Source organism: Cynocephalus volans, chromosome X (assembly GCF_027409185.1).
Source record: "Cynocephalus volans isolate mCynVol1 chromosome X, mCynVol1.pri, whole genome shotgun sequence".
NCBI lineage: Eukaryota > Metazoa > Chordata > Mammalia > Dermoptera > Cynocephalidae > Cynocephalus > Cynocephalus volans.
Genome location: NC_084478.1, coordinates 177,685,390 through 177,756,594, shown reverse-complemented (window position 1 = coordinate 177,756,594; position 71,205 = coordinate 177,685,390). Strand labels below are relative to the sequence as shown.

At 48.7% G+C, this 71,205-nt stretch overlaps 2 protein-coding genes across 2 annotated transcripts; one reads left to right on the top strand and one right to left on the bottom strand.

Annotated features, from left to right (window-relative positions):
* Window positions 1–30,826: 30,826 nt before the first annotated feature.
* On the bottom strand, window positions 30,827–45,270 carry ZNF275 (zinc finger protein 275). The gene is made up of 6 exons (XM_063084012.1): window positions 45,174–45,270; window positions 42,983–43,058; window positions 35,199–35,290; window positions 34,636–34,744; window positions 33,845–33,946; window positions 30,827–33,498 (listed from the first exon to the last, which is right to left on the bottom strand). The coding sequence occupies exons 2-6, from the start codon at window positions 43,008–43,010 to the stop codon at window positions 32,342–32,344; spliced, it is 1,488 nt and encodes a 495-aa protein (XP_062940082.1). The 5' UTR covers window positions 43,011–43,058; window positions 45,174–45,270; the 3' UTR covers window positions 30,827–32,341.
* A 12,726-nt stretch (window positions 45,271–57,996) lies between these two features.
* LOC134368638 (paraneoplastic antigen Ma6F-like) lies at window positions 57,997–59,868 on the top strand. Its single transcript, XM_063085058.1, is given in 4 exon segments — window positions 57,997–58,239; window positions 58,241–58,439; window positions 58,557–59,480; window positions 59,483–59,868. Coding segments are annotated over 4 exon segments (1,752 nt in total).
* Window positions 59,869–71,205: the final 11,337 nt, after the last annotated feature.

Here is a 71,205-nt window from a genome sequence, read left to right as displayed (position 1 = left end):
GCTGTGCCCTCTGTCTAGGCCATGTCGGTGGGGACCCTTCCTGCCCTCGCCTGCAAGTCCTCCACCCCACCTGCCCCACCCTGTCCACTGATGCTGCTAGATCCCAGAGCTGATGCAGACTGAGGAGCCGCAGCTCAGACTGTAAAGCACCTCACCCAATTAGTGGGTGGCCTTCCCTGAAGCCCTTCCAGCCCTGGGCCCATCTTGGTGCCAGCCCAGCAACTGTCAGCAGAGTGGGAGACTGTATTCAGCAGATGGCCACTGGGACCTCCACTATGGAGAGGTCCTGAACAATTAAAGAAAGGCTGCTTAGTGAGCCCCCTCAGTGCCTGCCCCTTGGGGGGCATTCTGCAGCTGGCTGTGAACAGCTCTCCCAGAGGGGCTTGGTGTGGGAGCCTGAGGCTTGCTCTGAGGACATACTCAGAGGCCATACTGGGCTTCGGGGGACAAGTCCACCACAGCAGGGCTCCAGAGACTCTTCTAGCAGCCAGGGTACCCAGGGAGCCAAAGACTTCTGGGTGAGCAGGAGCTCAGGGCTCAGGGTGGCCTGGAGGGAGAGCTTGGTGAGCTTGCCAAGTCTGGCAGCTGTCTATCCCCTTAGTGGCCACCTTGCAGGTCCCAGAGCCCAAGTCTTTCTGAAGGTTTAGTGCTGAAGAAGCAGCCCAAGCCCAACTCCCAGGATGGACGAGTTCCATCATCATAGTGTGTTGCCAGATGTGCTGGGATCCTGGCTGGGTCTTGGGCAGCTTTCCGAGGAGGCCACAGTAGGAGCCCGTGCAGGAGCTGTCTGCCAGGGCTGCTGCAGAGGTGGCACTCCCCAGCTTTGCTCTCCAAGTGGCCTGGGACTGGGCAGTGCCCCCCCCCCGCCCCGTCAGGGGCTCTGCAAGAACTCTGGATCCTCTTTGGGTGAGTAGGAGGCATTAGTTCAGCCTTGCCCTGCTGTGCCATCAGCTGAGATGTGCACGTGGCACACCCAGGCAAAGCAGGCCACATGTCCCACAAGGTATCCACAGGACGGTGAGGGGCTTGGGGTGCTGAGGGCACTGTGTACCTCTGAAGGACCAGTCAGATGTCCCCAGGTACCCATAAAGAGGTGGTGGGGAGGGGGGCAGAGAGAGCATGGAGGACAGCAAGTGTCATGTGTACTGTGTCCATTGGGTTAAGCTAGATCTAGTTTTCTCGGAATTCCCTGTTGTATTAGTCCATTTCTGTTGCTTATAACGAAATACACGGAACTGGGTAATTTGTAAGAAAATGAAATTTATTGCTAACAGTTTTGGAGGCTGGGAAGTCCAAAGTCCAGGGAACACATTTGGTGAAGGCCTTGATGGTGGTGACAGTGACCCAGGGGTCTCACATGACAGAAAATTGTGGATAGAGAGAGACTAACCTCTTGTGCTCTTCTTTTAAAGCCCTCAGAACCACGCCCCTGACCACCATTATTAATCCATTCACTAGTCATAGTCTTCAGAATCTAATCACCTCTTCAAGGCCCCACCTTTCCATTACCATGATAGGATTTCCCATCCTCTTAACACTGTTACAGTGGGGACTAAGCCTCAATGAGGTTGAGGGTGCATCCAATCTACGATGCCTGTCCTTTATGGTCCTAGGTTAGCCACAAGAGAAATTTGCACGAGATTTGGAAGGGAGAAATGAAACAGAAGCCGTTTTTTTTTTTTTTTAATGCTTAGAAGGCATGGCGCTGCTGATCTACTCTCCCACCTGGTCAGCTGTTCCTGTGAAATCACACGGCTCCATGGGGAAGGGTGCCAGCAGCTCCCACAGGTCCCCCATTGTGCAGGTTTGAGGTGGCAGGAGGCAGATGTGGCTTCTGGCTCTTCCTGCTGCTCCCCCACCCTGAGTCGTCTCTGCTCCCAGTGCACCAGCCCTGCTGACTTCCGCCCTGGCAGCAGGTACAGGAGCATCAGCCTGGCCTAGACCCCAGCTTCCCCAACCGGGATGGCTGTAATCCCATGATACATCGTTTGTGTCACTCAGGTCGGGAGTTCTGCTTCTGACAGCCTTAAGTGGCACACCACAGCTTGGGGCTGAAGTACAGCTTGTTCCAGAGCACCTTCCCTGTACAAAGCCTTCCTGCCACCCTGAACTGCAGTGTCGCGGCCACCTTGGGGCTACTAGCTCCTCATTCCCCTGCTGGCTTCTGTCCTCCTGGCTCCTTTCCTGCAGGCCTCGTTGCCATTGCCTTTCAGGGCTTACTTCAGGCCACATTCTTCTCAAGTGGGTAAGAGGGTCCTCAATCTAATGCCACAGGCCACAGAGTTGCCCAAGAAGCTCATCTTGCCCAGCAAAGGAGCCAGGTGGCTGAAGCCCTGACCATTAGCCACTTCCAGCCACATTCGGGAAGATGGGGACCACCACTTCTCTGCCCTGTCTTCAGCTCCCTGATGCAGCCTCCAAGAGCCAGTCAGCTGAGGCCTGGCTCCCAGCTCAACTGCTCCCCAGCTGTCAGACCTATCCCAAAGGCCTATTATGACACTTCTCTGACACAGTGGATGTGGCCTCACAAGTACGACTCCTGGCAGAGAGCGGGGATCAGACCAGCCCTTAGCTCAGCCGGGCTAGGCCTTCCCAGCCCAGGGTGGCCTTCAAGCAGGTGCTACAGGTGCTCTCTTTCCAGTCCAGAGCTCCTGGTAGTTTGCCTCCCAGTGACCAACTTGGCCTGGGAACAGATGAAGCTGGGGTGCTCTATACTCATGGCCTATAATGTTATCACCTGCAAAAGATACAGATTTAAGAAAGGAAATTCTTTCAAGGCCTTGGGCTGTTTTTCTTTCCAATTCAGAAAAATGATGGGCTGGCCTTGCTTCAAACACAACTTCAAAGAGAAAAATACCATTGGAAACTGCTACAACCCCAAACCACAATTAGCCAGCAGCCCAGCCAAATACAGCTAAATCTGGACAGGGAGCAAGGAACAGGCCGAGCCAACCATGCCTCCTTAGAAGTGCAGCAGAAATCAGATTGCCCCCAAGTTAAGGGTCACAATTCCAAAAGTCATAGAAAAATCTAAATCAAATCTCTGACTAGATTAATGAAATTTAAGGCCAGAGACCACAGGCCACACGAGTAGTAGAATATCCAGTAAGATAACGTGGAAGTGGGAGATAATGTGAAGATGTTGGGGAAACAGAGCACGTTCACAGAGCAACGTGGCCCTATGCATAAAACAGCAGCAGCAGCAGCAGCAGCAGCAGCAACAAATACGGAAATAAGAGGAGGAAAGGAAGAAAGCAAATCACCAGGGGATTAAAAGCACCAATATGGAAAGACTCTAGACAAAAGATTCTTCATAGACTCAAAGAAATTCCAGAAAACATAATTTCTCAAAAGAGAGCTTAAAGAAGAGATGTAGGGTTCAAAGAAGAGATTATAGGAAAACAGAAGGAGATGAAATTAAGGTAGCAGAGCTCAGAAAAGAATTGGAAGAGAAAAGTAAAAATATTACTGAGATGAAAGTCCCATCAAAAGTGATAATAATTTGAGGAAACATGACCAAGAAAATCACATACATACTGGACATCTGGGGACTTAGTGGCAAGGCTTGAAAAAGTCACACAATACAAGATGGAAGCGAGCAGAGGACTGGAGAGAAGGCGACAATATGGAAGACAGAAAAAGAGATGCAACGTACATATTGGTATTCTTGAAAAGGAGAATAAATCGCATAAAATGTTCTTGGAAAAAATCATGTTGACTTCAGGTTTCTCCACATCCCAGAAGACAGTGGGGCAAGGTTTACGAACTTCCGAGTAAAAGACAGTTTGCTTCCAGAATGTTAACATCTATCCAATCTGTCCTTCAAGTCTAAAAGCAAAAAGTAAAAATTAGCACCGTATCATCAAATCTAGCCAGCTAAAGGATGTATCAAAATAAAGGACACAGAAATGGAAGAAAAATCATGAACACTGAATCTATTCATACGCAGACCTAATATTAAACAACCGAAATGATGCATTCCTATGTACTATAGGGCAGAACGTAAATGTTAGAAACCCTGACAATGTGAAATTAACCAACATCAGAGGGGGACTGAGGCAGGTGGGGGCAGTGGGTGGGGGACGATCTCCTCACCTGCGACAGCAAGGAGTCAGCACACACTGTGCTGCTGCGTGCACTTAAACCTAGGATTTCAAATAGCTTAGCACTTTTCCTAGTTCTGGTCCTGAACTTTAGCAGCACCTTTTAGGAACTAATACTCGTGGAGAAACAACTATTACCAGTTCAACATTCTTTCAGCTTTATTTCAGTTTCTTTTTCTTTGTTTATGAATAAAATGAGTGTAATACGTTAGATTAAACACAATGTATATATAATGACCCTATTTTCATTGAGTTATAATGCACATATCGTAAAAGTCACCCTTATAAAGTGGACCATTCCGTGGTTTTTGGCATATTCACATGTCATGCTCCCATCACCACTATCTACTCCCAGAACATTTTCATCATCTCAGAGGAGACCTTTGTCCCCACTGGCAGTCACTTTCCACTCCTCCAAGTCCCAGCCCCTGGCAGCTGCTCATCTGTTTTGATCCCTATGGATTTGCCTGTTCTGGACATTTTATATCAGTGGGATCATACAATACGTGGACTTTGTGTCTGGCTCCTTTCACTGAGCACACTGTATGATCCCATTTTGGGGAAACAGTTTGGTCTCACCCACCCATTCCTGCATCTGTCCATCTTTCTATCGTGCATGCCTCTGGGTCTGGGATGATGTTAATGGTGGGTATTTCTGGGTGCTGGGATTTGGGGTGGATTCAGTCTGATTTCTGGACTTTTCTGTAACACTTGCCTTTTCCTAGCCTTTGTGTATTCTCTCTTCCCCTCTCCTTGCTAGTCTTGGATGATGCTGAGGGGTTCAGCCTGAGCACCTGGGCTGTTCTCAGGCTGCTGTGGGGGGCGGGGGGGACCCCTGGTAGGTGGGGATGAGGAAGCCATTGGACTGGAAGTCAGATGGATACAAGCCCGGGCTGTTCCCCTACAGGGAACTTCTGCCAGGGCCCGCGGCCCCACCTTGTCAGCCTCCTGTGCCGGACGTGACCTCCCCTGCTGTGCTGGCTGCCTCCTCTCAGCCTCCTTTCTAGGTCAAGGTGCCTTGCACAGATGGCCTGGAAAGTCAGCTCCGAGGTAGCACATGGTTTATGTGGGGAGAGATGACAAGATACTCTCCTGTCAATCTGCCCTTGGTGCAGGGTGTGTGCATGTACGCGTGCATGTATGTGAGCTTGTGTGTGTGTGTGAGGTGTGTATGTGGTGTGTGTGTGTGCATGTTTATGTGTTTGTGTTTGTGTGTGTGGTGTCTGCATGTCGGTGTGTCGTGTGTGTGGTACGTGTGGGGTCTGTGCATGTGCGGTGTGTATGCATGTTTGTGTGGTGTGTGTGCATGTGCTTGTGTGTGTGGTGTGTGTGCATGTTTGTGTGGTGTGTGTTTGCTGTGTGCGCATGTGTGTGTGGTGTAGTGTGTTGTGTATGTTTGGTGTGTGTGTATGCATGTTTGCATGCATGGTGTGTATGCGTGTGTGTTTGCGGAGCTCCCCATACACGGAGCCAGGCCTCGCTCTGTGGGAACACAAAATTTCCCAGAGGCTGGTGGGGCCCTCCCCCAGTGCCACACCTCCCAGCTCTGGAACTGCATTCGGTAATAGGGAGGGGACAGAAGTATGCCCCCTCCCCAGCAGCTCCCAGAGAGAGCTGGACAAAGACACTGCAAGCCCCCGCCACTTCTAAACAGCTGCAGAGGCTCGTCCTGGCCCCCGATTCTCCAACGGATGGAGAGAGATGTGAGAAAGGTGGAGAGCACCTCAGTCTGTATCCTTCTCGTGCCCCTCCAGTCTGTACCCTCCACACAAACACGAAGCCGGGAGGACCACAAGGAAAGCTGAGACCCTGCTGGGTACAAGGTAACCCTGTGTGGCTTCCACTCAAAGGCAAGAATTATCTAGCCCTTTCTGTTCTCGGAAATGTGCTGTTTCCTAGACAACGCATTTTCTGTAATCATGGTCAAGGCGACGTACATTTCTGCTCAGAATCAAGGTCACAGTATAATACCGACTCACCACGGCAACAGCAGACTACTCATCGGACGTGGGAGACGGCATCGCAATGAAAACCGCATGCAGCTCGCTATTCCCCAGCGATTCTGCTCCATGAAACAGGTTTAGCTCCAGTGGAACTGGAGTCCAGGTCCTTAAAAGGCACAGAGTCCTCTGTAGTTCAATGTATGTAATTTGCCAGACAGAGCCAGATGGGCGGCTGGTGGCACTGGTAAACAAACAAGTCACAATAGGAGCCGTTCCACCTGACTCGGCTGCAGGGGTTTAGATCATTTTCACAAATCCCTACAAGGAGAATTTCCTGTTTTAACCAAGGCAGGGGTGGCTTTGAGTGAATCTAAGCATCTGATGAACTCTGCCACCAACTCACGGTGGGACCAGGGCAGGCTCCTGCCCTCCTTGGGTCTCAGATGAATAAGCTCTGATGAACGGTGGTTCTAGAACCAAACCTTGCAGTTTAAGATTTGATCTTGTTCCTCATTTCTCGGCCCAAGGCCAATTGATGGTCACCCCCTGCATACTCCTCTCTTCTCTGGTCCCTGAAATCAGGGAGGGGCGGCACTGCCTCCTCTATTGGGCCTGGTGCCATTATGTGGTTGTGGGTCTGAGCACAGTGCCCAGCCCCTGCCCCCTAGGCCCCCTGCTTGGGATGAGGGAGCTGTGGGGTGAGGTCTTTGTAAAGGAGAACATCACCTAGAAGCATCTCCTCTGGGTATCCCCAACCTCCCGACCCTAGTGAGGAGGCCCCACTGCTGGCCTCCCAGAGAAAAGGCTCTGGGTGCCTGCCCAAGGCCTTGACGCTCAGTTTCAAGTACCGCTCCCAGGTGACAGCAGGTGATGGGGTTTTGGGGGGGCCCACAGGGCACAGAAGTAGTGAGAAGGGTGGGTCCATTATATTCATGTCCTCTGAGTGTCCAGCCAGAAAGGAGGCAGAGATCACCCCCCACCCTTGCCTTCTGCTGAGACCCAAAGGAGCTAGCTGACACATTCTATCAAAAGCTCCGACAGCCCAGCGTGCATCCCCACTGGCCACCGGGCGCCCTCCCCTACGTAGGCATTCAAGACCCTCAGACCCAGAGCACCCTCCTGCCACAGGATTCCCACCCTCTGGAGCCCTCTCCAAAGGGTCTTCTGCCCCACCCTGGTTGCTGCCGGTGACCTCACAAACCACCTCTGTCTCACCCACTGGTCTAAGAGCCTCCCTCGGGGCCTCTTGGAGCCCAGCTGACCTCTCTTCCACCTCAGGGAGCTGGTTCCAGAGCCCTGCCTTGGTGGCTTCTCTTGCAGAGCCTGGAGGCCTCGAGGCAGACAGCTGGCCCTCGTCCACAGTGCAGCTGGACGGGCTCGGCCAGGAGGGGGCCAGCGCTGACAAGGACAGCTGTCCTCAGTCAGCAGCTTGGCTGATGGAAACATGTGCTCTAACTCAGAGTCCCGTGACTCAGGCCAGGGTCACCTGCCTGCCTGCTGCTGCCCAGCGAGGATGGGAGCAAGCTCTGTGGCCACGTGGGCAAGGGATTAAAGCCACCTGCCGAGAAACCCTCCAGCAACACTGCTTTGGTTACCAACTTTCTGAAACATACATTGTTTGGCTCTCATGGTTCAAGGAGATGCCGGAAGCACTGTGGAGCCGAGGTGGCACTGGGCATTCCTCCTCAGCTTGCCTCATTCTCCCTTTGCAAGCCATAACTTTGCTGGGTCTGCAATGCCTGGGTCCTGGGACACACTGCTGAGCTGGCAGATGTGGCTCTGGAGAGCCCAGGGATGTGGCGGGAAGTGGGGGCGAGGACCTGAGAAAGGGACAGACAGGATAAAGATGAACGGGGTAGGGCTGATATTGTGACATTCTACTCTCCCCGGGGTTCCTGTCACCAGCAAAATTACGTCACAGCCTCCCTTCTTTCCTGGCATGATGCCCATTTCTTTCCCTTTCGAGACCACAAGCTCCCTGAGGGCTCCCCGAGGCACCCCAGCTCCCAGCCTTTTCCTTCTGCACGGCAGGTGTTGGTCAACTGGCTAGGGGATCGGGGACAGAGACGGAGCACGGAGTTTGCTGAGAGAGAGGGGAACTTTCCCACAGACTCCACCCTCTGTGCCTGGAGCCCATGAGTGGGCCACCAGGTGACCCCAGAGGTCCCACCTTACCTCCTGACCCTTGATGGTGGCACTGAGGTGCCAGTTCCTGGGCAGCATCACCGCCTGGACTGACATGCTCACCTCTACTGTCCTCCTTGCCATGTCTTCCACTGTGCCCCTGACCCTTGGCCCTTGCACCTGCCTTCTCCTTCTCCTCCTGCCTCAGCTGAGGCTCAGATGTCTCCAGGGGCCACCACCGCATGGACCGCTGCCCTACGATGTCCCTTCCTGTGCCTGCGTTCCTCCACCATGTGCAAAATCTGGGCCTTTAGGCTCACCCCACCTAGTCATATAGTCAGACCCGTCTTGAGTGTCCTTTTGGTTGTTTACCTCCTTGGTCCTTGCTGTTCTGGGCACCCTCTGGACTTGCCCCTCCCCCGGTGGAAACCTCCTTCCACTTGCTCCTGCACATTCCTGTGATCTTGATGGGAGAGCATGCCAGCCTCTGCCCCCCATGCCTTTGCCCCAGCCCCTTCCAGGACTGCCCCCCCACCGACTGCCTTTTCCACCACCCACCACTCCCTTGTCTCCCTGCCTTCCGCGTGGCTGCTCTGTGACACTGCACCCCAGGACCACCTTGTCTGCCTTCTCTGCTGCCTCTGCTTACTGAGCTGACTGTGGGCACAGCAGCAAGCCCAGATCAACCAACGTCCCGCCTCGTGGACCTGATGGTCTAGATGTTAAACAGTAGCCCCCAGTGACATGGACAGGAAAGGGGTCCCGATGTAGTCTACGAGGAGAGGGCCAGAGAAGGGGCCCCCGAGGAGGTGACAGTTGCACTCAATCTGCAGCAAGAGGAAGAGCAGGGCTGGGGGAGGAGGCTGGCAGTGGGGGTACCCACAGAAGGGAGAGAAGCCCTGAAGTTCCTGTGCTTGGGAACTCACATGGCTAGAGCTCCGTGACCCCAGGGAGCCAGAGGGGAAGGGGAGGGGATGGACAGAGGCTATGGGATGCAGGGGAGTGGTGCAGTCACATGTGCGTTTGGGACGGACGGTTTTCCTTGCCAGACCCACAGCCCTTTCCCTCGCCCTGCGTCTCCCTTGCTGGCAGAGCCCTCCCTCACCTGGCGTCAGCCCGCTGCGGCCCCTGGCTCAGCGCTCCAGTCAGGAGCTGGATCGCCATCGGGAAGGGTATTAGCTATTGCTGCAAGGTTCTGTGGGACAGAAGTTCCGGGTGTGACATGGCCAGGTCCTCTGCTCAGGGCCTCACGAGGCTGAAGTCAAGGTGTTGCCAGGCTGCATTCCAATCTGGTGGCTCTAGGGAAGAACCCACTTCCACGTTCATTAAGGGTGTTGGCCTAATTCAGCTCCTGTGGCTATAGGACTGAGGTCCCTGTGTCCTTGCCAGCCGGCGGCAGGGGATGCTCTTGGCTCCCAGGGGCTGGTGTATCCCTTGCCACATGGCCCCTCCATCTCCAGAGCCAGCAGGAGAGTTTGAGTCCCTTTCCTGCCTTCTCTGACTTACCTGTCTCTGGCCTCTGGGCCCAGATTTAAAGGGCTCACATGATCAGGTCAGGCCTACCAAGGAGAGTTTGCCTTTCTTAAAGTCCCACGTTCCATATAATGTAACCAATCACAGGGTGGCGGTCCATCGGGTTTGCAGGCTGGGCATCCCACCGTGCGTGAATGTTGCGGGGTAAGGGGGTGGGGGGGAACTGGGCCAACTTAGATTCTGCTGATTGCGGTTGGCCCCTCATGGGGGTCTCGTTTCACTTGCCGTGGGTGGTTTAGGCATGGGGAGGGGTGGATCCGTAGTTTGTGGAGCCTCAAGATTATGAATTTGGAGGGCTCTCTTTAGGAAAAAGAATATAAAATCACAAATACAAAATTGCCAGGACCCCTTTCCAGCTCTGAGTAGGAGCCTACAAGTGAGGGGCCCTGGAGCTCATACAGCTGTAGAAGGGGTCTGAAGTCCAAAACCAGCTTCTCTGAGCCGAAATGCAGGTGTGGGCTGCACTCTCAGGAGGCTCCTGGGAAGAATCTGTTTCTGTGCCTTTTCCAGCACTAAAGCTGCATTCCCTGCACTCCTTGGCTCACGGCCCCTGCCTCCATCTTCAAAGCCAGCAGCAGAGCATCTTCCAATATCTCTCTGCTTCCACCACTTGGTCTTCTCTCTCTGACTTTCAAACCACCCCCTTCTAAGGGTACATGTGACTGCATTTAGGGCCCACCCAGATAATCAAGGATAATCTCCCCGTCTCAAGTTCCTTAACTAAATCACCTCTGCAAAGCCCCTTTTTGCCTTATAAGGTCACATTCACAGGTTCCAGGGGTGAGGACATGGACACCTTTTGGGGGCCACCACATGTCCAGTGGCCTTGGCCACATGGACTCTGAGCAATACAGGAGGGACAGAAGTCTGGGAGCACAGCCAGGGGTGAACCTGCCCCCTCTGGAAAACTGCACTCTCTGCAGGGATTTACAGCACAATCGCGGTGGAATGTAAGAACTGGGAAGCCTGCAAGACAATTTCTGTAACAGCCAAGTGAATCCCATGTACCTAGAACTTAATTATGTTCATTTGGGAACAGGGAAGGAATGGAAAGGCCCTGTCCCAGCAGTGCCCAGAATCAGAGCCCGTGGAAGGAAAGGCCACTGCAGTCGCCTAGAAGGGTGGCAGATTGACTGGCCCATTGCTCCACTTGGGAACTACCCAGGGGCTCAGACAGATGGGGGTGGGGGAGCGCTCGCATAACTGCCCGTGTCCCATCGTGGCTGCTCTCCCTGCTTGTCTGGGACGAGTAAACAGAAAGGCATGCCTGCCGCAATACAAACGCGAGGCCCTCTGCTCTCAAAAGGGCTCTGTGCGCGCTGCCGACCACGTCTGTCTTGTCACAGTCCCATGTGCTCGGTCACCCTGGCTCAAGGCCTGAGGGCCCTCTTTCCAATCACCTCTCTTACCTCCTGGCTGGTTTGACGTGGCCACAGATCTCCTCCCTGGGTCCCACCTTTGCCCTCTGTCCTTGAGAATGCCTTTCCACAGCTCCCCTGGCCCTCAGGCCTTCACCTCCTAATCCTCCTCCCCCAGCAGCGCAGGGACCTTGACAAATGCTGGCTGCGTGCTACCCACTCCTGCTGAAAGCCACCCCCAGCAGAGAGGCCGAGCTTGGCAAAACTGGCCCGACTCCTCTGCAGCCTCATCCCCTTCTTAGTGCACACAAAAGCCACCGGGGCGAACCACGCACGTCGCTTGGACACACGCCGTCCTGTCCAGCTGAGCATTCGCTCACACCTCTGTGTCTTGTCAAAGCTTTCTTTTCCTTCAGGACCAAGCTCGATTCTGCCTCTTCCGTGCCACCTTCCCATAGGTGTCCCTCGGCCCCCAGACTGGACTCGGTGTCTCTGATCAGCAGACACTGCGCTCCAGTCCATACACTCGTAGTTTGCTCATTCACACTGGCGACAGTGCCCTGGGGCTGCTGTGACAAAGTACCACAAACCGGTACTTTGCGTGCTGTTCTGAGTGGCGTGATGAAATCTCATGCCGTCCTGCCTGGGATGTGAACCCTCCCCTTGTCCAGCGGATCCACACTGTCTATGCTGCCACCTGCCCTGTTAGTCACTTGGCGCCGGCTCAGTGATCAGATCGACTGTCTTGGTATTGCAGTGCTTGTGTTCACGTGACCCTTAAATTACTTCATAATGGCCCCGAAGCGCAAGAGTAGTGATGTCGGCAATTCGGATATGCCAAGGAAAAGCTGTAAGGTGCTTCCTTAATGTGAAAAGGTGAAAGTTCTCAACTTAACAGGGAAAGAAAAAAAGTCCTCTGCTGAGTTGCTAAGACCTATGGTAAGAATGAAACTTCTGTCTGTGAAATTGCAAGTGATCAACTCAAAGCTAATCTTATTTTATCATACTCCCGTCCACTTCCTCTATTGTTATTATTATCGCTACTGTTATCATAGCTTAACAGGTATTTTAAGGAGAACACCTTTGTAACCAGCTCTTGGATCAAGAAATAGAACTTTTCCAGCCATCCAGAAGCTCCTGCATGTATCCTGTTCCAATCATAGACCCCCTCCACCTCCCCAAAGTGGCCACTCTCCTGTCATTTATAGTAAAGATTTGCTTGTGTGTTTATAGCTTTGTCACCTAAGTGTATATCTCTAGACACTCTCTGGCCTGCTCATTTTGATGAGATGTGTTTTTTTTTTTTTTTTTTTTTTTTTTTGTGGGTGGCCAGTATGGGGATCTCACCCCTTGACGTTGGTGTTATAAGACCGTGATGTGTCTTTTACTTCTCTTTTAATCTATAGGTTCCCACTCTATTCCTTTCTTTTCCTTACAACTTGTCTGTGGAAGAACCTGGGCCATTCAACCTGTAGGGTTTTGCACAGTCTGAGTTTTGCCGACTGCACCCTCGTTGTACAGTTCAAGTTACTCCTCTGTCCTCAGTATTTCCTGCAAGATGGCAGCAGGGTCCAGAGGCTCGCTCCGACTCAGGTGCAATCCATTTGGCGAGACCAGCTGGCAGTGTGTCCTCCCGTCTTCTGGTTCGCTCTCTCTCTTTTTGCGGTGTTGGCAGCTGCTGATGCTCAATGACTAGATCCATTGATTCATTGGGATTGAAAACGGTGACACCCTGATTTTCTCTTTTCTTTTTCATTTATTAACAGCAACACATTTATAAAGAGCCAGTACCCCTCATCTACTATTTGGTTATCCAGTGATACGGTTTATATAGGAAAACCAGGATAAATGCTTGATTCTTTCCTTTTCTTGACCAGTTTTCAAGATTATGATTGGTTTCCTCGTATCCTCTGGAGGTGATCAATTAGGGATTAAAAAATACAGTTAAAAAATTACAATTTAAACATATTTGATGGGTTTCAATTCATTGTAATTCTTCTTCTTCTGAAAGTCTAAATTATCCCAGCTTTGGCCAATCAGAGCCTCTTTATTTGGTTCCTGAGTCATTTTTACATAACCCCAGTGGTCTTTGATTGCTTTCTTGCTTTCTGGTGTGACATTAGTTTTGCTGCATCAAAAATATACTTGGCTCATATTTTCTTGCCTTGGTGTTGTGGGTTGGGTGGATTGCTCCACTCCCATCAAGTTCATGTTTTGAAATTCTAACCCCTTATACCTCAGAATGTGACCTAATTGCAAATAGGGTCTTTGAAGATAGGATTAGTTAAGATGAAGTCATGAGAGTAGGGAGGGCCCCAATCCAATACGACCGGTGCCTTTATAAAAAGGGGAAATTTGGACATAGAGACACACACACACACAGAATGTCAAGGGAAGACGAAGGTAGAGATTGAGGTTATGTTTCTACAAGCCAAGGAACACCAAAGAGCACCAGCAACCACCAGAAGCGATGCAAGGGGCATAGAACAGATGCTCCCTCACAGCCGTCAGAAGGAACCAACCCTGCTGACACCTTGATCTTGAACTTCTGGCCTCCAGAACTGGGAGGCCGTGCATTTCTGTTGTTTACACCACCCGGTTTGTGGTGCTTTGTTATAGTGCCCTAGAAAACTAATATACCTTACTCCATTTTCTTTTAGCATAAAGCATTCCTGTCAAAAAGTCTGATGATAATTAAGTTTTCTTTCCGTTAATTTTCTTTCTCTTTTTTTTATAAATACCCAAAGGATGTTTTTCTTCTTTGTATTTGAAGTCCAGTAAGTTTACTAGAGTGCTAGGTGTTGGCCATTTTGAGTCAATATTTGCAGGGGCATGTTCTGCTCTTTTAATATGTAGTTTTATGTAGTTTCAAATCCTCTTTCATTGAGGGAAAGTTTTCTTGAATTATAACTTTTAGCATTTGTTCTGTTGCCTTGCTTTGTTTTCTCTTCAAGAACCCACTGTTTGTCATTTTGCCTCAAATCCTTTTTATCGATCTCTTCATTATTTTTTGTGTTTAAAAATTTTCTCATTTTCACCTTTTGTGTCTTTTAATGCATTACCTGTTGTGTTTTGTTTCTTATGTTCTTTCTAATTTACTCTTCATTCCTGACATTTTAAATTTTATTTCCTATCCTTTCCTGAGTCCTGTCACCTAATATCTCAGTTTTTCTGATTTTGATTTATGTCCTTCTTTCACGTCTTGCATTCTTTCCTTATTTCCTTTTCATTTGGTTCTGAAATAGTAATTCTAGTTTTGATCTGTTTCGAGGACACATCTTTCTGGTATACCTCCACTGTCTTTACAGATATCATTTTGCTCTTCATTTGCTTTTTTCTTATAGTAGCTTTTGTTATAAGAAAAGGTATGGGTTTTTACCTTGCTATTTTTTCATGTGAAATTATTTTTTTTAACTTTTAGAAGGTGGCATGGTTCAGGATAGCTGTTCTAACTTCACCCATCTCCCTCTTCTGTTTTTTTGTGGTGATCAAAAATATGGTGGCCTGTTTTCTGAAATTTCCTGCCTCTATTCCCCTTGCCCACTTTTATGTGGACCTCTTTCTTTTGGCTCTGTTGTTTGTATTTTACTCAGTTTTAGCTTCCCTCTAGCAGTTTCTCCTTGGTGTGGACCCTGTTGTAGGAGGAGCCCTGTCTGGTCAGTTTCGATGGCTCACAGAGGCCAGCCTTTACCAAGGATCCCTTTCGCTCACCTGCTGATGGATTGGGCAAAACCCCTCCCAGGTTGAGCTGATGTTCTCAAATTGGCCTGCATTGTTTTCCAATGAATACCTGTTGCCTATTTTGGGGTCCCCTGTTCTCAGGTCAACCATATGCCCTTTGGTTTCCCTGTGCTTCCTTCTGCTGAGATGTGGCTACTAAGCAGGTCTTGTGGCTGTTGGTGGTTTGCACCCACCCACTTGTGTTTGGGGCTTATACTTTTCTGCCTACCCTTGTTTAAATGTTGTCCATGGACTTTTGTTTTTGCCATCTGGTTCTCTGTTTTATGTGAGGATTTGTTGAGACTAAAAAGCTATGCCACTGACATCTTCCCAGAATTTCTTGAATTATTTTGAAACAAATTCCAGACATTCTATTACTTCACCCATAAATTGTTAGTGTGTACCTCTAAAACTACTCTTTATTAACGTAACTACACTACCATTATCACACGAAGGATTAACAATAATTCTTTAATATTGTCAATTAGCCAGTCAGTCTTCAGATTCTCCATTGTCACGGTTTTTTCTTCACAGTTTGTTTGAATCAGAAGCCAATTGAAGGTCATACACTGATGGATATGTTTTTAAGTATCTTTTAATCTCCAGGTTCTCCCTCTATTTTTTTCCCCCTTGCAATTTATTTGTTGAAAAACTGTGTTATTTGTACTATAGAGTTCCCCACAGTCTGGATGTTGATGGTTGCAGCCATGCAGGGTAGTTTAACAGGTTTCTTTGAACTCCATGTTTCCTGTAAGTTGTATTATCAAAGGGTTGTTCAGATTTGGGTTTTTTTTCGTTTTTTTTGTTTTTGTTTTTTTTTTAGCAAGACTAATTCATATGTATCGTTGGGAGACTTTAACATACCTCTCTCAATAATTAGTAGATCAAGCGGACAAAATATCAGTAAGGATATGGATTTGAACAACGATTGGCAGCTTGAACATAAGTAGACCATTACACCCACCTGTAGACTGCACCTCCTCTCGGGCATACATGGAATATTTACAAAAACCAACCACATACTAGGACCTAAAGTAACTTGTAACATGTTTCAAAGCATTAAAATCATTCAGAGCATGATCTCTGACCACACTGTAATTAAGCTGGAAACCCATGAGAAAGAGAAAATTAATAGAGCAGGCCCTGACATTTAGAAGCTGGTCTGGCACTAACAGCAAGGCCATGTTGTTCTCCTGCTGGACATAAACAATCTCACAGAATAACAACCTCAGACAAGTCTACTCTGAGACCATGAGAAAATGAGACAAAGCAAGGCCACTTCATAATTTTGTCTAAGCACAGATAAAAACAAGGTCAATATGTAACCCGCAAAATACCAGACATCTTCCTTGTGCTTGGCTAATATGGTGACTGCTGCTTCCTTACCAGTTACAGCTTTGGCCTCGCTCTAGTCTGCCCTCCCTAGAGAGAAGATTTGAGATACCCAATCATAGAACTGTCCTCACTTCCTGACAGCACCTAGGGAAAACTCCAGCTTCCTTGGACCCTCCCCCAAATCACCCAACCAAAGTGCAAATCTTCTAATAGGTTTTTTTCCTAATACACTCTTTCTGAGATACTCCATGACTCCCTGTGGTGTGTGTTCTTTCTCACTGCAAAGAATTAGAATAAGCCCAATGCATTGACCTCCGAGTATATTCCTGGGAGTCTTTGGCAGGAGGGTATTGACACTCATAACAAAAAGACAACTAGAAAAATCCCCACATGTTCAGAAATGAAGAAACACACTGTATTAGTCCTTTTATGTTGCTTGTAACAAAATACCTGCAACTGGGTGATTTATAGAGAAATACATTTATTGCTTACACTTTCTGAGGCTGGGAAGTCCAAAGTCCATCTAGTGGTGGCAACAGTGACCCAGGGGTCTCACATTGCAAGATGGTGGAAACAGAGAGAGCAGAGAGAGAGACAGACTCTCCTCTCCTTTTAAAGCCCTCAGAACCACGCCCCTGACCACCATTATTAATCCATTCACTACTGCAGGGTCCTACAATCTAGTCACCTCTTGAAGGCTCCACCTTTCAATTACCATCATAGGATTTCCCACCCTCTTAACAGTCACAGTGGGGACCAAGTTTCTAATACAAAAAACTTGGGGGGCACAATTCAAGCTCCAGTGAGTTTTGGGGGCACATATTTCAATCCACTACACACACATTTAAATAACGCATGGTTCAAAGACAGTAGCATAGAAATTAGAAAATATTTTACTAAGTGATCAAAAATTCTACATATCTGTATCAGTCAGCTGCCTGACAGGAAACAGATGGCATCTGCAAACTAAGTAATTTGAGGAGAGTTAAATAAAGGGATTGGAGTGGCTTTATAATGTGTCAACTTGCCTAGCTTGCACCACACTTCCCATAATTCTCTTTCCTATAGATTCACTTAGGTGGGCCATATGAGAGATTCTAATGGGAGAAACGGAGAAGAGAAGGAAACACATATAACTGACAAAGTTCTCATAACTAGAAGATACAAGGAATAAGAAAAAGACAAATAACACAATAGAAAAATGGGCCAAAGACTTGACAGACACCTCTTCACAATAGGAGAAATCCAAATGGCCCATAAACATATGAAAGGTATTCAACTTCACTTGTCATTACAGACCTGTAAGTTAACACTACCGTGAGATAACATGACACACCCACCAGATTGGCAGAAACTAAAAAGTCTGATTGTTCAGGGTTGGCAAGGCTGTGGAGCAATGGAAACTTTCACACACGGCTGATGGGAGTGTGCATTAGAAAAAGGGCTGGCATCTTGTAGTAAAATTGAACACATATTTCCCCTATGACCCAACAATTCCACTGCCAGGTATACAAACTATGGAGATGCTTGTGTATGTTGGCACCAGGAAGCAAGTATAAATGGTTGTAATGGGTTGAATGGTGCCCTCCCTCCACCCTGAAGATACATTCACATCCTAACCCCTGGACCCTGTGAATATGACCTTATCTGGAAAAAAAAAAATCTTTGCAGATATACTTAAGTTAAAGATCTTGAGATGAGATCTTCCTGGGTTATCCAGATGGGCCCTAAATCCACGACAAGTGTTCTTAGAACAGAAAGGCAGAGGGAGACTTGAGACAGAAGAAGAGGTGATGTGAATGTGGAAGAAGAGACTGTGGCAATGGAAGTGGCTACAAGCCAAGGAATGCCTGGGGCTACCAGAAGCTGCAAGAGGCAAGGGAGGATCCTCCCCTGGAGCCTTCAGAGGGTGCATAGTCCTGCTGACACCTTGATTTTGGACTTCTGGGCTCCAGAACCATAAGAGGATAAATTTCTGTTATAAGCCACCAAGTTTGTGGTACTTTGTTACAGCAGCCACAAGAAACTTAACATAATGGTCCATCACAGCATTTGGTGGCTGAAAACAAACCAAATATCTAGTAGGGGTAGAGTGGGTAAATACACTACAGTAAAGTTATATGGTAGAACACTTTACCAAAATAAAAAGGAATAAACTATTTATGCTACAGAATGGATGAGTTTTAGAGACATAGTGTAGAATGAAAGAAACAAAATACAAAAGAATACGTGAATGATAACCGCATTTCAAAAACAGGCAAAACTGAACCAGATGATTTATGGACAGATATGTATTTAAGTGGCAAAACTGATGCAAAACAAAGAAATGGTTACCACAAAAATTAGGGAGAGTGAAGGAGGTCTTTGTAAGGGGCGCACTCCAGACTGGTGAGCTATAGCTGTAGTGTTATAAAATGCAGAAAGTGCACGTACAACATATATGATTGACACACGTGTCTGCATCTGTGCTGTACTTTACAATTTGAAAAGTTAAAACATTAGAAAGCAGAATTAAAATGACGACTATTTGCTGATGATATGCCTATATATCTGGAAAATCCAAGAGAGTCTACTAAAAAAAATGTTACAAAGAATAAGGAGAATTCAGTAAGTTGGCTGGGTACAAAATCATTTAGACAAATGACACATTAGAAAACATAATGAAGGAAAGACTTCATTTAACAAAAAAGAAAAAAATCCCCAGAAATAAATTTAACAAGAAATATGGAAGATCTATGTAAAGTAACTTAAAAACATTTCTCAGGGACATAAAAAATGCCTGTATGAAATGAAAGGTCTACTATATTCTCAGACAGGAAAATTTAATGTCATAAGGTTAACCTCCCTACATCAATCTATAAATTAAATATGATTTAAAAAATGTGACTACAGACTTTTTTTGGAACTTGTCAAGATGATTCTAACATTAGCATGGAAAACTAAAAAAGTAAAATTAGCCAGATATATCCTGAAAAGGAATCCTAATGAGAGGGTCACTAGTCCTACCAGATATTAAAACACAATAAATTTACAATAATTTAGAAACAATGTAGTACTGGTGTATGAATAGAATGACAAAGCAATAGAAAAAAATAGAAAGTCTAAAATACACCCAAATACAAACAAGAATTTAGTATATGATAAAAATATTATTTTAGTTCCCTGGGGGAAAAAAAAACCCTTTCAATAAATGGTGTTGGGACAACTAGCTGGCCATCTGGGAAAGATATAAAGTTGAATCCCCTCTGACAACATGCAACAAACTAAATTTTGGATGGATCAGATTTAAAGATTGAAAAAAAAAAAGAAACCATAAAAATACTAGAAGAGATCATGGGAAATTTAAAATATAATGTTGGAAGAGAGAAGACCTTTTTAAGCAAGACATAGACCTCAGAGGCCAAGAAAAAAAAAAAAAAAGGTTGTTTAATTCAATACATAAAAGCAGAACATTTCTTTAACGCAAAAAAAAAAAAAAAAGAAAAACCATTAGCAAAGTCCAAGGCAAATGATGAACCGGGAAAATTATTTACAACTCATATCAGAGAAAAGAAGACTAATTTTCTTATTATATGAGGGGTCTTCAAAAAGCTCATAGAAAGATTCATATTATCTTTTAGTGATATTTTTCCACGAACTTTTTGAAGTGCCCTCATATTAATAACTCCTACAAAATAGTAAGAAAAATGCCAACAACACAATAGAAAAGTGGGTAAAAGCTATGAATACTGCTCATAGGAGAGAAAGACAAATGGTTTCTAAATAAGAGAAATCAAAAAAACTACAGTGAAATATCTGTTTTCATTTATCAGATTGGAAAAGCAGAGAAGTTTGACAACAAACAGAGTTGGCAAGTGTGGGGGCAAACAGGCACTGTCTTGCACTGCCGATGGGAGTTGTGTGTACCTTTTGATCCAGCAATTCCACATCTAGGAATTGATTCCACAGATATATTTGCAGATGTGTGAAAAGATAAAGGAATACTAGATAGACATTAAAGGGAATGAAGAAACCACACGCTGCTATGGAATCATCTTCAACATACATTGTTAATTTAAGAAAGGAAGGCAAAGTACAGTGTGAGTAGTAGGCTAGCATTTGTGTAAAACAAAAATACGCGTGTGTGTTTGTGTGTGTGCACGTACACACGCAGAGGATGTCAATGGATAATTGATGAAGTTGGGGGATGGGTACGTGGAGCTTCATTATATTATTTGCTCATTTTTTTGTATATGTCTAAAAATTTCCATAATAAAAAGTAAAGTATGTCAGCACCACGCTCAGCCAGTGAGCAAACCGGCCATCCCTATATAGGATCCGAACCCGTGGCCTTGGTGTTATCAGCACCGCACTCTACCGAGTGAGCCACGGGGCGGCCCTAAAGTATGTACTTAGAATAATGACAGTAAAAAGAATATCTCCAGAAGGATACACAAGAAACTGATAATACTGGTTGCCTCCACAGGTGATGTATTAATTAGGAACTGTATTCAATGTAGTAACAGACAACCAGCAATGGTGATTTAAACACAAAGAGTTTATTTTTCTCTTGTATTGAGATGTTTGCTTAGCAGGCAGTTGCTGGCTTCAGTTAGTTGCTCAAAGATTCCTTACTGTACCAACATAGCTGCTGAAGCTCCAGCCATCAAATATGTGTTCCAGGTTAAGAGAAAGAGAGAGGGGGGAACCAAAATGGGGCAGGTCTCACTAATTCAGCCCACTGTAAAGAACTTTCCAGAAGCCCCAGCCAATGACCTTTACTCATTTTATTGGCCATACCTATCTGCAAGGGAGGCTGGGAAATGTAGATTTGAAACTTGCAACACTGCTACCCGCAATAAACCGAGGGTCTTGTTACAAAACAAGTCATGAGAAGAGTCAAAACAAATGGATTTTTAAAATGCCAGGGAAATACTAACAAAAAGAAACGTGGTAGAACAATACTACTATCACGTAAAATTGAACCCAAATCAGAAAGCTTCTAAAGGGACAAATATGAATATTCCTATACATAAATGATACAAACTCAACGAAGGAATGAAAGGCACAAACCTTTGTGCAAAACATAGCTTCATAAAATGTGAAATGAAAAACTGATATACGTTCAAAAGGAAACTGACAAGTCCATAATCAGAGTGGAAGAGGCTTACTGTACTTCTCTCTCCTGAGAGAGTTGACAGACCAAGGAGAGAAAAAAAATAAGTAAGAATATAGACGATCTCAATAAGTCATGAGCCTGACTTAACAGATATATGAAGGTATTTCAAGAAGTTCATGGAAAGATTCGTATTAACTTTTAATTCTATTTTTTCACGAACCTTTTTAAGTATATACTCATATGGCGTATATAATTATACCTGAAAGGCAGATAATATAGATTCTTCTTAAATGTATATGGAACATTATCCAAAACGGCCTATGCATTTGGTCACAAAGAAAATCTCAACAAGTTCAAAAGCAGAAATCATATTCATGGAATGCAAAGCATTAAAATTAGAAATGACTAACCAAAGGAAAGCCCCCAATACTGAAAATGATTAACAAAATAATAATAATAATACAACAGCAAAAAGCCCAGACAAAGAGTTACTACCAAGCATATAAAAAGAATTACACGTCACTAGGGAAAATGACAAAGGATATGAGCAAGCAGTTCACAGAAGAGTCGATTAGAATGGCCTATAAATATTTGACAAGATGCTTAACCTGACTACACTAGTGTTGGCTAGGGTGGGAGGAAATGGGAACTCTTGTGCACGCTTGGTACAGGCTCTTATGGAGGGAAAGTGGACAGTATATATTTTTAAAATGCCTGTACCCTTTAGACTCAGTAAATACCACTCTGTGTATCTGCAGTGAAGATTGCTCATTGCCTCCCCACCCCCTGGAGGGCTGTTCTTCCTGGGGGCTGGGTTGCTCAGCCAGGCTCCTCCCCCAGCCTCCCTTGGGGTAGGTGCGGTACTACATGGGTAAGAGTTCACTAATGGAATGCCAGCAGTGGCGATGTGTTCAACTTCTGCCTCATCTGCTTAGAGGGAAAGTGCTTGCCCTGGATGTATCCCTTCTTCCCCTTGCACTTTGAAGGAGCCAGAGCACAGATGTGCCTGTGTGGGAGCGATCACGTGGTCAAGGCCATGCCCTCCCTCAAGTTGAGCTATTAGAACAGAGTTCCTGGACCACTGCACAGCCACAAGCTGTTTGTTAGTGGCCCATGCTACATTAGCACAGATATCGAGAGGGAGCGTTTTGAAGCTTTTATAGCAACTCAACATCGCTGTGACATCTTTATTGCATGTTATAAATGTTTTAGTACTCAATGAATTGGGGGGAAATAAATTTTCACCATAGATGGTTTGGGAAGCACTGCCCTAGAGGAGAGAGGAGAAACGCGATGTAAGGAGCTGGGGTCCCTGAGTGACCACATGGAGCAGAGCTGCCCATCAACCTGGACTGCGTGACTCAGACTTAAGTAAGAGAGAAACAATCTTCAGTCTTCTCTAAGCCTCTGCATTACTGCAGGTGTCTTTGTTGAAGTCACCTAGCGTCACCCTGCCAAATTCAGCATCTGTCCTACAGCTCATACCTGTGCAGAGGAAATGGGGCAAAGCTGCTCATGCAACACTGTTCCCATTGGCAGAACTCTGGAAAGTGCCTGAATGTTTGCCGAGAAAGGGAAGGGTTGAATAAATCCTGCTGCATTCGTGCTATGGAATACTGAGCTGTAGTTAAAAACGTATTCCCAGCCATGCTTACTTATGTGATGAAACTAAGCTACAGAATAAACATATAGCATGATAAACTCTCTAATGTATATATATGCACGTAAATATGCAGAAAATGTCGGGACCAATCTTCTCAGAAAGGGGGAATTAGGAGGGGCCAGAGAGATTATATTCATGGTTTGCATGTGAAATTAAAAATAAATTTAAAAGAATATACATAGAGAATGTTCATAAATTTTTAATAATAATACAAGACAGAATAACCATCTCACTCAATAGTTTGGTATACCAGGATTTGTAGCATTAAATAAAGAAATTTTAAGAATGAAATTTCATACTGGCCAGCTGCCCCCCTCACCTCCCCAAAAGAATGTAATTTAGTATTTTGTTATTTGACTCCATTTAGGTCGTGAGCGTTTTTCAGGAAAAGTCCCATGGGGAATTCTCGTCTTGCAAAAACAAATAAAGCAGAATCTCCAGTAGGAAAAAATCCAAAGTTGTGGACAATTGTGTCTTTGATAAATTGTCTCCGATTCCAGAATAAAGTATATGAAAATATGAAGAAAAGAATAAACATTAGCAAAGAATGAGGCTCTCAAACACATTTTAGTCTCAACTAAAAAATCTTCCAATCAGGCTTTACAAAATGTTTTAGGAAAACAATTGCTGAAAGTTTGAAGGCATTCTCGTCACAGTGACTGTCACAGATGCCAACTGTTTTCAATAGTTAAAGGCAAAGGGTTTTTGAGATTTGACCAAGCTGTTCATTCTAGGTACAAAGTTCCTTCTGGAGGACATGCCACACTGCAACCTTTCTTCTGAAATCCAGTCAGCTGCTTAAAAAGTGTCAGGCATCACACAGTAGTCAGTGTAAAGCGGGCGAGAGCACAGCACAGGGGCCCCAGGAGCCAGCCGCGGGTGACAGAGCAGAGAGGACTGCTTCCTGCATCAGAAGGCCCACTCTGAAAGTTGGCGGATGGAACGGATAATAAAATTACAGTACCAGTTCAGTTTTGAAATAAATTTCATAATTATTATTGAATATTGGAAGTTCATTTCCTGATGGTGAAATCTAGGCTTTGGCCTTGGCCATTTGGCATTGGCTACACGTCTTAAATGCCCTTCCAAAGCAGGCTTGGTGCTGTGAGGCTTCTCGAGGTTCAGAGTTAACAGCCCCCCACCTCCACCATTCAGCCTTGCCATTTGTCAGCCAAGCCTGCAGGCAGCTCCTGGGCTTGGGGACCTTCTGAGTCAAGGCTGAGGCCTCCCCCTCCCCCACCCTCCAGGCACCTGACACCCATCTGCCACCTCTGCCTCACTGGCTGCCCACAGAGGCCTGGGATGGTTAGGGGCCTCCTAGATCTCCTGCTCTCAGGACTTGCCCTGGGCTCTGGACCCCTCACACAGCCCTCAGCCGCATGGGGCTCTCTTTGCCTGCCTGCTGTGGGGCCCTCACCTTCCGAAGGAGCCTGGGTCGCACCTCTCCCGGAGCCTCCCATGTCTCCCATGGTAAAGCTGGAGGGCGAGTGCAGGCGGAGGAGGCGCCCCGGGGAGTGGGGTGTGGGCTAGGGTCACCCTGCCCCCCAGCTCCCCGGCGCCCGTACTTGGACGTGCTGCAGAATCCTACGGGCGCACCAGTTGCCCAGCTCCAAGTGTCTGGCTGCCAGCTCCTTGTCCACCTCCCTGGCCCAGCCCAGATGGGTCCTCCCACACCCAGCGGACGATCTGATCCATCATCTCCACCGCTTCCCTCTGGCGGGGCAGGCGAGGGGAGGCCCGGGCTGAGGCTGCATCCTGTCCCATCTGTCCCATCCCCCAGGTACCTGCAGGGTCCTGAGGACTGGGCCTGGGCCTGGTCCCGAGGTCGGGTGCTGGGCGCCAGGAGATGGCCACACCCTGCCACGGGGACTCCCAGTCTGGGGGTGCAGGCCACTCGCAGGTAGCGGGTCGGGGTCTGGCAGCACGGGGTCCCAGAGGGGGAGAAGTCCCCTCCCAGCCAGGGGTGGGGCGTGGCTAGGGTCCTCTCTGCCTGGGGCCCCTGGGGGTGCTTGGGGGATTCAGAGGGGAAAGAGACTTGGGGGGAGGGGAGACACCGACAGACACACGATGACAATACAGTGCAATAAGGGACACATGGGCCGTGGTGGCCCAGAGGAAGGACCTTGGGACTCTGCAGAATTTACAACACGTTAGAAAGGGATGAACAGACTTCAACTTTCGGGGGAAGCTGGACTGTCTGAGGAGCGGGGAGAGGACAGGGATGGACAGAGAACTAGGGGTGCGGTCCCCAAGAGTGACGCAGCTGAGCCAGCTCACAGCACCGTGCGGGGCCGCCTTTGAAATGCTAGAACAGCCCTTTGGTGTGGCGTGCTGGGCATGTGGAGCTCCGGTGGGTGCTCAGGTAAGGACCGGTCCATTGCAGCTGCTTCCTGGCTCCACCTTCCCTGGAGGTTGACAGAAGAAAGTTCACCTCCAGGTGCAGAAAGAGCGATCAAGGCCGTGGACCGGGTGGGCAAAGGCAGAGGCTGACAGGGCAGGGACAGGGCAAGGATGGAGAGGGCAGGAGAGTGACGTAGAATCAACAGGATCTGAGGACGAAGGGAGGAGGATCCATTTGCTAATATAGCATGTGTGTTTGGCTCTGTAGCTTTATGGTTGAAGTGTAACTTGCATCCACTAAAGTGCACAGATCCTGGGAGTACGGCTTGGTGAATGTTTAAGTAGGTCCCACTTGTGGTGCCATGTTGGCTACATGTCTGTCTCCCTCTGGTGCTGTCCTTCAGGGCAGGGACCTTGTCATTTGCTTTTGTATCCCTGGGGCCCAGCACACTGCGGGTGCTTAATAAATGCGTATTGAAAAAGGTCAGAAAAGGACTGAGGGGTGAGGAAGCAGAGGGTTCTTCTGACCTATCCTGCCTGAAAAAAATTGGGGGCCGTGCTTTTTATTATGTGGCCAGCTTTTGAATGAAGTGCCTTTTTGCCCAGCGCTCCCATGCGGGCACACAGAAGGCACACAGTGTCTACTGGACGACTAGTGACGGTGGACTGTGACACCGCTATGGAACCTTCAGGAAAATGGGTTGGAAGACTTTTGGGGAGGGAAAGCTCAAAGCAGAAGCCCCATTTCCATCTATGTGCCAGTCGTCCTCTGGGGGGGGCTTGAGCTGCAAGTGGGCTGGGGCCGAGGGGTGTGATGGCGACCCAGGTGGAGGAATGAGGGAGGCCCAGACTCTGGCCCATGAGATGGGGGTCTGGGGACTGCAAACTCCTAGGCAAGCAAGACTTCTAGGGGGTCTCACATGGCCTTTCCAATAACTTTGGATTTTTGAATGTTCCACCAAAGAGGAGAGCCAAAAGGCATGTCCCCGTTTCATCAGACGCCTTGTGTGTTCTAGGGAGGGTGTTGTTGGAGAAGTTCCAGGGCTTAGGGAGGCAGGGGCACTAGGAGAGGGGCAGGAAGGAATATTCTCAAACCCCTACTAGAGGCCCATAGGACCCTGGAAAAAAGCCCCAGGCTGTTGCCACCCCCTTCAGCACAGTGTCAGCTGTCCAAATGGACCTGTGGCACAACTGAAGTTGCTGGAACAGAGCTTGCACACGTTTTAAGGAAAAATAGGTGGAATTTTCCGTAGCAAGTGAACCATGAGACCAGAAACGCAAATGAATGGTTCTTTGCCAACAACTGGCTTGCAAGCACAGAGGGCCGTGCTGGGGCTGGGGCAGGCATCAGATTTGGGGGCAGATGCATTGAGAGGCAACTGCCCTGTTGAGTAGGTGAAGCAACTCACAAGGGGGTGGTGTGACACCACCCACCTGAAGCTGCATTTGGGGTAGAACTGACAGACATGATGAGGAAGGGACCCTGGAGGAAAGATGACATGGGCGCTGCCTGGGCCCTGCTGGAAGCCAGGGAGTCTGGGTCAATGAGGGGAATCATGCTCCTTTCCACAATGTTGCTCCCTCCTGTTGGCTCCGTTTGGCCTCACGTGCTGGAGCATGCTCTGCGCCTATCCTTCCACAACTGGGCAGCTGACTCCACAGCTGAGCCCTGTTTGCACTAGGAAGGGTCACCAGAGAGAGGTCCAGCCACTGGCCACCAAAGAGGACTAAATCCCTGCTCCCACCCCCACCCAGCCTGGAAAGGTGGGCTGACTCTCAAGTCCCAGAAGCCATTTGTCACCCCATTCCCTGGCCCTAAAGGAGGAGCTCAGGGTCTAGTTTTGTCTTCTGCTCCCTCTTGGAATTCAGACATGGGGTAGCCCTAGCCGAGGAGGGGGAAGGCACCTGGCTGAACGAAAGGCCCATTGTACTAAGGGACAGCTCAAGGTTCCAGGCAAAGCAGCCTCCCCCATCAGGGCACCTCCTCTCCACACCAGGTGTGCAGCAAGTGCTGGGATAACCAATCCCAGCAGGGACTAAGATGGCACCTGGACCCCAGAAGGGACAGTTCTCCAAGCCCAATGACAAGTGCAGAACTCCATGGCATGGAGAAAGGGAAGAACTGATAAACAAAACTGACAAAATAAGTCAAGGAAGACCAATGCCATTTAACATATATTTATTGAAATCTACTCGATGCAAGGCACTGTGCTAGATTTGGTAGGGGTCAGACATGAAGGGCCATCCCTGTCTTCTAAGAGCTCACAATCTAATGGATTGGGGAGGGCAGGGGAGAAGCCAAGTCCACGAACAGCTTTAGTGCAAGCTGATTACAGTGAGCGCCATACAACAGACAGGGTAACGAGATGGGGGGAAGGAGAAAAGAGTGCCAACAACAGAAATACAAACTGGGCTGGGACAGAGCTTCTGTTCTCAGATATGCAAACAACGTTGATGGCCAAGTTTAAAGAGACCGTTTCTATTATTGAAAGTAAACACTGAAGCTGACGCAATGAGAACTACAAAGTGTAAGTATACTAGTAATAGAGAGGTTACCAATTCCCCAAACCAATGGATTTGCAGGAATAGTGAAATGCTTCCGAAATAGAGAACAGGGTGGGCTGTGATCTCACTTATTTCGTGGACCAAACGTGGGTTCAGTAAAGGTACAAGATCATTGGTTTCTTTGTTCCAAATCATTGGCTAAACTCACCAAGACTATAAGGCATAGATTTCCACCCATCTTAGTGAACAGACTACAGTACCACAGTTACACAGGTGCTCACGACAGTCAGGCGGGCCTGGGCCAGGAGTGCGGCTGGGTGGAAGGGGAGGAAAGCCAGCAATGTGATTCTTCTCAGGAAGCAGCCATGTGATAAACTGCAACTGGCTCTTGACAAGTTGCAGAAAGCACAGGACCACTCAAGTGGGCTCGAGTCAACGGGGTCTATGGTGGGGACATGTATGGACTGATGAGGGCAGCCGCCAGGAATTCAAGAATGTCACGCGGCCAGGCCCCCCTCAGGGTGCGGGGATGGAAGCAGCTCTGGGGGGCCCAGCAGGAGCCCACGGATCTTCAACCCAGTACCACCCATGGAGGAAACTCCTCTAAATACTGCGTGGCTCCCTCTGTCTTCCAACACAAACTAGAAACTTCTGTTCCCTCATTATTGTGTCACAGACCTGAAAGGCCCAGTCTATCGTCTCTAGCTAGCTCTGATGGCTGGTTGCCGCCCTTGGGTCAATGTTCCATTCTGGTTTCATTAATGTGGCCTAGAAGGGGGTGGCGAGTCACATGGTACACAACGGGGTCATGGCCCAGGGCTGCGGGCAGGGCAAGTGCCATGCCACTTCTAGCACAAAATCACGCACACAGAATGCAGTACCACGTGAGAAAGACGCCCACTACCGTTGGGTGGAGATTATTCTGGAAATGCAAGAACGGTATGACACCACGAACCAATGGTTAATTGTAATCAGCAGCAAAAATGGTAAACAATTACTTTGTTTTGAAAGTGTTAGCAAGTGTTCAAAACTCTAATAAAAGCAATGGAGGGTTTCTTAATACGGTCAAAAAGAAAAAGACCTGTTTCTAAGGAGAGCCCGCACTGCACAGAACCACGCTGCTCCCCACCGCCCTGGAAGCAGAGGCGCGAGACTAGCGAGCAGGATGAGACGAGGCAGACGCGCGGCGGCACAGGCAAGTGCACACAGTGGGGAGCCTGGCCCCACTGTGCATGATGCAGCGGTATACCTAGAGAGTCCACCCCCAAGTCACCAGAGACAAGAATGAACTCGGCGAAACTATAGGACACACGGTAAAGCCACAGACCGCACTTGGAGAGAGCACGGATTTCACCACAAACACCACGAAAAGCCGTTCTGTCAACACTGATGGCAAAGACAGGATCTTTAGTGTTACTTTTAAATGAGGATTTGTTCGAGAGAAAATTACAGAACCGAAAATAGAAAGAAGTAAAAGAGGGCAGGAAGGGGTGCTGGTGCCACATCCCGGCTGGGCAGAGTGTCAACTATGCCACGTTCCCAGCTAATGCTGTGTCTAGACTTTAGCAGGACACTTTTTAAAACACGACAAGTGATGAGTGAATGGGCAAGGAACTGCAGAGAACTTCTAGGTGATGGTGCCAGACTTGCCCCTGGTAGATGCCAACCTTCCTTACCAAATGACAGCTGTATAAAACACATCCTAACAGCTTGAAAAGAGAAAACCGATCAGAGAAGAAGGCAGTGATTCCAGACACAGATTCACAACTACTGCAAGAACTGAGGCCCATGGAGCAAAAGGAATTGCTATGTAACAAGTGCTGTTGGCTTCTCTCCAACCTGGGGATCAGGTTGGAGATGGCACATAGGGCCACTGTGGTGGCCTGGGGGCCATTTGAGAGGCCCTTCTGACCAAGGTCAAGGGGTCATCGTCGGACCTTGCTTCCCAGGATGGGGGCCCCAGAAGCCCTTTCAAGCTGGGCCTGCTGGGAAGCTCCACCTTTGCCTCAGTGGGCCCACAGAAGGGTGAACTTCCTCTCCAGGCACTCCAGTGCCCGCTGCGCCCAGCTGCTGGGAAGTCACGCCACAGCCTGGTGTGGCTGGCTTCTATGTGCGGCCCTTGCAGGCCACTGGAGGAGCCACGCTCCTCGCCAGCTTTCGCTGCTCTTCCTCCTAGGGGAGGCTGCTGGAAATGACAGTCCCGCCTAGGATGATCAGCTTCCATTTCTATGCCACTCAGGCCATCAGAAGGGCACCACTGCCCTCCAATCCTTTGCTTTATTGCCCCTCCTGGGCATGGCTGCTCCAAGTTATAGCCCAGGCCTGCTGTAGCCAGCTTCCATCAGCATGACGTGCAAGCCATTGGAGGGGCACTGCTCCTCTCCGAGCCTCTGTTCTGCTGCCCCTTAGGCGTGGCTGCAGGAAATGACTCCAGGACACACAGGTGAATTGCCCTCTAGTTGCCCAAAGCGGAAGCCACCAAACTCTAGTTCCAGAGTCACTGGCTGGGAGGAGGATGTGGTCCACATGATAATGTCAGTCAAGTGAGTCTTCTTGAGTCCAAGGAGATGTCTCTTGGGTGGATCTGCTGTTCAGTCCCGGAATCCATGCTGGGCACTGCCAAGGCTCCCAGGAGCTCAAAGAATGGCCGGGTAGCTGCCAGACCAAATTTGGACCACCCCATGATGTAGGTGAGGCTAAGTCCTACTGCTGGCGGCTGGGGCTATTCTGATGAAGTCACAGAGCGTTCTCGCCAGTCGCGAGGAAAGTATGCCTAGTGTGCCAGAGTGGCCACTGGATAGCCAAGTGCTGCCTGCAGATGCACACGCAGTCTGCATCCTGCATGAGGAGTGAGCCTGTTTCTCTGGCCCATTCCCATCCAATCTGCCCACCTGGTGCACTCACCTTCCGGTGGGCAGGGGTTTCAACTTTTCATTTGTAACTAAAATTCTAGAAGAAAATGTCATCATATCTAACTACTGAAGCAATGAAAGTTATGACTTAAAGGACAAAAATGAATGCTTGGATATCTAAAAATTAAAAGCCTGCACAACAAAAATGTAATAAAACTGCTACAAAGAGCAAAGCAATAAAATTGGGAAAGAGAATATCACAATCAATATAGAAAGAACTGCTATATAAAGTCAATATATCCAAAGGTGACTTGATAACTAGTCAAAGGAGATGAACGTACAATTTGCATGCAAGAAAATGCAAATAGTATTGAAGTCATCGCGTGAGAGAAAGATGAGACTCGTAGTCAGGAGGCCTGGGGTCCATGCCCAGTTCTGGTACTAATGAGCTGTAGAATGACAGCAATAAGTATGCCGACAGCAGGTCACCTTCACTGAGTGTGTACCTCCATGCCAGGCTGGCGTGCCCAGCGCTCTGCAGACACGACAGCAGTCCTCGTGATAAGCTAGGAGGTAGGTACTGTGATCACCCCCGGGTTACAGAGCTGGAGATGGAGGGCTCATATGAAGAGAGGCTCTTGTTCCCAAAGAGGAGGTGTCACCTACACTTGAGTCCTTGAGACGTCTGTCTTATTAAGGAGATGCTCTCTCAACTACTTTATTTTGAACCAAATAGTGCTGTTTGGGGACAAGACCCATTAGCCTGAAACAACCACAGTCGAAGCTAGTTTTGGATATGTATAGGAGTCACCAAAGCAAATTGGTTTAAGAAAAAAGGACACAGAAGACATTTAACCCAGATTCGGTAATTATTACTGGGAGTATGACTTCACAATGACAAGTTTTAGATGCTTTTTAAAAAGTCTTTTAAAGGTCATTTGAAAAAGCACCACCTTAAGTGGTTATGTTGCAGAGTTACAGGACAAACTTAAAAAAAAGAATTATTCTAATGTTATGTGAATCTGTTCATATGGCCTGGGAGGAAACGTCTAGTGAGAGCCTCATGCAGGGATTGTCACAGTGCTACTGCACACAGTCTGGATGGAAGCGAATGGATGTACATGAAACTGTCTGAGGACTCAAAGGGGGCTCCCATGTCGGTGAAGATGCTGAGGTCAAAAATGCACGTGAGGAGTTAGAATAAAATGATTTCAGGAAACAGAGCGTGGCAAAAAGAGGGTACTTTCTAAATTAATATATTATTCTATATAATATGTGATTTACAATATGTATGCATAACTAAATTAATAAATTAAATATTATAAGACATTTGAGTGTTCTATTTACATCCCTAAAAATTTATAAATTCAAGTAGGCCAAAAAACTTTGGGGCAATCTTCCCTTCGGGAAAGCTGGGATCACATTATGGTGATGTCACTGCTGAGTGGCTCTGTGTGTGTGTGTCTCGGGGTAGGTGTGGCTGGAGTAAACAACCTCCGAGCCCCTTGTGCACCCCCAGCCGGATCTCTCTCCTCTCCTTCTCGGATTCAAGGCATGTGGGTTTAAATGCCTTGACAGTCCTTTCCGCCAGTTCAGTTCAACGAGCCACAAGTAGGTTAACATGGCAACAGCTGCTCTCGAGGAGCGTAACGGGAAACGCGGACACTTATACATTGCTGGTGGCAGTGGAAATCAGCGTCACCCTCTGGGCCGAGAAGATACAGAAGCGCTACAGAACCGTTCATCTCCTTTGGCTGCCGGGCCGGACTAGTCGCGGTGGCTGGGCTGGTGCTTCTGCAGCGCCCCGCGCCTCTTGAACACGCGGCCGCACTCGCTGCACTCGCAGCGCCCGGTGCCGCCGTGCACGCGCCGGTGGCGGCTGAGGCCGGAGCTCCTGCGGAAGGCCTTGCCGCACTGGTCGCACTCGTAGGGCCGCAGGCCGCTGTGGATGCGCCGGTGCTTGATGAGGTCGGAGGGCCCGCGGAAGGCGCGGGCGCACTCGCCGCAGGCGTAGGGCCGCTCACCGCTATGGATGCGCGCGTGCTCCAGCAGGCTGGAGCTCTGGCGGAACGCCTTGCCGCACTGGCCGCACGCGTACGGCCTCTCGCCCGTGTGGATGCGCCGGTGCTTGGTGAGCTCCGAGCTGCGCCGGAACAGCTTGCCGCAGTGCGGGCAGCCGTAGGGCTTGGCCCCGCTGTGGATGCGCTGGTGCTCGGCCAGGCCGCTGACGCCTCGGAAGGACTTGCCGCAGTCGTCACAGTCGAAGGGCTGGTGGCCACTGTGCACGCGCTGGTGCTTGAGAAACTCCTGGCGGTCCAGGAACTCCCGGCTGCAGGTCCGGCAGGCGAAGGGCTTCTCCGAGACGTGGAGCTTCTGGTGGCGCAGGAGGTGGCTGTCGACTTTGAAGGCGCGCCCGCACTCCTCGCAAGCGAAGGGCTTCTCTCTGCTGTGGACCCGCAGGTGCTGGCTGAGGCCCGCGTTCTTCTTGAACCTTTTCCCGCACTCCTCACACTCGAAAGGCTTCGCCTCCCTCTCCATTTGCTCCCTCCTCTCCACCGCATCCTCCAGGGCCCGGCTGGGGCCAGGTCGGGGCTCTGCAGCCACATGGCTCTTCCGGTGCTCGTTAAACTCTGCCACCCCCCTGAAGACCTTCCCGCAGTCGCCGCACTCCCAGCCCTTCTCCTCATTGTGGATTCTCTGGTGCTGAACAAGCAGCACTTTGAGCCGAAAGGTATCCCCACACTCTTTGCACGCAAAGTGATGTTTCATGGGCAGACTCTGTGGGCCCCCTTCCCTCCCCGCCGTGTCCCCGTTCTGTTTGACCTCAGCGCTGGGGTCGCTGGCCCTCGGGGAGCTCGTGGAGGCCATCTCCTGTGGCTGGGCGTCTTCCCCCATCACCTGGTGCTGGGTCAGCGAAGTGCTTTCTGAAACGATAAACACAAGACATGGCGGTCTGCAGAGGGGGAAAGGAGGTTACTCTCCTTTGTCCAGAATCCCTTTCCTCCTAAGGCAGCTGCTGAGCTGCTGGCCCAGGCCCGGAAGGCGCCAGGACCAGTGACCACAGCAGGAAAGGGCAGAAGAACCCGACTTCTGGCCACGCCCTACCAAGGTGGACCTGAGGAGGCTTCCCCTTCTGGGACAGGACGGCGAGCAGCCACGCCCCTCCCTAAGGGCTCAGCCGGGCCCCCAGCCCTAACCTGGACCCCACGGCAACTCAGCGGGGCCTCCTCCCCATTTCCTCACATTGCTTTAGGTTTCTTTTTCACTCACCAGAGTGCTGAGCTCGATCTGTGTTGAGGGATGGGTCTGATACCGACAGCACTTGTCCCTGAGCCAGGTGAGAGACCAAGGCAGGATTCAAAACAGGAACTCCTGCTTGTGGAAAAGAAATGGGTTACAGTGGCAGCCAGAGATGACATGAAAACGGTGGAGGAACGAGGCAAGGTGTCCAAAGGGGAAGCCTTTTCAGTCCTCAAAGACTGGGCTGGCTATGACCTTAGGCAAGTCATTCATTCAGTTCAAATGCATCTCCCAAGGAAGGCAGGCTCTGCGTGCACCCGAGGCTGTGCTGGTGGGCCAGGTGGCCATCCTGAGAAGCTGCGCCTCACCCCTTCCTCCCTGTCCACCCCTCAGTGCCCACACATTGACCTTCATGCTCTTCCCAGACCGGGACCTCTACACTCCCAACAGTCTCTCCTCCTAGAAAACCCTCTGTACTCCACACATGCAGACCCCGAGGGGTGGACAAGAGCTTGATCATGCCAACTCCTCTCAACAGCAAACTCAGATCGAATGGCCATGCAATTTGTCTAATCTGTGGGTTAGAAAAAGTATTCTAAATTACAGTGGCAAGTTTGTTCCAGTTTCTTTCCCAATCAAAGACCGAGGCAGGGGGGCGGTTCTTCCTGTGCCGTGAGGACAGCTCTGGGATGTCGGGTGTGGCAGACCCTTTGTATTTCCCTACAACGCAGGGACAAGGCGAGCTTGTGGGGGGGTAGCCACGTGCCCCACCCGACTCCCAGCAGGTGGAGAATCTGGGGAAAGGCTAGCAGTGTCCTTACCCACGGAGGTCACATTCCCGTAATACGCCAGCGCCCTCTGCTCAGGGTCCAGCCTCAACCACTCCCTTTTGGTGAGGTACCACGCCACATCATCAAATGTCACCAAATCCTGAAAGAATTCCCAAGGATAATCAGTCTTTCCTTCTAGAATGAGGCAGGGGCAGCGCCAGTAATACCGGGACAAGAGGTGAGGGTCTGGAGCAGGTGTGTGTTGCTAACATGGAGATCTAACCACAAGCCCCAAGAAGTCCTGGAAAGAGAACCTGACCAAGTGCCAGGAGACCTGGGCCGCAGCCCTGGCCTCCCATTGTCTTCCCAAGGGAACTCAGTCCAATCACTTTCCTGGACGGACACTCAGCTCCCCCACCTATATGACCGGAAGGACAAGCCCAGTGGGTATCCATTCCTTGGCCGCCTCCAGGAGAGCAGTAGAGGGAGAGTGGGAAGGCAGCAGCCGGGATCCACACCTGCCACGTGTCATGCTGGGCAAGAGGCAGAGGCCGAGGCCAGAATCAGGGAGCAGTGACAGTATCCCAAGCAAGGCAGAGGGAAGCACGGCTCACCTGGGCCTCAGGCATCTCAAGAGGGACTGCCAGGACCTGGTTTCCTGGGGCTCCATCCTGGGGAATGGCAAGCCCTTGGGGAGCAGGTGGAGCTAAGGAAAGTGAAAAAAGCCATGAGTCACAACAGCTGTGTCTCTGGGTCCCCTGGGATGAGACTGGCGACTTCCTTTTCCCTGGTTTAAATCCTCTTGAGTGTGCTCTCTTCTGTGCTGGCTGAGTGACAAGCCACAGCATGGATATACCTGAGAAAATGTGCCTCTAACAGTGGGGACAGTGGGCTGGCAAAGAATTCACACAGGCAGGCCACAGGGAGCCAAGACAAGACAAATAAATGCCAGCCCTGGCACAGCCAGGAGAAGATAGACAGGGACAGAGAGCCAGTGGCAGGGAACCTGGCCACAAGCCTCCGCGCAGCCAGCCTCAGAGAGGTCAGTGCTCACGCTGCGCAGAGAGCGCAGAGAGGAAGTACACCAACAGGAGTATTGGAATAAATCACTAGAAATGACAGATCCTTTCCAATTTTGCAAAGGCAACAAAAAAACCAGATCAGGCCACTGGAGGGAAGAGGCAATGAAAAGCAGGAGCCGGGGCTTCCTGACCACCAGTGCAGCCCCTAAAAGCCACAGCCTCCTGAAACAATTTGCCCGGTGACAGCAAGACAGTTGTGGCTGAGAATGTTTCACACATTCAACAAAATGAAAAGTTGAATAAAACAGCTGGAAAACTAAGCCTCAAAGATCTTCAAACACTTAGTTGTTAGTTGCTAAAAAAAAAAAAGAAAAGATCTGAACAGTATGTACAAGTTACCTTTTCCTTCCAAATCGAAAAGTATATGAAATATTATAAGATTCTACCACAGGGCTGGCCAGTTAGCTCAGCTGGTTAGAGCACAGCCTTATAACACTGAGGTCACGGGTTCAGATCCCCACGTAACAGCCAGCTGCGAGAAAAAAAAAAAAAAAAAAGATGCTGTGCAGTGCTTGACAGGTACACACACCCCATTAGTAAGAATTGTGGGTATTTAAGAATAAAATAAAATATTAAAAAAGATTAAAGATCCTATGACAGACAACTGTGCATCACGGGCCTCCCACTTCAGTGAGTTCAAAGAAATAGTTGCACAGTTCCTGTTCTGATGTCAATTCAATTCAATGCATAATTAAATAAAGAGGTAGCATTTTTTACACTAGCTCAAGGACTACAAAACCCAGATACTGCAGAAAGACTTTTACATAAAATTAAAGATGCTATGTTAAAAAGGATGGACAGAAACTTCCACTGACGGCTATTGTGGAGTAACAAGGAACAGATTTCTTTCTTTTTTTTTTTTAAAAAAAAAAAGATGACCAGTAAGGGGATCTTAACCCTTGACTTGGTGTTGTCAGCACCACGCTCTCCCAAGTGAGCAAAACTGCCATCCCTATACAGGGATGCAAACCCGTGGCCTTGGTGTTATCAGCACCACACTCTCCCGAGTGAGCCATGGGCCGGTCCAAAGGAACAGATTTCACATCCTGCCGTAAACAAGTAGAAAACTGGAGAAAATACATGTGAAACAAGTGTTTTCAGACATTGGACAGTAGGAAGCACAAGATCACGATCCCTGAGAGAAGAGAACCAAATGAAGTAAGCCCTATCATCACCCCAGCTCTCTGTGTGGAGGCAATTTCTAGATTGAGAGTACAGGAAGCAGGGAACTAAACAGAGCTTAGTAGCTTTGCCAAGTTGAAGAGGCACAAACCAGCATTCAGGGAAGCTAAGGCAGCTGGAAGTTGCAGAGCAGAGTTCCAGAAAGGAGTGAGCTATGCAGAAAAAAGAGTTTCAAAAAATCTACACAAGGCTCCCCTTGAATCTTTCCTGACTACTAAGCCATGCATGCATAGAGTAAAACAAAAGGCTGGGAAAAGAATGACCAGCAAGCTGTAAGCCGAACAATTCCCAGGACACACAAAGGTAGGGAGATGTTCAAGACTGACCAACCAGCAGAGAGGGTCCTCTGTGATCACCTAGGACAGTCAGTAGAGAATCCAGAGGGGCCATGCCTTAGTAGTAGGGCTGATCTATCCCTCAAGCCAAAGCTACACAAGACCTGCCTTTTAAAAAAGGGATGAAGGGCCGGCCCCGTGGCTCACTCGGGAGAGTGCGGCACTGGTAGCGCCTGAGACCTCGGGTTCGGATCCTATATAGGGATGGCCAGTGCGCTCACTGGCTGAGCGTGGCGCAGACAACACCGTGGGTTGCAACCCCCTTACTGGTCAAAAAAAAAAGGGGGGGGGATCAAGCTCACCCACAAATAAGTACTTCCCCAAATCCAGACATTCACCAACATCATCTTTACGATGTCCAATATCCAACTCAAAATTACCAAAATGTCAACAAGCACAAAAATGTGACCTGTGACAAGGAGAATAAGTAGTAGAAATACCCAGAAATGATTGATGCTAGAACTCACAGACAAAGAAAACAGCTAGTTTATCTATGTACAAGTGTTGAAAGAAAAATAGGAACATAATGAGAAATAGGAGATACAAAAAGAACCAAATGGAAATTTCTGGGGGTGAAAACTGTAATATTTAAAATGAAAGTTTCACTGGATGTGATTAACAGCAGATTAGACACTGCAGAAAAAAAAAAGATTAGAGAACTTGAAGACAGCAATAGAAACTATGTCAACTGAAACTCAGAGAGAAAAAAAGTTTTTAAAAACAAACAGTAGCTCAGTGACCTGGGGATAATGTAGTATTCTCACACCCATGTAACTGGAATCTGAGATGGTGAGGAAAGGGGAGATGAGTGACAAACAAATATATATAGTTGAAAAATAATGGCTGAAAAAAATTCTCAAGTTCAGTGAAAACTATAAACTTACAGATCCAAGGAGCCCAACCAAATCCTAGCAAGACTTAAAAAGACACATTATAATCAAATTGCTGAATATCAATGATAAAGAGAAAATCTCAAAGTAGCCAGAGGAGAGAAATGATGCTGCCTACAGAGGAACAAAGATAAGAGTCGTTGCTGACTTCTTATCAGAAAATACGCAAGCCAGAAAACAACTGAATGACATTTTTAAAGTGCTAAAAGAAAAACAAAACAAAACAAAACAAAACAAAAAAACCAAAAACCAACTATGTATATTCAGGGAAAATGTTCTTCAAAAATAAAAGCAAAATAAAATTTTTCCAGACAAAGGCTGAGAATATTCATTACCAGCAGATCTGTACTATAAGAAATACTAAAGGAAGTTTTCTAGGGGGAAGGAAAACGATATCAGACAGAAACTTGGATCTACATCAAGGCATGAAGAACACCAGGAATGTAAACATGTGGGGAAATATAAAACTCTTGTCCCCCCTTATTTTTATCAGCACTGCACTCTCCTGAGTGAGCCACGGGCCAGCCCCTCCCGCTTATTTTTAAATCTTTAAAAAATAATTGACTGGTTAAAGCAAAAATAATAAGGTAATATTGGGTTTATAACATATGGAGAAGTAAAACTTATGATTGTGAGTTTGAGCAAGTCCTCCAAGACTCTGATGCATGCTGCTAAGACAATAGTGGTGGTAAAATACAATACTAAAAAATAATCCAAAGAAAAGGTAAAGAAAAAAAGGAAAAAAGAGAACAGATGGGAGAAATAAAAACAAATAGGAAATGTCAAACTTAAACCTAACCACATAGATAATTAAGTTAAATGTAAATGGACTAAACTCTCCAGTCAAAAGGCAGAGATTGTCAGGCTGTATTAAAAAAAAAAGACTCAAGTATATGCTGTCTAAAACAAACTTTAAATATAAAGACACAGATAGATGCAAAGTAAAAGGTTGGAAAACAATATACTATAACTGACAGAAAGAGTCTAAATAATCCCAATGTCATTAAAAAAAGCAGGGGGGTGATGACAATGAATGTGGGTCAGAGCTGTAGAGACACCATCGAAAAGTCCTGGAACTCAGAACAGGAAGAAAACTGGAGGGTTTAAATATAAAATCAACAAGTGGTCAATGTAGGATGATGTGCAGCAGATAACAAAAATGTGAATCCTTCACAGAGGATTCATGCAGACATAATACCTCTTGATTGAAAACCCAAAGAGGGTAAGGGCAGGGGAGAAGATGGCTAAGTATATATTTGCATTTTAGGAGGAAAAAGGAGAAAACTGCGAGTGACTTGTAGCTAGAAGAAGCACACCTCTACTTCAGTGGGTGTGTGACCACACAAGGGGACGAGTCAAGGTCTAAAAGTTCCACTTTCTGTTTCTGTAATTCATAAAGTTTTAGTAACCAAGCTGAATTTGTTTGGTATCAGAAAAGAACGATGATTTTAAGAGATTTTGGTAGACTTTGGCTCAAAAAGATGCTCAGCATGCAGGAGGACAAGGGCTGAGGCCAAGGAGAAGTGGGGAGCTGCCCTTGAGCCTGGGTCAGAAGACAGGCCCTTCCTGGGATGTCCACACGGGCAAGGCAAGCACAGGGGGAGGGCTGGCGAAGGCCACCAGAAAGCTGAGAGACAGGCTCACGGAGCCACGACTTACTGGGCTCACTCCCTAAGCTGTCAGCACCACAGACGGGTGTGGGCAGAAGGCCTCACGTGGCCTCAAAGTCCATGGAAACCCTATTGCCACCTTTAACTGGCTGTCCCGCACGGGTGCTTCTCTACCCTATGAGTTAATCCCCAGGTGCTCAGCAGCCAAGCCCTCTTTGACAGTCCCACTGTCACCTGGGAAGGGCCTCTCTGGCCTGTTGGATTCTTCATGGTATACATTTGATGTCTGGTTTGACTTTGGCTTCCAATACAAAATGAACTGGTCATGAACTACTTATACAATTAATTTTTAAAAAATTCACTTCCAGTGGACACTGACATTTGGTTGCCGAGGGGAATGGATGGTGGGGTGTGATGTATGCACCTCCTGAGAATGATGACCTGCTACAGACCTTTTCTCACTGCCCTCAGGCCAGAGATCCAAGGCTTTAATCCCCCTCAAGACCCTGGCCCAGCCCACCAATCCCACATCCTGCCCCCTGCACCTCAATCACTCAGACACAGTGGCCTTCATTCAGTCCCAACTGTACCAAGATCGTAGCCCTCAAGGCTCTGACCCTGCTGAGAATACCATCCCTACGGCTTACCATAGGCAGCACCTTCTAAGAAGTCAGGCCTCAACTCAAATGGCACCTTCTCAAAACATGTTCACTCTCCAGTCCCATCATGGTTTACTCAAAACACTTTCACTAAAAACTGTCCTATGAAATTTCCTGACTCTCCCCAGAAGAAATGTCAGCTCCAACAGGACAGAGACTTTCTCTTTCTTAGTCACTCCTGCATCCCCCGTGTCTACACTGCAGTAGCTCCTGGCACTGAGTGGGCATGCGATAAATTGTGGGGTGACTGAATCAATGTGTGTGGGGAGGGGCACGTTAATGGAGCAAGCTTCCATTTATGACGCACTTACTACACAAGTTTGGAGCAGCGTGTCTCCCTTCACATGATTTAATTCAATTATTGCAACCTATGGTTATCACTGCCTCCATTTTACAGAGAAGAGATGGATCCCAGAGGTTAAGTAACTTGCTTAACGTCCATCTCCCAAGAATTGAGATTTTCTGAACCAGAACAGAGAAGAGAGAAATAACGTGCAACCCCGTAACAGCAGGCCGTATTCAGAAGACAGGCTGCTGTGAGCACCGTCTATGCCTGGTGGCATATATGGGTGTTTGGGGGCTGCCTTTATATCATCCCATTAACATGCCATCGCAGACCCTCACTGAGCAGTGGACACACACGTTATTCTCTCTCTGTTTCTGTTTCTCTCTCTCTCTCTCACACACACACTCACACTTCTTCCAAGCCACCCACGTTTAATTGAGCAAATCCTCCTGAAGTATTCCATTTAATTGAGTGAATCCTATCCAAGTGTTTTTACTTAATTGGCATGATTAACCATTGAAATTCTGGAGCCACAACCCCCAAATGAATTGCTAATTATCATTTCCAGTGTAGCAACAGGAGTGGCCCTTCCTGGACCAGCTCACCCAGGGGAGTGCTCTCCAGCTCACAATGGCTGTGTGATCACCACCCACTGGAACAGAGCTCATGGACATACAGGGATCATTTAGAAGGTGCTCATAAAAACAGGAGGGAAGGCACGTTCTGCTTTCACAAATGGAAGCCAAACTCTGCATAATTAACCAAGTGTATCAGGTAAAAGAGCTTCAGGAGAAGCAAAGGAAGATTGTTTAGGAAAAAAAAAAAAAGATAACACATTAATCCCCACTGCAGTTAAAAATAAAATTATTTTCAATCCTGGAGACAAGCGGATCATTTAGTACCCATGTTCCACAACTGTTCTACTTTAAAATGGTGGAACTGATCTGGAAAAGCAGCTGGATGCTATGACAGAAATGACAAATGCAGGTGTCCACAGTCTTCCAAAAGTGGTTCTTAGGGGATCAAGGTCTAAGCAATTCCAGACAGAACATGAAAATCACTGTAGTGCACCTGATGGACATGGAGGGCAATGGTGACCTTGAACGCAAGGCACTTTCAGTCACGGCAGGGAAGCACACCTCACATCTCGTAAGGTGCACTCCTACATACAACCGGGAAATGGAAGCTTAGAGAATCATGGAAAAACAAATCTCCAACTCCTAAGGTAAATAATATTACCCTCCTTGTTTAAGTGGGATCTGAAGACAGTCCAAAGACTATAAAAGAGAGCAAAAGGCCCTGTCAAGGTCAACTGCTGATTCCACACTGGACCTAGTCAAAAGCCACGTACGCTGCAGCTATTTAACCAACATCTGCTGCAAGAATACATGGAAAATAATGATGTCAATGTTAACCTACTGCCTGACAATTTGAAAAATTATGCTTTCTAGAACATGAGAGCTCATGTGAGTGAATAAATCTTTCCACTATGTGCTTTAGATCACAATGCAAATTTTAACCAACTTATATAAATCAGATTTACTGCGTGGAATCAGAAACACTAAGAAACCCAAAATAATCATTTCACTTTGATCTGAAAGAACAGAAATTAATAGTTGAATTCAACAGAGACAAAACCAACCCATATCACAACAATTGGTGAATAATTAGGTGTCTTCTGGTCACCTTTGAGCTTTGGATCCCCCTGAGGACGTCTGGCTACAAGTAAAGGTAGCTTCTGAGCCTAAAAAATCAGTATTCAACTGATTCTGCTGCATAAATAGCCACACAACCCCCTCGGACAGGTGCTGTGCTTCCCTGGGCAGTGGGGGCAGCAAGGCAACCTAAATAAGACTCGTCTGGCAGCTTCCAGAAGTTTCCAAGTGGTGCTAGAAACTCCTGGACTCCCTCAAACATCGAAATAAGGATCTGTAACAGAATGTCCTTAGGCCCTGAAGCTTGAGTTTACCCAGAAGACAACAGGTGGCTCGTGGTGCTCAGTTCAGCTCTGGGCCACAGCAAATATGCCTCAGAGGGTGTCTTTATAGATTCCCACTCACAAGAGATCTAATTCAGATGGGTGCCTTTAGCTCCGTCTCCCATCCGAACGATCACCTGGATTCCCAGTTCTCCTCACTGAATGTCTTTTCTCCCCTGAGTTGTGTTGTTTGCATTGAGAGAACTGACTGTCTCTGGACAAAGACACTTCAATACCACTGGAGTACATGAAAATATAAGTACTGCTGGGACTGAAACGATCCTCCTCAATGTCTTGTGCCCCTACCCAGGGGGCCTTCGAACGGCACGGCCAGCTTTAAAGCCAGCAGACGTAGTCTATAAACATCCAGACTTACCCAAAAGAGACACACAGGGATGACTCATTGTGTCATAGAACAATTCCAAGCGATTAGTCGGCAGGGAAGGTCCCACCTGTTGGATTGAAATAATTCGGGTAAACAGAAGCAGGCACGTGTGCCCCTTCTAGGAACCTGTCTTCTTGTGCAGTGAGTTCCCAACTGAAGGACATGCTGTGAGACCGAACACACACTGCCGAGACCCTGCTCTGTCCCAGCTAAGCTGTTGGGCCAAGTTGGTCCTGGCCTTTCCGTTCCCCCTGCGTGGCGGGCCAGGAGGTGGAAATGAGGGCCCCATTTGGGCCCACCCTGTACTGTGCGCACAGGCTGCTACTTGAAGTAGCAGATTCCTAAAGGGCCAAAAGAGAGGGTGTCTCACCAGGAAAGTCTGTTTCTTTTGGGATATTTGTGTCTGTGTGTGTCTTTTTCTGTGTGTGGGGGTGGGAAGGCATCTGTTTCCTCTCTCACTTTGCCTGGGCACCTGTCTCTCTGTTTAGGTTTCCATCTTCTCTCCCTTCTATAAAAAGCCAGAAGGTAGACCAGAAGGGGATTTTGTAGTGTTTGTTGTACTTAATCGAGGAAAGGTTTATGTTCCCATTTCCCCAAGACGACGCATGGCATCTTACAAGAATCAAAATAAACTGTAAGTATAGCTTTGTTTAGGTTACACTGCCTGGACAGAAAAGATTTGAAATTGGGGCTGGGGTGGGATGCTAGGCAAATCCCAAGGAGCTGCAGGTCATCTAAGGAGCCCAGACAAGTTACGGCAATGGCTCGATCACTGGGTTAGAAACCTGGCTGGAGTTCACTCAGAACTCAAGTGGCAGAGTAGCAGGTCTGCATGGGGCCAAGGAATACGCATTTTTCAACAAACACGCGGGGAGCTGCACCTCCTTATCACTGGCCCTGCCTGGAATCTGGAGGTTCCTTCATCTCTAGCTCTCATCACACAGGGTTTCCAGCCTGGAGCCTCCTGAAACGGGAGCCCATTCTCTCCGAGTCTGCTGACGGTCAGACTTCTGGGAGGGGAATTCACGCTTTCTAGCATATTTTCCAAGGGGTCCCTCACGACAGAAGGCTGGAAATCACTGCTCCATAGGGTTCTAAATATAGATCCTGTAACATTTTTGGAGAATGTACTAGACTGAGCCAGACACTGTGCAAGTTGCTTCTACTTAAAGGCCCAATGGGCAGGAGGAGGATGGGGGAAGGGGTGAGGCAGCATTAGTACTTAGGGGAGGTGTTGTTCCAGCAACCTATCCGAAATGCTCTTGTAGAGGAAAAATGTCGGGGCTGAGGTTGAAGAGGAGATGTTTCACTGACCAAGGAGACTGGAGGGGGCTGCTGACCCTGCTAGGCCGAGGCTGGCTGGAGGGCATCAGTCGGAACGGGGTGGAACCTCTGGGAAGAGGGCCAGGAATTGGGGGGGGGGGTGTTTGAGAGGGGCCATGGGCTTTGGGCGACAGGCGAGTGGAGTGTGAGTGTGGAAGAAGATATGTAATTAATCACCCCAATATAGACCGAAGGAGCCAGCATAGGAGTTTGGGGGGAGGGTGTCACTGGAGCGGGAGAGGGTGGACCCCAGGAAGGCGAGAGAAAAAGCCCGGTTCAGACTGAGGGCCTTGAGCTGGTCTTCCACCCAGCAAAGGCTGCCCCCCAAACCCATATCCCCAGCTCTCCGGCGCTAGGCTACCTACCTGCCCCCATCTTCCCTGCCAAGCTATGGCTCGACCCTTCCCCAGAAGGAAAGAAGGGACTCTCCCTCTAGGACCCATCCCTGGCGCATCCATCCGGCGCCGCAGGCCGGGGGAAAATCCCTTATCCATCCACCCGCAACGTCCGTTCCCCCCTGGGCCTCAGTCGAGCTGGGGCGGGGGTCCTCTCTGTCCGCCCCTGACCGGTTCCCACCCGCTAGCGTCCCTAGAGAGCAGCGCAGGCCTCACTGCATCCGCGATTCCCGCCCGTCCGCCCGCCACGGAAAGGCCTTCGGGCCTCATCGCCTCCGCCATCCGGGACCCGTTCCCCCCTCCGGCGGCCCCGCGGGCCCGGAGACGCCCTGCCCGCACACACTCGCCCCGGCCCCTGCACATCCTCCCGCGGCCCCGCGCGCTCACTCGGGCCCCGCACGCTTCCCCCGCCGCCCTCACGATCACCTCGGCCCCGCACGGCCTCCCGCGGCCCCCGCGCTCACCAGGGCGGGCGACGACCGACGCACCGTCCTCGGCAGAGCGGCGCCGGCGCGGTCCGGCAGGCCCGGCGTGGCAGGAAACGCCACGGAGCCGCCCGCGCCCCGGCGAGCCCAACAGCCCCGCGGCGCGTTTCCGGAGCCTCGGGCGCCGCAGGGAGGACTGGGGAGCGAGGCCCCGCCCCGGCCCCGCCCCGGCCCCGGCCCGGCCCGGCCCGCCGGCTCCGATTGGCCTGGGAGGGGGGCGTGGTTTAGGCGGGGTTGGGGCGGGGCCGGCCAGACCGTCGGGGAGCCGCGCGCGCTAGCAGGACGCCTGGGTGGGGCGGGGAGGAGTGGGATGACTGTCCGGATGAATGAATGAAAGAGCAAACGGATCGAGCAGTAGAGGAAGGAGGGAACGAGGAAGGGAAAGACCCCTGCCCTGGGCACCTTCAGAACGGCGGTGGGGGCGGAAGCCCAGAACGGAGGGCGAAGCCTAGGAAAGCCAGCCCCTCACTGGAGGAGTCAGGTCGTATTGAGTCACCAAAGACGTTGCGAGCCCTCGCTGTGCCAGGCCCTGAGAATCCAGCTGTGAGCAAAAGCAGTGTCATCCCTGCCCTCAGAAGGCACAGATTTGGTGCCCGGGAGCCGCTGTGTGTGGACGCGTGGGGGCTGGAGAGGGGCAGGCAACCAACAACTAAATTCTTGGGTCAACTTCAAAATAAGGGCCCATACTATGAAGAAAAAAGGACAGTATCCTTGGATCAGTTCCAGATGAATTTTTTGCCGGTCCACGAATATCTACGGAATATGATGCTGCCCCCCAAGGTGCTAAGGCTGGGGTTTAAAGGTCACTTCCTTTTTGAAGATTCCAGTCTCATGAGGAAGCCGGTGATAAACCGGATCTTCATGAAACACCTAACAAACAAAAGTGATAAAACTGCAAAGAATATCAATCAGGGTGGTCGTGGCGAGTTATGAGCCGGGGCTTCAGTGAGGCTAAGGCTGAGGTGACACTTGAATGACAAGAAGGACTCAGTCAGGTGAAGGGGGTTGAAGGCAGGAAGAGCACCGCAGGCAAAAGGAACAGCAAGTGCAAACGCCCTGTGACACAAACAACCTTGGCTAGTCTAGTATCAAAAAAGAAAATGCAGCTGGAGTGCATTGGACAAGGGCGAAAAGAGAGGTGCTGGAGAGGAGAATCCAGGCACTGGAATGGATTCTGAGAGACATGGTAGAACTTTTTCTTCCCCCACTTTTTATTAATAAGCATGTAATGGGTTATTAGTAATAATGATTATAACCAACTTCTCAAATGTTCTTGTAACAATTTTATCCAATAGATGATAACTTTTTAGTTATTTTCTCTCCACATTTTATTATGAAAGCTTTGCAACGTACAGAACAATTGAATGCATTTACACCCACGTCCCAATCATTAATTTTCTACAATTAGCATTATGCTGTATTTGCCTGATTGCGTGATTGTCCTTATTTTACTGATGCATTTCACAGAAAGGTGCAGACATCAGTACACTTCGCCCCCGAAACACTTCAGCATGCACAGCATTAACCAGAGGTCGATATTTCTTTACTGTTCTTTTTATTTTTTGGAGATAAAATTTACATACAGTAAAATGCACAAATCTTAAATGCAATAATGCAAAACAGTGAGTTTTGCAAAATGCATACTCCAAACCCTTGTCAAGATACAGAACATTATCTGCATCCCAGAAATTTCCCTTGTGCCCCTTTCCAGTTAATCTCCACCACCATCCCACACAGAGCCAACCACTGTTTTATTTTTTCCCACCATATATTACTTTTGCCTATTTGAGCAATTATTATTCCATCTGAATGGAATCATATGGAATTATTTTGTTTCTGGATTCTTTCTTTCAGGATGATGTTTTTGAACTTTATCTATGTTGTTGAATGTGTTATTGCTCCTTTCCTTTTATTGCTGAGTTGTACTGTATTCCCTTACGTGGATATATCAGTTGGTTTATTCATTCACCAGTTTCTGATCTGGGCTGTTTCCAGTTTGGACTATTATAAATAAAGCTATGAATATTTGTGTACATGTCTCCGTGTGGACATATGCTCTCATTTTTCTTGGGTAAATACCTAGGAAGGGAATTGCCACATCATAGGATAGTTCTATGTTTTATAAGAAATCACCAGAATGTTTCCAAAGTGGTTGTGCAATTTATGTTTCCACCAGAAGTACGAGAGTTCCTTTTCTTTCACATCCTTATCAACATTTGGGGGTGTCGGCCTTTATTTTTAGCCATTCAAGTGGGTGTGAAGTGGTATCTCATTGTGATTTCAATTATCATCTCTCTGATAAGTAACCATGTTGCGTATGTTTTTATATGCTAACTGGCCATTTCTATATCTTCCTTTGTAAAGTGTCTGTTTAAGTAGTTTGCTCAATTTTATGGGATTGTCGTTTTATTGTTTACTTATAGGTGTTCTTTTTTTAAAAAAAAAAAACAGATCCCTCCCCCCGGTTGTGTGTGTGTGTGTGTGTGTTTATTTATTTATTTTTAGCTCCCACCAATAATTGAGAACATGTGGTATTTCTCTTTCTGTGCCTGACTTGTTTCACTTAATATAATTCTCTCTAGGTCCATCCATGTTGTTGCAAATGGCAGTATTTCATTCTTTTTTATAGCTGAGTAGTATTCCATTGTGTAGATATACCACATTTTCCATATCCACATAACAATTGCAATTCCTTGAAATTGATACGACAAGTGAACAGAAAGGACATTGTTGGGTGGGAGGGGGGAGGGGAGGAGGGAGGGAGGTTTTGGTAATTGGCCACAATAATCAACCACATTGTATATTGACAAAATAAAATAAAATAAAATAAAAAAATTAAGAAAACCTCAGATCTATTCAGGTATATTTGACGTATGATAAACCAAATACATTTAAACTGTACCATTTGATAAGTTTCACACATACACTATGAAACCGTAACCACAATCAAGGCAATGAACGTATTCATTACCCTCAAAGTTTCCTCATGCCGCTGATAATACCTCTCTCCCCTCCTCCCCTGTCCCAACCACTAATCTGCTTTCTTTCACGACAGGGTAGTTTGTATTTTCTATAGTTTTACATGAGTGGAATAATATAATAATTGTTCTTTTGTGTTTGGTTCCTTTTACTCAGCAAAATTATTTGGAGATTGTCTAAACCCATTTGTGCTGCTATAACAAAATACCTGAGAACAGGTGCTATGGTGTGAATGTGTCCCTCCAATACTCAGGTGTTGCCAATGTAATAATATTAAGAGGTGGGGCCTTTAAGAGGTGATTAGGCCAGGAGGGCTCCTCCGTCATGAATGGGCTTATGACCCTTATAAAAGTGGTTTTATGCAGCAGTATTCTGCTAGCTCGCCCTTCTGCCTTCTGCCTTGTGAAAACACAGTGTATCTCTCCTCTGGAGGATGCACTTAGAAGACCCTCACAACACACCAATTGTCAGTGCCTTGATCTTGGACTTCCTAGCTTCCAGAACTGTGAGAAAATAAATTTCCATTCTTTATGAATTACCCAATCTTGGGTATTTTGTTGTAGCAGCACAAATAAACTAAGAAATTGATAAAGAATAGAAATTTATTTATTTTTGTCTAACCCAAGATCATGAAGACCTTGTTTTCTTCTAGAAGTTTTATGATTTTAAGTTGTATATTTAAGTTTCAGATCCATTCTGAGTAAATTTTTGTATGCAGTGCAGGTATGGATGCAAGTTCATTTTTGTGCTGGTGGGTATACAATTATTCCAGCACCATTTATTGAAAAGACTATCTTTCTCCACTGCATTGCATTGCAACTTTGTCAGAGATCAGTTTTCCGTAAATGTGTGTATCTATTTTGAAAATCTATGCAGTTCCATCCGTCTATTTTCTATCTTTACACCAATACCATGCTGTTTTGATCAGTACAGTTTTATAACAATCTTTGAAATCAGATAGTGTAAGTTCTACACCTTTGTTCTTCTTTTAAGTGTTGTTTTAACTAGTCTAGGTTTTTTGCATTCCCAAATAAATTTTAGAATCAGCTTATTAGTTTGTAGGAAAAAAGCCAGTTGAAATTTTGATGAGGATTGAATTGAATCTGTAGATCAATTTGGGAAGAATTGACTTCTTACCAATACTCTCTTTTGAACCACGAGCAAGGTCTTTCTCTCTCTCCATTTATTTTGGTCTTTAATTTCTTTCTGAGATATATTGTAATTTTCAGTGTACATGTCTTTCACACCTTTTGTCAGATTTATTCCTGAGTACTGCATATTTTTGATGCTGTTGGTGTACTTGGTGTTGCTTTTTAAATTTTTAATTTCTAATTGTTCATTGCTAGTATATAGAAATACTGTAAAACTGATTTTTATATATTGATCTTATACCCTGAACCTGCTAAACTCACATATTAGTTCTAGTAGCTTCTCTGTAGATTTCATTATTGGATTTTCTACATAGATAATCATGTCATCAATGAATAAAGACAGCTTACTTCTTCCTTCCCAATCTGGATGCTGTTTATTTCTTGGCTTTCACCTCCAGTATAATGTTAAACAGAAGGTATAAGAGTGAACTGCCCTACCTCTGTTCCTGATTTTGCAGGGAAAGCATTCAGTTTTCACCATTAAGTATGATGTTGACTGTAGGTTTTTCATAGATGCCCTTTCTTATGTGGAAGTTCCCTTCTATTCCAAGTTTTCTGGGAGTTTTTTAAAATCAGAAATGGATATTGGATTTTGTCAAATGCTTTTTCTGCATCTACTGAGTAGATGATACAGTTTTTCTTTTTTTAGTTTGTTAATATGCTGAATTACATTGATTAATTTTCAAATGTTTAAACCAAACTTGCATTCTCATGATAGATGCTGTGTACTCATGATGTGTTATCCTTTTGTACCCTTCTGAACTCAATTTGCTAAAATTTTGTTTAGAATCTTTCCATAAATGTTTACGGAGCATATTGGCTGTAGTTTTCTTTTCATGTAATGTCTTTGTTTGATTTTGATATTGAGGTAATGCCGGCCTCATTGAATGAGTTGGGAATACTCTTTCATCCTCACTTTTCTAAAAGAGTCTGTGCAGTATTGGCATTATTTCTTCTTTAAATACTTGGTAGGATTCACCAGTGAAGCCATCTGAACCTGGAATTTCTCTGTGGGAGGGGTTTTTAACTACAACCTCAATTACTTAAATATACATAAGGCTATTCAGATTATCGATTTCTTTTTGAACGAGCTTTGCTAATTTGTGTCTTTCAAGAAATTTCTCCATTTCATGTAAGTTGTGAAATTTATTAACATAATGGTGTACATAACATTCCCTTATTACCTGTGGTGATATCACCACTCTCAGTCCTGATATTGGTAATTTGTGTGTTTTGTTTGTTTCTTCATTTGTGTCTCTTTCTCCCGTGAATCTTCTTTCTTCTGTCCATGTCATACTATATAAAGTAGACAACTACAATTGTTTTTATATTAACCATCCTTTCCTGTGGTGGAGCATTACCCCACCTAATGAGGTAAAATTTACCTCCCACTAGAGATCCTTAAGAGGGCAAATATTCACTCATTCAGCTTCCCTTGCAGCTAGGGCATGGGCACATGACCTGGGCTCCACCAATCAGATGCTCCCACTACCAACTGGGAAGAAGCAGGAGCCCCACAGATTCCATTCAGGCTGAGCTGGTTGCAGGAGTGGCAGTGCCATCACTTCCCTGAGGAGCTGTGGCAGCATATGAGTCCTGCAGTGTCTGTGCCCACTAGGAGAGGAACTAAGCAACACCTCTTGAAAGGGGGAGTAGCAAAGAATTTTTGGTTGCATGTTTTAAATCATATTTTTAGACATCTGTGATAACTCTGCATTGGGTGCCATGAGAAGACAGATTGGAGAGGAGACAATACTTGAAGGCAAGGGCCAGTTAGAGGGCTCTTGCAATAGTTTAGGCCCAAATGATCTTGTTAAAATTTTAAGCCAGTTCGGCCTTCAGCAATGGTAGCTCCTATCAGACCAACCCTCCTGCACGTAAAAACCATGAATCTAGGACAAATTAGTCAAATCAAAACCTCCTGACAGCATGAGGGACTAAGCAATAGAGGCAAAAACCTTAGGGGAGTTAACACTTGGAAGAAGGGACCAGCACCAGATGAATTTCTTGCCTGTCTGCATGTGAGGTTGGGCCACAGAGGATGCCATGCTGGATGGCTAAAACTCAGAGACCCAGAGGACAGAATATGGGGCAATGCTGGAGAGGAGAAAAGCACGGATAAGGTGCCTCAAATTTTCATATAGACTCTGACCAAATCTCTGGTTGACCCCAGAGCTATTCATGCACAGGGCAGATTCCAAGAAAAGAACGGAACAGAGATTTCTGTCGATGCCCAACACAGGGGAAACTTAGTTTGAGTTTAGCTGAGTTAATTGCCTACAAAAACAACAACCCAGACAACAACAAGACCACCTCTTTGGGGGAAATGTAATGGTTTCAAGAAGCCAGGGTCACGAGAACTCATTATTGACAATGTCCAGGATATAATGCTAAATTACTAGAAGAAGCAAGAAAAAGCACTGATACTTAAGAATGAAAGCATCCAAGGGTAATTAACCCTGACATGACTGTGCTCAAGGATAGAAAGCATGCTCAAAATGATTTCTCATACTGGTGTATGCACTTCTTCATGACCACATAAAATAGCAGGGTCTGCAAGTTGTCTACTAATGCCACACTTCTGAAGTAATGCTATTTCTAGTAAAGAGTTCTAGATATCTGCAATAAGTGTAGTGTGAGGTGAAAATATTGATTTCTGTTGGTGACAAGGTCACATGTACTGCTAATACTTTCACAGTGTGTTGCCTACATTCATAACGGAAGGAAATGCTACATTTTAGTTTAGTAAAAATAAAGATGCATTTCCCCCACCCAGTGTCATAGATCCCTTGGGTTCTCAATGTCACGTCAAGGTCTTAAGACCACAGATGATGTTTTCTCCTCAGTAACACCCCAAACCATGTCTGGCACATAACAGATGCTCGGTAAATATTTCTTGAGTAAATGAATACACCTGTTATGATCTAGTGGTTAAAGGGTTAAAACTAGTTCTCTAGTCTTTCACATCCATTAAAATAACAAACTGATAACAAAGGCTCCTAACTGATGATTGTTTGGTATGTGCCAGGCACTGTTATGAACATTATCTCACCTAATTCTTACAGCAACCCTGAAGCAGGTACTATTATTACTCCCATTGTGTGGGTATGGAAACTGAACCAAACAGAGTTTAAGTAATCCGTTCCACTCTACACAGCTGGCATTAGAACTCAGATCTTTCTGAGCCCAGAGCCTGTGTCCTTAAAGTATTAAGGTAAACTTACACTGGATGTCTCAGGCTTGGAGACTGATCTGCAGTTCCAACAATTTTCCCCTGGTCTCCCTCATTAACCAAGGCTCAGAACAACTCTATTTTATCCTCAACTTCTTGTCTGAGGGTGGAACCTCAGCCAATCTGTCAGCTTCACACAAGCACCTCAAAGCTGAATACCATCAGGTCTGGACCTCCAGGACCAACCTCTCATGCTGTCCAAGTTCCAATGTCCACCTTTCCAGTGGACACCTCCCCCTGGTGTTCTTCAAGCTCCTCTATGCCAATGAAGTTTTGCCTTCCCTGTGAGGACCTTCCTGACATTTTCCAGGAAGACATGCCCGCTTGCTTTCCCCTCTGTACCATGAACATACCCTACCACCACTCCAGTAAATTGTGTTCCCCAATTTGTTTACATGCCTGCCTCTCCTTACTGTTCTGGCAGCTCCTTGAGAACAAGGACTGTTTCTAATTTGTCTCTAAATTTCTAGGACTTAGAATGATGTCTGACATAGTAGGTTCCCTGTAGATGCTGTTGAATGGGTGAATATATGAAGGAATGAATAAATGAATGAGTTAATCATATGCACCAACCCTACTTAGCACTTTAGCTATTGTGTTTATTATGATTTACACATAATGAAGTGTGTAGGGTAAAAATGTCAATATTAAGTGTATTAATATTGAAAATGTAAATGTATAAAAACATGGCCCAAAGGGAATAATAATAGCTTTTAAAATAGGAAATTTTAGTAGAGAAAAAGAAGCTATTGAAAGAACTGACTGTAAGTTCTAGAACTGAAAAACCCAATATCTAAAGTGAAAAAAATCACTGGACGGCCTTAGTAACAGATTGCAGATGATAGAAGAATCATGAACTTGAAGCCAGATCAACAGCAATGTTCCATTCTTATAAATCAAGAGGAACAACAATAAAAAAGAATTCAGCCTTGGTGTGAAATGGTCTAATGTGTATTTCAAATGCCAGGACAGGATGTAGGAAATGGAGAAGAAAAACTGGCTGCAGAAATAATGGCTGAAAATTTCCAAAATTGGAGGAAAGATGTTATTTATAGATTTAATAAAGCTCAGTGAACTGCAAGGAGGATAAATACAAAGGAAAACAACATTTAAGCACATTTTAGTCTGATGGTTAAAAACAAAAAATGATAAGAAAAATCATGAAAGCAGTCAGAATAAAATGAAGCACTGCGTATGAGATAATATTAACAAAATTCCAGTAAATTCTCACCAGAAACAATGGAAGCTAAGAGACAGTAAAATAACATCCTTCATGTGCTGAAAGAAAAAAAAAAAAAAAAAAACCTTTCAACCCAGAACACTATATCTAGGGAAAATATCCTTCAAGAGTAAAGGTGAAGATATACCACAGTTTCCGTATTCACTCATCAGATGATAGACATTTGGGCTGGTTCCAGCTCTCAGCTATTGTAAATAGTGCTGCAATAAACATGGGAGTACAGGTATCCCTTCGGCATGATAATTTCCGTTCCTCTGGGTATATTCCCAGCAGTGGGATAGCTGGGTCATATGGTAGATCTGTGTAATTCTTTGAGGAACCTCCATACCATTTTCCATAGAGGCTACTCCATTTTGCAGTCCCACTAACAATGTATGAGAGTTCCTTTTTCTCTGCAACCTCACCAGCATTTATCATTCAGTCTTTTGGATATTAGCCATCCTAACTGGAGTGACATGGTATCTCAGTGTGGTTTTCATTTGCATTTCCCGAATACTACTCTGCTATAAAAAGCAATGAAATACTGCCATTCACAACAACATGGATGGACTTAGAGAAAATTATATTAAGTGAAACAAGTCAGGCACAGAAAGAGAAATACCACATGTTCTCACTTATTGGTGGGAGGGGGTGAAGAGAAACAGGTAAAGGGGCATGAAAATCAAGCACAATGTATTTTGAGAAGTAAAATAAAAAAAGAAAAGAAATTAAAGTAATAACAAATAAAAAAATACAAGTAAAATAAATATATTTTGAGATTCATGAAAGCTAAGAGAATTCATCAGCAGACCTGCACTACAGGAAATGCTAAAAGAAGTCTTTCAATCTGAAGAAAAATGATACCAAAAGGAAGCCCTGATCTTTAGGTAGAAATGAAGAACAGCAGAAATAGTAAATGTGTGGATAAATATTAATGAATATTTATTTGCTCATAATTTTTTAATAATATGTCTTTTTAAAGTAAACATTTTAGTAGTGTGTACTAGGGTTTGTCAACTATAGCATAAAGGATGACATGGAAAGAAAATAAATCTATATTGTGGAAAGTTTCTTATATTTATGTACAATATTAACTTTAAGTAGACAGTGAAAAATTCAAGATATATACTGTAATCTCTAGAGTGACCATTAAGAAACAATGGAAAGAGGTATAGCCAAAATGATAACAAATACATTAAAATAGAATTCTAAAAAATATTTGATTAACCCAGGCAGGAATGAGGGAACATCAGAACAAAAGCAGATGGGATAGATAGTAAAAGGATAGATCTAAATCCAACTATATCAAAAATTACATTCAATGTAAATGTGCTAAACACTCCAATTAAAAGGTAGAGATTGTGAGAATAAGGAAAGAACAAGGCTTTTGCTGTGTACAAGAAGTGCTATTTAAATATAAATACTTAGATGGTTTGATAGTAAGAGGATGCAAGATGATACATGATGCAAAGGGCAAGCATGAGAAAGTGGGAATGGCGAGATCAATAGCAGACAGAGTAGAGTTAAAGACAAAGAGGATCACCTAAAATAAAAGGTCATAATGATAAAAGTGTCAATTAATTAGGGACACATAGAATTCGTAAGTGTGTTTCTACCCAATAATATGAAACAAAAATGGACAGAATAAAGGGAGAAATAGACATTTCTGCAATTATTGTTGGAGATTTTAATCTCTCCTTTATCAACTGATACAACAACTACACCAGAAATCAGTAAATATGAATCTGTATGACATTATCAACCTCCTTTATTTCATCAATATTTATAGAACACTTTACCCAAGAACTGCAGAATACAGATTATTTACAAGAGCACAGAGCACATTCACCTGGATAGATCACTGTAAAGCAAGTTTCAATAAATTTAAAAAGACTGAAATTTTACACAATAAATTCTCTGAGTACACAGTGGAATCCCTTTTGAAATTAACAACAATTATATATCTCCAAATTTCAGACAGAATAATAATCAAATAAAACTATCCGAATTAGTTGGAAACATCTACAGAAGTGATTAGAGGAAAGTGTATTGCTTTAAATGCGTATACTAGAAAAGTCAACGCCCTGATGTTACATGTAAAGAAGGCAGAAAAAGATTAGCAAAGTAAATAAAAATAAGCAGAAGGAAGGAGATAATAGAAATAAGAGCAGAGATCAATGAGTGAAATAGAAAACAAACTATGGAGAAAATGGGCAAATCATACATCTTTTAAAAGAGCAACAAGATTTATAACACCTAGCAAAGTTAATCAAGAAAAAAGAGAAAATATACTAATCATCAATATTAGGAACGAAGGAGGGATATTGCTCCAGATCACAAGGGCATGAAAAGAATAATGAAGGAGTATTAATTGAGCATCTTTATGCCAATAATTTTGACAACTTTTATAAGTGACAAATTTTTGGAAACAAAGCAATTTACCAAAACCTACAACACATCAGATAGAAAATATAAATAGCCCTGTATTCTATAAAGAAATTAATTTACTATCAAAAAACTTTCGTAAAAACAAAACCCCCAAACAATTCAGGCCCAGATAATTTCATGTGTAAACTCTAGCAAATATTTACGAGCAAAATTTGCCAATTTTACACCTCACTTTCAGAAAATAGAGGAGCAGGGAACAACTCCCATCTAATTCTATGAGGCCAAGACAAACCTAGCACTAAATCCTGATAAAAAGGTTCTATAAAAAAAGAAAATTACAGAAATGTATCTTGCCAGAGCAGTATAGCAAAAATTGTTAACTATTAGCAAATCCAATCCAGTAATACAAAAAAAGAAAGTTTTTCTATTGCCCATTTATAGATGAGGGGCGTAGATGCTCAGTGACATGTATAGGCCACCCAGCTGTTGGGTGACCCTGTGTTTGCCTGACTAAAGCCCACATGATTTCCAACACAATGGCTGCCTAGGAGGTTGAAGGCTGGCTTTACAAAGCTGTAATAAGGAACACAGCCAGCTTGTTTCTGTTGTGGAGATTCCAGGTGTGATGAGGGCAGGCTGTGAGTGCAGAGTGGCACTAGGGACCTGGTCTTAATTTCCTGTGCCCCCTGACTTCTAGTAAACACCATTCCCCAAACACCAATTTGACACAATTATTGATGGAGGCCATTTTGTTGGTGGACCACAAATGGGTGTGCTTGTGGCTCCTGGAAGCTCCAAGCCTTGCCACGTCAAGCCCTTACCACACAGGTCCTGTTGTCACAACAACAGTGATGCCTCCTGTCTAGCTATTTGCCCCACAAAGAGAAGCCTGGCTCTTTCTCCCTCATCTACCCAGGGCTTTTGGGAGAAGCAAGAAGACCACGTGGCCTTAGCACAGAGAGCCTGGGAGACCCCTGGACTGCGCAGCCTCTGGCATTCTTCCACCCTTCTGCTCCAGGGCTTTAAGGCACCTCCGGAGTCAGCTCCTCAGGCTGAAGATGGCATTTCCCTGCAGGTGGCCACAGAGACTGCAGTCAGAGTTAGCAGGAGGCCAGGGGTTTTGCTAGTGCGGGACCCCAGAGTGACTGTGTGCACCCCGGGCAGGGGCCAGATCTCTGCCCGGGCAGGCAGTGGGCACGGGAGGGGGTCCTGATCTAGAGCTGGTGGAGAGGGGAGGTGGGGGCTCCCGACTGCACGGGTCTGGGTAGGGAGGGCTCCTGGCTGCAGGGGCAGCTCTGGCTGCAGAAATGCAGGTGACAGTAGGAGAGGGAGGGGACTCCCGGCTTCAGGTGTGGGAGGCGCTGGAGGGGGTCAACAAGCTATGGGAGAGGGAGATTCGGGGAGGGGGTGGGGATTGGAGTAGGGCTCAGGGGCTCAGGGTCTGGCTCTGGAAAGACAGGAGGGGAGGACTCCCTGCTTCCGTGGTTTGGGTAGCGAAGGACTAAGGGCTGCAAAAGGTCTGGATGGGGAAGGAATTCCAGCCACAGAGTTGCAAATGATGGTGCGAGGGGGAGGTGCACCCACTGCTGTGGTAGGATTGGGGGCGGGGCGGGCCATCGGACCTGGCAAAAGGAGGGGGTCTCTTAAAAGAGGCAGTGGGCTGCTCCTAGAGACTCAGAGTCACCACATACAGGGCAGAGCTGGGAATGATGGGTGTGCAGGGTTGCAGCAGTGGGAGGGAGTGGGGCCCTGGCTGCTGCAGTGATTGGGGGAGGGGAGAGAGACAGGGCTCAGGCCGGTTGGTTCCCTCCCCCCAGGTCCCCTGCCATGGCGATGCTGCGGGACTGGTGCAGGTGTATGAGTGTGAATGAGCAGCGCTCACTGCTCATCCTGGGCATCCCAGATGACTGCACAGAGGATGAATTCCAGGAGGCCGTGCATGCTGCCCTGTGGCCCCTGGGCAGGTACCAGGTGCTCAGCAATGTCTTCAGAAAGGAGCTCGGGACCAGGGTCGCCTTGGTGGAGTTCACTGAGTATTTAAACCGAAGCTTGATCCGCCGACAAATACCAGGCAAGTGAGCGGCCCTGGGCTGTGTTCTTCCTGCCCCAGGCCCCTGATGCTGAACTCCAGGGTAGAGCCAATTTCCCTCCAAGGTCTCAGGAGCAAGCAGTGGCAGGAGGGGCAGGTGAGGCAGGAGGACCAGGTGAAGCAGGAGCTGTAAGTGAGGTGGGAGCTGCAGGTGAGGCAGGTGAGGCAGGAGCTGCAGATGAGGCAGGTGAGGCGGAAGCTGCAGGTGAGGAAGGAGCTGCAGGTGAGGCAAGAATGTCAGATGAGGAAGGAGCTGCAGGTGACACAGGAATTGCAGGTGTGGTAGGAAGTGTGTATATGGTAGGAGCTTCAGGTGAGGCAGGAGGAGCAGGTGAGGCAGGAGCCGATGTGGCAGGAGCTGCAGGTGAGGAAGAAGCTGCAGATGAGGCAAGAGCTGCAGGTGAGGGAGCTGCAGGTGAGGAAGGAGCTGCAGGTGAGGCGGGAGCTGCAGATGAGGCAAGAATGTCAGGTGAGGAAGGAGCTGCAGATGAGGCAAGAATGTCAGGTGAGGAAGGAGCTGCAGGTGAGGCAGGTGAGGCGGGAGCCTTGGATGTGGCAGGAGGGAGAGATGAGGCAGGAGCCTGGAGCCAGCTATGGAGGCAGGCTCTGCAGCGTGTGCTGGAAAACATGGCCTACCAGGAGCAGACAGCATTTTCCGGGATGGAAGAGCCAGGCTGTGGGGAAGAGTCCTCTGAGAGCTGGCTGGACCACATCAGGGACATGCTGTACCTGTCCCAGCACACATCTGAAGGGGAGAGGAGGCGGCGGCTGGTGGCGAGCTTGGGCGGCCGCGCCCTGCAGCTCGTGTGCGGCCTCCTGGAAGAACATCCCGACATGCCTGCGCAGGACTGCCTGGCGGCGCTCGTGCAGGTGTTCGGGAACAAGGACACCACGATGACTGCACGGCTGAAGTTCCTGACTTGCTCTCAGCAACCCCGGGAGGCTCTCTTTGCCTATGTGATGCGCCTGGAAGGCCTGCTGCAGATGGCCATGGAGAAGGGGGCCATCCACCCGGCCATGGCAGACCACATGCGAGCCCGGCAGTTGCTGCTGGGGGCCCTCCCGAACGAGACGCTCCAGGTCAAACTGAGGGGGATGTGGCTGGAGAAGAGTCCACCCGGCTTCATGGGGCTGCTCCGGCTCATTCGGGAGACTGAGGCATGGGAGGCCACCACAGCTAGGAATGAGCAGTCCCAAGTAGGAGAAGGGGCCAATGTGGACAGTGGACACTGGCAGCTCCCCAGGCTGCTCCTGCCAAAGAAGATGCTGCTGAGGCTACTCCTGATACTGGTGATGCCACAAAGGCAGCTCCTGCCATTGAAGGGGCCACCAAGCCCTCTCCTGCCACTCAGGAAGATAAGAGTGCTCCTGCCGCTGCAGGCCTGGCTCAGGAAGGGCCCACAGAGGGAACCAGGAGCCCCACTGCAGCCCAGATGGGCAGTGCTTCTGGGGCCAGCCCCGGGGGTCCTGGCTGGGGGCCAGAGGGCCTTGCCCAGGCAGGAGACCAGGAGGCCGAGGAGTCCCCCCTGGAGGGGCTCAAGCCCATCCTGGAGGAGTCGGGAAACGAGGAAGGGGCTGGGGAGACGAGCCACCCCGAGCCTTCCTCATGCAAATAGGCTCAGAAGGCTCCGGGGCCTCCTCTGCTCTCAGGCAGCAGAGCCCTGGAGGCAGGAGGAGGCAGGGCCAGGGCCACCACTTGACCCCACCTCCCACATGGGGAGCGGGGGCCCAGGGAAGGTCCCGCCCAGCCCAAACCCAGCCCCTGGGTCCCCGCCTCTCCCAAGGGGCCCTGGCCACCCCCACCAGCCCTTCCATGTGACCCCGATGACCATGTTTCCCACCAAATAGGGCAGGGAGAAGCACCACACCCAGCCCTGCCCCACACCCCGCCAACTAGGGCAGCTGTCCTGGAGGTGGCCCTGAGCGGCCAGCCCTGCCTGGACGAGGGACCTGAAGACGGTTGCCACCTGCTCTGGACTGGAAGACGTTAGGTGAAAGAGGCCATCTCAAGGGTGCCAGCTGCCCGGGTCTCCCAAGAGTGTCACCCCATTCCTGGTCCCGGGGCAGGCTGCTCCTGTTCTGGGAAGCCCACCCTTATGTGTGTTGGCCCCAAAGTGATTCACGTGTTAAGCAAGAGCTCCTGTCCCCCAACACCCCCAGCCATGGTTCCTGTGCAAAGCCGTGAGGCGCGTGTCCGCCCTGGGGTGCGTCCTGGCCTACCTGGTCAGCCACCTCTGGGCCCGGGCACGTGCCAAGGCTCTGCTGGCTCTTGTCCAGTGTTGCCTGCTCCACCTCTGCTTTCTCGGCTTAGATTTAGGCCATCGGCCGCTTGTTGTGTGGGGAAGTGTGTTCTTATCTGAGCAGTTCCCCCTGAGACCCCGAGCGCAGTGACAGCGGATGGACGGCGGGAAGGACGGACGAGGGCGCGGCCGACGCTCACCCATGACCACGAGCAGGCAGAACCGGGCCTGGGACGGAGGGGTCTGCACCAGGCTCCATGGGGACGGTGCTCCGATGTTCACCCTGTTGTTACTCGTGCCTTGTTTTCCTCGACTCGGTGCCACATTCCCTGCCATGTTCTCCAGTGTCATGTGACTGTCCTGTGTGGGCCGTAGAGCAGGACCCCGGCCCACAAGTCAGCTCAGGAGGGGTTTCCCTCACGTGAGTGGACACTGCCAGAGTCCACCGTCCTGGCCAGAGGCAGATCCGGGGGCCCTCAGGCGGGGAGAAGGTGGCAGGAGGGCCACAGCGTGGGGGGCAGATGTGGCATCTGGTCAGGAACCCCAGGAGGAGGGTCCCGGGACCCATGGTCTCTTGTGGCCGTTAGGAGTTCCTCCCTGTGATGTCATCCCTTCCCCTCAGTGGTTCAGCACGTTTCTCATCAATAAAGTTCTCTGGATGTTGCGGCTGCGTCTCGCCTCTGCTGTGGGCAGTTGATGGCTGGGCTGGCCGGGGCTGGGTTGGAGGTGGGGATGAGGGGCGCAGGGGCCAGGTTAACATTGGGGGATGTGGCAGGGCAGGGGCCGTGACGGGCCATGGGGTCCTGTGGGCTGCACGGAGCTGGGCGACCTGACGTGGGACAGTGGCTGGTTGGATCCCCAGAGCACTCGGGAGCCCCCAGGAATAAATGGGTAGAAGTGGAAGGGAGGGTGGGAAACAGCAGGTAGGTCCCCAGGCCCCTGGCTTCGCTGTGGGGGCTCAGGGCATCCAGACGGGCCAGAGAGGCCACGTGGGCACTCCCAGGCTAACAAGCAAGGTCAGGGAAGGGCCCCAGAAGGGCTGGGGCATGAGGTCAGAAGCCTGTGCCAGGAGCCATGAGGACTCAGAGGGCATGGGTGGTATTTGGCCCCCTCCAGGGTCAGCCTACCCCTGCCAGCGGACAGGTGGCCAGCCCCGGCTTAGCCACTGAGAGGTGTTCGGGGACGGGGGTGTGTGTGATGGCCGAGGGACAGAAGAGGCCAGCAGGGGTTCCCTGGTGCTTTTGCCCTGGGGTTTGGGGGAGGGGAATGGAGGAGGGGCAGGGAGAGCCACCCTCCCCCTGATTTCTGTCCTGCCCTCTCCCAGCCAGCTGGCAGGGGCGCCACTCCTGTGTCTTGGGAACAGGCAGTGGACCATAAGAAGGAGGCTGTGGACAGGCCTGGGGAGGGGTCCCTTCCTCCCTAGGTCCCTGCAGCCAGCTGAGCTCTTAGTGCCACCTGGGGAGGGTGCCTGCCCAGGGTGCATGGCACCGTTGATCGGGAGTTCCCCTTCCTGAGCACTGTTGCCAGAGGGGCCGATCTCAGAGGTGGCTCTGGTGTCATCAGGAATGAGGAGTCTGCGACCTTCCTTCCTTAACCCTCCCGGACTGGCCCTCTCACCCCACAGGCCAGCGAGCTCACCCCACGTCAACGGCAGCCCTCCATCAGCAGTTTAACTGATCCGGAGTCCTTGGGACATGGGGGAGAGTGATTGTGCCCCTCTCTGCATAGGTGCAGGGAGGGGACATTGCCATTGACCCAGAAATTGTGAGTGGCCCCTCGGGCTCGCTGTCTGTCTCCACAGGTGTTCTTTGGCCATTCTCAAGGGACAGAGCTTCTGACGATCCCCATAATACAGATGAAAGACACAGTCCCCAAAGCAGCCAACAAGCCACAGCCAGGGACGTGCGGCTGCCTGAGCAACCTTCAGGAACCCTGCATCTGCCAAGTGACGAGAGCTGCAGACAGCAGGGCTGCAGTGGAGGCCCTGGGAGAAGCTGGGCGCACATGGGCAATGGGAGCTGTTTGGGTCGCGGGGAGGAGGTGGGTGGCAGGTCATTAGGGCCATGCCTGCAGCCTTCTTGGCCCATAGGTCTTGCCCTTGTCTCAGGGACTCCTGGTATGTGTCCCAGCAGAGTCCCTGTGGGGACGAAGTGGGGTCCCCAGCTGTGCTTTGCTCTCTCTGCTTTCTTCAGGTATGGCACCACCCCTGGCAAGTCTGTCCTGAGTGTCTCAGCAGGGCCATGGCAACTGGTCACTTTCCAAGAGCCCCTGAGATTTGGGGGCAGGACAAAAATAAGAGGGGCTGATCCCAGCCAGAGCCAGTCGGGGCTCCTTGTCTGTCCCTTGTTCAGAGTGTGCCTGTGTGCGCTGTGACCCCTGAGTGAGCAGGTATGAGTGGGTGTGAGTGTGCATAGGAGTGTGTGTGTCAACGATGTGTGAGTGTGTAAGAACGTGTGGACATGTCCGAGAGTGAGCGTGCGCATGAGCAGGAATTTCTCAGTGTGAGTCCACGCGTGGGAGAGGATGTGACTTTGTGTCATTGACTGTGAGGGGTGGGAGCCGGTCACCGATGCATGGGGGTGGGAGTGTGTCACTGACTGTGTGGGGGTTGGAGCCTGTCCTTGAGCAGACAAGAGTGACAGAGGTCCTATCCTCAGACTTGTCTTCTAAGCCAAGAAAGCTAAGGGAGTTCCCTTCCTCATGCCTCTCACCTAAGCAGACAGGAATAAGAGAGGTCCTGTCCCCTGAGCAGAGAGGACTGGGAGATGTCTCATCCCCTGGCCTGTCCTCTTTTTTTCCATGGATGGCCTCTATTTCTGAGTAGGCGCAGCATGTTTTGTTTTTCATTTTAGGCCTATTTACAAAGTAAGTATGCGCGGATCCCCCACTGTGTACCGGGGTGTTACCCGGCACCGTAGGGTGATAGCATGTGACAAGGCCAAGGTCTGCAGGGGCAGGCGGGACCCCCTGCTGCTTCTGCCACCTGCTGTCTGGGCTCCTGGCCCCACCTCCTGCAGCACCTGCAGTGCCCACACCTGGAGGGGGTGGGGGACGCTCCCTGCAGGGAAGAGGGGCATGCTGCGGGGCGGTCACTTTCCCAGCCCCTCCCACGGCCGTAGTGACAGGCCCAAGCTGTTCCTGGTGGGAATCAGCCCTCTTCCCAGGGGAGGCAGGAGCAGGCCCCGGCACAGAAGGGAGAGGCCCCTGGAGCCCACCCTATCCCAGCCCTCTGGCCTCCCCCGGAGCAAATAACGTGGAAAGAGGCCACCGCTCGCTTTCCTCACTCGTGGTCCCCTTTGCCCATTCACGCGGGACCACCCTGGCCTCTGGCTCCCTCGCCTCAGAGCGGGTCGGGCAAGGGCCGAAGCCCAGGCACCTGCCAGCCACTTCCTGGGCCTCGGGAGCGGGCAGAGGTCCCCTGCTGCTGGTGGCCCCTGAACCATGTGCCCCGAGGTCCTCCCCAGCCTGGCCAGCGCTGAGCCTGGGTGTACACTCTGTCCTCTGAGCTTTTCCCCACCTGAAGCCTCCACCGTTTGGGGTGCAGCCCCCGTGAATGCCACCATCTTCCTCCAGACTCTCCCCGCTCCTCAAGGAGCCTGGACTGGGGCCCACCTCCCGGGCCGGCTGTCCCTGCACACGGGAGTCAGTCCCCAGAGCACCTTGGCTGCCAGTACCTCCTGCTGTCCCTCTGGCCTCCGCTAGTCACCTGGGCTCAAATTCTTATTTCATGTCTTCGCATCTAACAGCAGAAAGCCACAGGTCCTCATGTCCCCAGCACCTCAATGCAAACCATGGCCCCGGTCGCCAAGAGGGAAGAGCAGCCCCCTAAGCAGCTGCCTTCCTATGCTGGAGGTGTGGATGGGCACGTTTCTCTCCAGCAGGCTGACGGTCAGCCCAGATCCCCACTGCGTAGCCTAGGGACCCGTGGCCCTGTTCCAGGGAATGTTGTGCTGCTTACACGTGGACCCTGGCCTCCCTGAGCCCCAGAAGCAGGTGTCCTAGCACCTGCCCCCTGTGCTCTGCACAGGTGATCGATCGCCATGCTGCGAGCCCTCCACGCTGTGCCTCCCTTGGCACTGCCCGTGGCCTTGCCTTCCATGGCACCCCCACACTGCTTCCAGCCAGTCCCCCATGGCAGCCTGACAGCCATGATTCCATCTGGCCAAACAAGGGACAGCAGGAAGCTGGTACTAATGGCCCCGGACCCACCAGCCATCCACCCCAAAGGTCCTGAAGGGTTTGGAGCCTGGGGGAATAGTGAGCCCCTCCATGTCTGAGCACTGACCAGGGCCAGGCACTGGGCTGAGCAATTGAGCCTGCACTGTCTCCCAGATCCCACAGAGGAGCCCTCAGGAAGGGAGGTGGGCAGTGCCACGACCCCTGTTCTACAGAGGAGGTCACTGGGCACAGGAACTTTCAGAAACTTGCCCAGAGTCACACAGCTTGTCAGTGGAGGTGCTGAGATTCTGGTCCAGGCTGGCAGACCCCACAGCGCAGGACCTGGAAACACAGTCAAAGGACCTGTGGCATGCTAATGGTGACAGCCCCTGGAAACGTGGCTGGGGGACATGCAATATGTACTCAATGGTGACAACCACTGGAAACACAGCCAGAGGACACATGGTGTGTGGTTACGGGTGACAGCCCCTGGCAACACAGCTGGAGGACACACTGTGGGGAAGGGGGACAAGATAGCCTGTGCAGGAAGGCAGAGGGCCCCTGCAGGGCCAGTGGGATCGGCACTTGGCTTGGTGGATGCCTTTGACCATCTCCCCTGAGAGCCTGATGGGGGAGGCCTGGGGAGGGCCCAAGACAGGTGACAGGGCCACGGCCCACGGGAGCACTGCAGTCCCAGGGGGCCTGCGCCAGTCCATGGGCCACAGCCTTGGGCCTCCCGCCCCCACCCTCAGCCGGCAGCATCCAGAGGGTTTGAAACAAGGAGCTCCTGTCCCCCTAAGCTGCACTCGGTATTCCCAGGAAGATGCTTCCTGGTCCCAGAGCCAAGCACATCACCTGTTGTTGGAGGCCCTCAACCTTGTCAGGTGACAGTCCCCAGGACAGGCCTCCCACACCCCTCACCCACGTGCATGGCCGCTCAGGGCCAGCTCTCCATCTCCCCAGGCTACAACTGCAAAGCTCCAAGCTGGGGTCCTGCAGCCTGAGATTGTGTCCCTTGCCTCTCCCACACTTCCCGAGAGACTTTAGGGTCTGAGTGGCTGTCCCCAGGCCACATTTGATGCACACCCATCCCCTGACTTGCACGTGGGGAGAAGGGGCTCTTCCATCGCTCTGTGGACAAGACGGGGCAGCTGGAATTCACACCACCCTGGCTGGGACGGCAGTGTCGCACCGAGCCCGTGCAGCCCCACCCTGACCTGGGCCGAAGCTCCTCTTTCATGTCACATCGCCCCACAGAGGGCCCGAGTGCCCCCTTCTGTCATGGGGGACCAGGGGTGCTGAGACCATCCAGGGGCAGCCCCTGCCACTCGCAGGAAGAGTCCCCACACCTCCTTCCCCAGCCAGACCCACTTCCTCCTCCTTTGCCTCCTTCCTCACCAGTCCCTGGCTGTGCACAAAGAGCCCAGGCCGTCCCCTTCTCTCCAGACCCTCAGCCCTTGGGGGAGACCCGAGTCACATTCAGAGGGAAGGGAGAGGCGTGAATCACAGTCCCGAGGACGACCGCTAAGAAAACGACTCAAAACACATAGTAAAAGAAATGACAGGGGATTAAATTTCTCTTTAACACAGAAGAAGGCCACAATGGATGAATGGTGGAACCAAAATGACAAAAGCCATATGCAGAAAAAAGCGAAATGGAAAACATCATCCTACTTTATAAGGAATTATGTTAGAAGCTGGAACCGGGTTAAAGATTAAAGCTGCTGACATCATTACTCGTTAGGGAAATGCAGATGTGAATCACTGAGAGGGAGCACCTCACACCCGCTGGGGTGACGACAGTGACAAGGAGGTGACAAGGAGCGAGCCCTGGCGAGGACGAGAACTTGGAGCCCTCGTGCCCTGCTGGTGGGGAGCTGAAACGGTGCAGCTGCCGTGCAAGCCCCCGGGCAGTCCCTGCAAAGTTGACTGCAGTCACCTTACGACCCGGGAGTGCCACTCCCAGGAATAGACTGTCAAAAATAAAATCAGATCAAATTTAAAAATTATTAAAGTTTGGTGTGTATACAAAGAGCAGTTCGAGAACTGGGAGACGTCAAATCCAAAGTGGTGAGAGGAAGCCCAGAGGTGTGGGGTCGCAGGCGGGCTTATAAAGCGAAACCGCGGGGGCCACTGAGCTGTTGCAGTGACCGGTTATCACCACGGGGCTTCTCAGATGGCAGAGGATTCCTGAAAAGGGATCATCTTACACCATTTTTGGAGGGCAAACTAAGTTTGCTTTACGATTATCAGAGGCACTTGCAAGGAATAACCTAAGTTAAGTTCCTCTTGCGCGGCCTAACTGGTGTTGTCTGCTCAGAGAATTCTCAAGCCTGGTTCTCATTTTATTTTATTTTAACAACACCCAAGAGAAATGGAAATATATGTCCACACAAAAACTTGTACAGAAATGCTCATGGTGCATTATTTATAATAGCCCCAAGGTGAAAACAACCCAAATGTCTGTCAACTGATGAATGAATACATAAAATGGGATCTATCCCTACCATGGAATATCATTCAGCCATAAAAAGGAATTCAATCCTAACACATGCTACAACCTGGACGAACCCTGAAGGAGTCATGCTAAATGTAAGAAGCCGGACAGAAAATGCAACCTACTGTATGACTTCATTCACACGAAAAGTTCAGAATAGGTAAATCTATATACAGAAAGCAGATTAGTGGCTGGCTGTCAGGGGCTGGGGAGGTGGAAGGGGGCAGTGACTCATTAACTAATATGGGGTCGACTTTGGACTGATGAAAATGTTTTTGGATTCGATAGAGGTGGTGATTACACAGCATTGTGAATAGTCGAAATGTCACTGAATTGCTCACTTCAAAAGCATGAAGTGCATGGTATATGAATCATATCTCAATTTAAAGACAAATGATTTCCTTTTTGCACTGGAGGTCACAATAGCTCCTAAGTCAACCTGACCCAGCACAAGCAGAATTACTTTGGAATTGCAGTGGCCTCAGCAGCCTTTTCCTGCGGGTGCCAAAGTGCACTTTCGTGGCGTGTCCTCAGATGGCGTCTGCCCGCCTCTAAAGCACATCATCCAAGCCTAGTACTCTGGGTACAGAGGAAAAAGTCACATCAATCCATAGCACTAAAGATTGGTAAAACCACATTTAGATCAACCTGCATCAAATTCCCCTGAGACCACTGCATGTTGTCATGTAAAAAGAGCCACTAGACCCAACTCCTAGGAGACCCTGTGTCCCCTGGATCAATTCTGCCCCCACTTTTATCCTGCACCTCATCCCCCTTTATGCCTCCCTGAGGACCAATATGAAAACATTCTGGGAAATTCTGTGCGCATGGTCACAGTGATCCGGAGCCATGCTCAGAATTGTGGTGAGCAGCTACAGGTTGGGGAGCTGCCTCACTAACTCCACGCCCAGGCAGACCCGTGCCCTGGTGGCAGTGCGCTGGAGCACACGTGTGTTCATTCATGTTCCAGCATACCCAGGTCTGACTCAAGAGGAGCCCTCCTGGAGTGGGATCTCCAGTTCCCCCGTCTCTACATGCCCAGAGGTCCAGGGGTCCATCCCGCCTTGAGGAGGGAGGCAGCCAGGCCCCCAGAGGCTGGTGCTCCCTGGCAGGTGTCAGCCACCTGGAGGTCACACATGGGCAGGGACAGCCACATGAGAGAGGAGCATCTGGCAGCCCCAGAGGGAGCTCTGCTGGGAGGGAGGCCATGGGGACAGGGGTGCGGAAGCAGCCAGGCCACGTGGGAAAGGGGTCCTGAGAGGAGGCAGGAGCTGTGAGTGCCTCTCACCCCTCCTACTGGGTTGTGTGTCTTTTATCTGTTACCAAAGAAGGGCCCCAGACTTGAGAGCCCCCTTCCTCTAGCAGACTTGGTGATGAACGGGGTTCGTGGGTCAGCCTCTTCACTGACATCTCAGGTGTCTGCTGGGTGGGGCTGGAGGAGGGGGCCAATGCCCCCTGCTCCAGGAGCCTGTGGTCCCCCAGAGGAGAAGCAAAGAGGGCTCCTCATCACCCTGACATAGGGAATGGTGACAGGGACAGCAGTGGACCTCACTGAGCACTGCCCACTTGCTGGGCACCTACTTAGGACCTTGTATACACTGGTGCTTGCTTTATCTGCAGAGTCCCATGTCCTTTGGTGCAGCAGGCACAGGGTCCTGGAGGCTGCATGTGTGCATTTGACCAGGCTGGGGGAATCCTCGGGGTCCCCAGAGGAGACACATCCTGAGCTTGGTCTGAAAGCCCTAGCCAGCACTAAAGGATGGAGGACTGGGGAAGAATGTGTCCCCAATGCCGGCAGCAGGACACACACCGAGGAAGCCTGGAGTGCGAGGAAGACAGAGAGAGGGGAGTCGTGGGACAGCTGTGAGGCTGGAGAAGTAAACAGGACGACAGTGAAAGGTTCTTCATAACAGGCAGAGAACTGTCTTTGAATATGCTGTGGAAGCGGGTTTTGTGGAGAAATACACAAGCGTGGTCTGCATCAGGGAAGAGGTCGCCCGCTCCAGCTGTTGCTAAGGGAACCGCTGCAGTTGGATTCAAGAGCAGCTAGAAAGCAATTTGGAAGGGCTGGGAGTTTTTGAGGATAGAGCAGAAAGTAATCCTCTGGTGAGTGAAAAATATTCTCCACAGCCAGCCTTCCCAGAGACACAGTGGGGCTTTTGACCAACAGCCTCATGGCCTTTGCCCTCCTGGTGTCACACCCATGAACCTGTAAGGTTACACAGCAAAGGGGACTTTGCATATATAATTAAGGTTACTATCAGTTTTCCTTAAAATAGGGTGATTATTTTAGATTCTCTGGTAGGTCCAGTATAAAATCACATGAGCCTTTACAAGCAGAGTTTTCTCCCTGCTGAGGGCAGAAGGGGAAACCAGAGAGATTGGAAGAATCTCGACACACCACTTCTGGCTTTGAGGACAGAGGAAAGTCCACGCAAACACCAGAGGGAGACCTCAAGGAGCTCAGAGCAACCCATCAGCGACAGCCACCACAGAAACAGGGACCACAGTCCTACAACCTCAAGGAACTGAATTCTGTCAATAACCTCAGGGAGCCTGGAAGTGGATTCTCCCACAAAGCATCCAGATAAGACCCCAGTCAGCCGATGCCATGACTGCAGCCTTGTGAGTGGAGAACCCAGTTAAGCAGGGCCTGGACTCGACATGGGGCAATTGTGCCTTACTAAATAAATGGGTGCTGTTTTCAGCTTCAGTGTTTGCAGTAATTGGCTATGCGAGGCTGCATTAGGTAAATGACATGGTGTTCCCCCTTTAGTGAGGCTCCTTCCAATGGGTGTGGCCTTTCTTCTCACTGCCAAGGCCACAAGGAGTGGTGGGTGCTGGGCTCAGTGTCCCTTAGTCTCTTGGCTCAAGTCACCACCACCATGGGTGCAACAGTGCAAGATCCCACACGTTTGCCTCGTCTTTTTGTCTTTACAAGGTCTCGTCCCCTAAATTTACTAACTGAACTCACTTTATTCCTAGCAATGCTTCTCCGCACTGTAAGCTACAGCCTTAAATGGCCACGAGGTCCCTAGTTGTAGAAGATTTTGCAGTTTGGGGGGACTCCTTTTTTTTTTCTCTTCTTCTTTCTCCGCCTTCTCCTTCCTCCTGCCTCTTCCTCTGGACTTTCGGTGCATGGGTCTTGGAATTTACTCTACAACTTGCAAGTCCAGATCATTCTCCCCGCCTGCATTGTCTGAGCAGGGCTGTCTCAGAAGAGATCACTCCTCCAGCCCAGCACACCCTCCCCAGCCTCTGTGAGGCCCAGCAGGGAACTTCACGGCCAGCATAAGACCCAGTTCCCTAAATACAATCTTCATTCATGTGGTGACAAAACACAATACAACAAGAAATTATAAGGTTTCTCCCTGTACACCTCCTGTTCATTAGCATGCACCAAGATAGGAAATTGGGTTTGTTGATTTGAGCCCTATAATCCTACCCCATACGCTTTTCCTTTATCATTTCTCTAACTTGTGCCACTGCCCATTGTTATGGGTTGCATTGTGTCACCCCCAAGTTCATATGTCAAAGTCCTAACGCCCAATACTGTGGGATGCGACCTTATTTGAAGGTCAGGTCTTCGCAGGTGTAATTAGCCAAGTTAAAATGACATCATTAGCGTGGGCCCTGATCCAATAATGACTGGTGTCCTTATAAGAAGCGGAAATTGGGAACACACACACACACACACACACACACAAAATGCCAAGTGAATATTGGAGTTATGCTGCCACAAACCAAGCAACTACTGGAAGCCAGGAGAGAAGCTTGGAACAGATCCTCCCTCAGAGCCTTCGGAGGGAGTGTGGCCCTGCTGATACCTTTATCTCGGACTTCTAGTCTCCAGACGTGGGAGAGAATCAATTTCTGTTGGTGAAGCACCCCAGCGTGCTTAGATACAGCACCCGAGCAAACTCATAAGACCCATTTCTTGATCTCAGGCAGTTTTCAAGCTGAATGCATAATTCCTTATTTGTATTGCATTCATATACCCTTCCAGGATAAAAACAAAGAAAGAGGCTTTAAAAAATTAGGACGTAGAAATTGTTAGA

What these genes read in the sequence shown, in the direction of transcription:
- ZNF275 (XM_063084012.1), bottom strand. Translation starts at nt 43,010, where the DNA reads ATGAGTCATCCCTGTGTGTCTCTTTTGG. An exon ending in TCCCTGTGTGTCTCTTTTGG is followed by an intron (nt 35,291 to 42,982) that starts GTAAGTCTGGAT and finishes CACTTTCCTTAG; the next exon opens with CTCCACCTGCTCCCCAAGGG. An exon ending in AGATCGAGCTCAGCACTCTG is followed by an intron (nt 33,499 to 33,844) that starts GTGAGTGAAAAA and finishes TTATCGTTTCAG; the next exon opens with AAAGCACTTCGCTGACCCAG.